Raw genomic sequence first — 72089 nt, 5'->3', positions numbered from 1 at the left:
AATTAAGCAAATTCCCATGCTAATCTGGCAACAATAGCAGTATGAGGGAGTATGAGCCCAAGTTAATGACATGAATTCCACCAACATTGGGTGTAATAAATAAAGTAATTAAAAGATAAGAGACCCACATAGCACCCAATTGGGCTATTTTTTAAGTGGAAATTCCGTATTATAGCCACTGCCGTGGCAAAAAACATTTTTGCAATTCAGAGTGATCCACCCGTGCCGACGCCTCAGGTCAAGGTAGGTCAAGGAAGGTCAAGGAAGTAATCAAACGGTAGCTTGTTGTTACTTAGATTTGGTCTACTTATATCTTCTTTGTAGAAAACAAGATATCAGAACAAAATTGTTTCACAAGCTAGATACTTGGATATAATCATGGAAAAGAAGCTGAATTATGAGGGCAGAATGTTTTGAATGACCATCGTATTTAGAAGAAATGTTTAAACTTTTATTTGCGTTTTCTTCATTTTTTTCAAGGAAATACTAAATTACCCAAATTCTTGAATTTTTTCAGCCAACTGTGAAAGGGCCAAACCTTTGGGTATGATAAGATTGATATCTAAATTATCTCGACAGCTTTTTCCGATTAAGTGTTTCTATATCAAGTTACAGTGTTTCTAACATTCGATCCCTAGCATTTTTCTTACATTTTATCCAAATATCCTGGCAAAATTTAGATACTAATCTCATTTCCCACCCCAGAATATTTGGTAACCATAGCACCTTCTTACAATTCCTACAAAACTCATAAATAGGTGGGAAATACTTTTCATTTTTATTATTAAATATTAAATTACTACACTGAAATTTCAGTGAATCAAGACAAGCGGTTCAGTAAATATGATAGGAAATGAGGTACATCCTAGTTGTACCTCATTTTCTATTCCAAGTATTGAACCGCTTGTCTTGGGTCACTGAAATTCCAGTGTAATAATTGGATTCCTTGCCCCTATAATATACATACCTTTGATTACCAGGGTGTTATTAGTTTTTGAGAAAAATGCAAAAATAGTCACAAATTTATTGAGGGGTGAAGTACCCCCTTAACTAGGCTGACAACTTATTAACCGTTGTTAAGGAGGGTGTCTGCTGGACACCGTCCGATAACTCTCTCAATTTTGATGGCGACATGGGCATTTTCCTCATTTTTGTACCTTTTCTAAATATCTGAACTTATCGAACTTATCATCAAGACAATATTGGAACTAATATACACATTAATGTTTTAAGTTGGTAAATTCCTAAACTATGATCATTCACCTTTGCATAATTGAATATTGATGATAGTGTCGCAAGCCATGGTACATTGGGTGCATGCCGTATTATCCGTGCATCAATTGCACGCCGTGGGGAGATGTTTTCCCATGTTTAGATAATTATATAAGTTTAGGGAAACGGGGCTAGGCAAATTTATGTATGGCGTAGGGTGGTGTGATCCACTATTTTCTACGAGCCTTGCTTATGAATCGGGACCTTCAAAATTAACTATATTTTTGTTTGCACACTTATTTACGAGAAAATACAATAATTATTTAGTTATATTTGTCTTCCAGATGTGCCTTTGCTTGCTCTCCGACGAGAATTAGGTATATTATATGTTATTATTTGCCTCAGCTATACCAAATGTCATATTTGGCATAAGGGGTAAGAAAACTTTTTATTGATGGTATTTCCAAATTCTTCAAATCTTTTTCAGAATTCACAGGTTTGTAGCCCGCCATTAACAACAAGTCCATGCAATACCTTTGTACTGTTACCATTGTTTTGTATGCTATTTTTGTTCTCCACGAGTACGCTGATTTTGAAGACGAATGCATTTTCATTTTATTAATTCGCAGCCATGATTTCACCGTTTCTGGAACAGGTAAACCAAGAAAATCATAAATAATTTGGACCATCTCCATTGGATTGTCTGCTAGATCTTCGTATCTCAGCAACATATAGCGATCTTTCAACCAAGATGGTGGATCTTTCCAATACTTTAAATTATTCTTAAACTCGTCACATTCACTAAGTTCCATATCAATAACATCTAGCGTGCTTTTTCTTGATAAATACACCCCACGTGGGTCACGTACCAGCTGTATCACCTTAACATTCAAACTATCATCCGTAACGACGCTTTTTAAGTGTTTCAAATCTGCTATCCGAACAGTTTTATTGCTATGTGTTTTCCACTTCGACAAATTTCTTCAACCATACTGGATCGGGACTCTTGAGTGAGGTTTTTTATGGTACTTTTTTCACATAGGATTGAATTTTGAAGTTTCTTACTGAACCTGCAATCTAAGTGCTTGTCGAATTCTCCATCCCACCAGGTGTAATTCTTGCCTGATTCACATTTCATTGTATCGTGTAACATGGTAATCGAGAATTTCTTATAATACACTCTGCGAAGCGGCTCAAAAAAGTAAATAAAGTCGGGGTTGTTGTTGAGAATTTCTCCTGTGAATGTAGACCCACATTTCCACCTCGAGAAAATGATTACGTGAACTTTGTGATCTCTGTTTAGTGATACGTTGCTGATGGTTAATCTTTCCATTGGGTGTAATGTCGCCTTGTTCTTGTCTAATTTTGAAAGACAGTTAGTGTTTGATGAATCTGTGTATGAAAATAGATTAAAATGTTAAAGAGATGCTAAAAAAGAAAAGGAAAGATGGACAAGATATTTCAAATGCTAATAATTCTACTTTGGGAGGGAAAATAAACACACACAAACAAACAAATCATTTTCTTAAAACTAAGAAGAATATGGGAGGAAATGCATCCAAACATCTTTTCATTTAAAAACCAAGATGGCTGCATATTGAGTTTTTTTGGTTAAGATGAAAACCAAAAATTAGAGAGCATTGGTGACAAGTAAGATATGTATATTATAGGGGAAAGGACTACAACTACTGCCCTGGAAATTTTATTTCAGCACAGACAACAGTTGTGGAGTTACAGTCAAAAATGAGGGGAAACCAATATTTGATCAATAAATCAATAACTACTTGCCTTGAGTTGCTGAATTTTCAGTGCAGTAGTTGTAGTCATTGCCCCTATAATATACATATCTTACTTGTCCCCAATGCACTATAATTTTTGAGAAAAATGCAAAAATAGGCACGAAATTGGCCAGGGGTGTAGTACCCCCTTAAATTTGTTTAATCTTTCATTTTGAGTGTAACTTCAATTCAATTCAAATCAATTCAATTTTAATATAACAAAAATAACTGCGTGTTTTTTTACATGGTATAAAACATACAAAATACTTAACTTAGAGTTGATGCTTTCTGGCTAGCGGCAATTGGGATAATTGAGATATGGCTAAGTAGAATTGCGCTTGTATCTGCAATATCGAGTTTGATTTGGGTGGTGATTATTTTGGTACCAAAATCTCAAAATGGCCAAAAAGTGAGTTAAGGCTTCCTGGTTCTGAACCCTCGAGAAGACAGTTAAAACTCATAAAGGAATCCTTTGTGAATTAAGGCTTTCTGGCTCTAAATCCTCGATATTTATTTGTACAAGATTCAATAAAGGCTAAAGGCCTATTCAGTGATTTGCTCATCCGAACGATCGTAAAAAGCATCAACATTCAGATTTTGGTACCTTTGTCATTGTTATAGATGTGCTAACATAACCTGATAGTGGTTCAGACGAAAGCCGTGTATTTAAGACAAATTTGTAATTTATATACTGACAGTATATAAATTAGCTACATGTATTTGAATGGGCCTTCAACTTAGTCAATACTGCTGTTTTTGTTAGTTTTTTTGCCAAATTTTGAATTTCATAAATTATACCAAATGACAATTTAACAACTTATCCTTCACTTTTAAGGGATGGGGTATGAACGTTTGGACAGAATTTATTGTGAGACATTAGAGCACATCAGACATATCGAATTGCATTCTGAATACGAAGAATGTCCTTCTGATATCAAATAATTTTGATTTTTTTGAAATTCGTAATGTTATACACATTTTATGGCAAATCATTAAAAATTGATATTTTTGATATTTAATAGTACTCGAAGTAAACTTTATAAATCTGATGATTTATACTTAAAGTGTAGTAGCTGGGATGAAAAGCCGACGATCAATTGAAAATTTTGACCTTTCGTATTGAAGATATGGATTGTTTTTCACAAAAGACCAAAAAAAATTAGGTATAAAAAAAAAAAAAATCTATATCTTCAATATGAAAAGTCAAAATTTTCAATTGATCGTCGGCTTTTCCTCCCAGCTACATACACTTTAAGAATATATCATTAGATTTATAAAATTTACTTCGAGGACTGTTATATATCAAAAATGTGAAAAATATAAAATTTTAATAATTTGTCATAAAATTTGTATTATATCGTGAATTTCAAAAATGAAAATTATTTGATATCAGAAAGACATTCTTCGTATTCAGAATGCAATTCGATATGTTTGATGTGCTCTCATGTCCCACAAAAAATACTGTCGAAACGCTCAAAACGCTCATTCCAGATCCCTTAACTGTCGTCCGCGGGGATAGATTTCCGATATCAATCATGATAATAATTATGTTAGCACAATAGGCTATTGTATACTTCTGGTTATATACCCTATACTGTGTCCTCTCAGCATAATAGTGTTATGATTGCAGACCAGATCTGCTCTACTTTTTAATCCCTTGGTTTTTGGTTTCTGAACAAAAGAGAAACCAAAACTAACGATTTGAAATGAGGAACTTACTGTCTATAAGCTGTTATGGCAGCGCGAAAGTGGTCACGTGCGCATTTATAAAGGCGCATTCATATATATATAACCGAAGTATACTACAGTACTGTTAGTTCTTGCTTACCTAAATGTCGAAGTGTGATGAGTAAAATGATGATGGATAAGAAGTAAATGGAAACGAGAAGCAAATAGTGCGGCCATTTCATGGTGAGGCTCGTCCGTTCTGATCGATCTTTTCTAAGAGTGGTGTTGTGTCGTTGACCTGTATACCCAGGAAAGCAAACATTTTAGATTCATAAAATGTGTTAATGGCATAAACGGTCCGGCAAAAAACAGGGTTGGTTTTTCTACTGTTGGTGGGAAGACTAGGTCTGAATGTTTTTTATTAACAAGGTCCCTTTCGTATCAAGAGAAAAACAAAGAAAGCCTTACAAATTGTTATGCCTTTTGAGAACTGTTTAAAATTCACGACTGCGACTTTTTTAGTCTACGATTACAACTACGACTACTGTCTTTCCGAGTTCGACTTAAAAGTCGACCTAGAAAAAGCACCCTTTCTTTTAAAGCACACACTTCAAGTAATATGCGTGATTTTTCCTATACATACTGTACTAAAAAGGGTGTATTTAAACGCTTTACCACAAATTAATTAATAGTCTTGTTTTTTGTTTTTTATGTATAGGCCGACGCATTTTATGGTTTTGAAGTCAACGAAGAAGCGCGTTTAAATTAAAATAACTGCTACTATAAAATTGAGAGCAATAAACGGCGAAAAAGTATTTAATTTAACCCGACTTCTGCGTTGTCTCATCACCCACAGATTAAACATAACAACACGCAAACTTTTTAGGGTTGTCTTAACCTTGGAATTGTGGAAACTTTTGGGCCTCATAAATGCTAAATTGTTGGTTTAAGGGCGTACTACACCCATGTATTGGTTTGATTGGTCTAAAAAAATATTTTTCCATTTATAGCTAGTCGATATATGCACGGATCATGTGAAATAAAAAAGATTATGAAAACACATCGTGAAAGTGTAATTTTTCACCTATTTGTCTTAAAGTTGACAGGTTGTTAAGGACGCTTATTTTTGTAGCGATCCACGTAGTCTTCTTCACAACCGGTTTCTGCCGTTACTCACACGTATTAGACTCGCTCCCAGTCCTATAATACGTCTATGTCAATCTTCATAGTGATGGGCGATACCAGCTTTTGTTACCGATTGTCGATCCAGAGCAGTCAGGGAGTGGGGCCGAATTTTTAGAAAAAAAAATAAAATGGAAAAAAAGAATGGCCGCGGAGCGCGCTTGCGCGACGTAGGGGGTTGTCTGAGGGGGATGTTCCCCCTCAGAAGTAAGAAACTTGTGCAAAATGAAGATCTAATTGAAGCGATTTGGTGGACAATTTTAGCAATTGTTTTAAACATAAATCGGCGAAAGCCCCCTTTCTCTTCTCTTCAGGCCAGCCGGCGCTCCCCCTGAATCCGCGCCTGAAATGAGTCGGGATGTGCTTGTTCAGGGGATGCGGGGTACGTGTGGCTGTAGGCCTACCACATTAACGAACTAAACTTACTCTTCGTGGGATTACGAATCGTAAACACAACACAGGTGATAATAAAACCAGTATAGCAAACATCACTTTAATCAACTAGATGCAACAAGTTTACAACTTTCTTTTTAATTAAAGCCTTAATGTACGATCGTTTTAAATTTTTAGATTTTTCTTTTTTTCTTCCAAAATGATAAAATAATTAAAAGGCCCATTCAGTGATTTGCTCATCCAGACGATCGTAAAAATCATCAAAATTCAGATTTCGGTACCTTTGTCATTGTCATAGATGTGCTAAACATAGCCTATGCGAGTGGCCGAAAGACATTTTACACGAATCTGTAATTTAGATACTGATAGTATCTAAATTAGCTACTGTGTATTTGAATGGGGCTTCAACCAGTGGCGTAGCTGGGATTTTTTTTTCTTGTGGTGGGGGCAAGACTGTATGGGGCGGGGGCCCAAATCCACCAAACAAAAATTTAGCTGCCCTTCCTCAACAGCCCGAAAAGGTTGACCCAATTTTTTTTTTTTTTTTTTAAAAAAGTGAAGAGAGAGAGAGAGAAAAGAGATTATAGGTGCTAGCGCCCTAAAAAGCAACACATTTTGATATTATATAGTACCATTCTCCCCCCACTCCTCTCCCTTTTTTCTCTCTCTCTCTCTCTCTCTCTCTCTCTCTCTCTCTCTTTTCCTCTTTTTCCTTGAGCTAGGGGCGAGGGCCCAAATAGCGCCAGGGGCGGGGCCCAAACAGGCAATTTTGGCAGCTACGCCACTGGCTTCCACTTCGTCAGTATACTGCTGTTTTTTTTCGTTTTTTGCCAAATTTGTCATTTCAAAAATACCAAATGACAATTTGAATGACTTATCCTTCAAACAATTTTAATTTTTTTTACACTTGCGCTGGGATCACTGAATGGGTCTTTAATATGCAATCATTATGAAAGTTCCCAATACATTTGGAGGCGAAAAACATTGGAAATTTGCAAAAAAACATCATAAACTTCACCTCTATCACTCGCACATATCACGCATGGTATGCCGCTGAGTATATCCCATAGACAATCCCGGGGACAATCCATTGGAATTAAATCACTATACCACACAATTTATTCGCTACCTGAAGTCCCGGGGGGGGGGGGCACTTCAATATGAAATGGATTATAGGTGTAGGGCTGGCACTTTCGCACTAAGGGGCATTCGGTGAGAGCAAAATTTAAAAAATATCATTGGGTGAGAACATGACCTTATTTTTAAATGGAATATTTGGGTGAGAGCCGAAACAGCGCTGCAAAAACCTCGAAAATCGAATTTCTAGTTCTAAATGGCTTCAAATTTCATTGTTTTTTTTTCAAAATAAGTAACAAAATCAGTGATAAATGAAAGTTGCTGTTCAAATTGAACTTGTAAGGGTCTTTGGGTGACAGATCAAATGGAAAAATCAGGTGGTGGTCGCATTGCATTCTCTAAATTCAGTAAATTTTCATCTTCAACCGTGTAATTGAATGGGATTATTTTGAAATTTTAAAACGATTGAAATATCACAAACAAATAGGCCTATGTTAATAAATAATATAAATACAAGTTAAACCGTTGGGGTTCGATAATGAACCCCACAAAACTAACCAAGTAGCGGTATATGGAAAATGCCATACGGCCGGGCGGTTTCACAAGTTGCCGGCTCGATCATGCCATTCGCCGCCTGGGGAAAATAGGGGTCTTCGGGTGACAGAGCATGTGTTTGTAAAAAATATGGGGTCTTTGGGTGACAGCGATGCTGAAAAAGGGGGACTTATCCAGCCCTACAGGCGCGTCACCTCCAAAGTTGCCGAGTGCCCCCCCACGGCATGAAGTCGAGAATGAAAGATTAGAATATTTGCTTATAATTATTTGTTTTAAATTTTCGAATATTTTTGTTTTCAATACGTTTCATAATAATACATTTAATTTTTTCTATATTCTGTCAAAAGTAGCCTACCGGTATCGTATGGCCGATACCAATTAATCGTATCGACCCACAGTACCGATCGGCGGTATCGCCCAACCCCAAAATACAAAATTATAATGGCGACCTCCACAAACTCGGAAATATCATCTGGCAGGAATTGTTCCAAGTGAAATATACAGGATTGTCTTCTCTGATGTAAGTAAAAATGGTGGCATATTAATTATGCTCCAACATACATTGTGAACGTTCTCACTTTAGTTGATTTTGTGCAACAAGTTGCGACAAATTAACATTTTTGTGCCAAACACATGTACTTGTGATAGCGTTTACATTGTATTCAGTGTTTGTCTTTTACTGAGATGGCGACCCTAAAAATCGCCTAGAACTAAAAAACAAGCATTATCTTATCATTAAGATTTTACTGTTTCAAACCTGAAACAGATGTGCTGGCTAGCGAACACAAATTTTGCATATCATTGTCAACTGGAAGGGGAAAAAAAGAAGTTTATTTTCTTTAATAATGATAAGTGATGCCAAGCATGTGTTTTCAAAGCTGTGCATAATTAATGCATTTCCAAAAAATATATATTTTGGTACTTTTAGGGTCTGACATTAATGCTTAATTTGTGCGTGTGACTGGTTTTACGGTAGCAATTCTGAAATTTTAGATATACTCCAATTTGTAAAAGTGCCCCATGTACCGCTTTTGGGCATGTCCTTTAAAAGCATGTAAGCTACATCGATACCGATGCCACCAATAGAACGAGAAGATTTGCCCCTTCATTTTGCATACCACTTTGACCAATTTTTTTTCCCCATTTCTTCACAAAATGCAAAAAACCCGCAAAAAAATGCGATGGGTGTAGTACCCCCTTAAAGGATATAAGTATACATACTTAGACTGGCGAAGACATGATGAATCCATCTGCGAGGTTGCAGCTATGGCACGATTTAGGGTGTAATTTTTGTGTGAGGATTCAGTGGCGTACCGTGGCCGCTCCTACCCCGGGGGGCTGAAGAAAATTCAATTTTGCCGCCCCTTCGTCAACAGCCCGAAAAGGTTGGCTGCTGTTGTGAGACGATCTGGTCATAGATTCTGTCCAATTTGTATGCCCCCTCGTCCTTGTTCATAGTGTTTTTGCCCCTGCTCCTGATCCAAATAGCTTCTTTAAGCCAACGCGTGGTTTTGTCTGCCTCTTGATCGATGATTTTAGCCTCGTCCCAGCTGATTACATGGTTGCTAGCTGCGACGTGCTCAGTTATTGCCGATTTATGGATTTGGGATGTGGAGGATTTTCTTTGAGACCTGGTGAAATTTTTGGCACTTATTTTTTCAGCTTCAGTTTTGTGTTCATGCAGCCTTGTTTTGAACAAACGGCCCGTTTCTCCGATGTACGTCTTAGGGCAGCTATTGCATGGTATTTCATATATGGATTCTGCTGTTTGGAGGGGGTCCTGTTTGTCTTTGGGATGTACCAGTAAATTGCGCAAGGTGCAGTGCGGCTTCATGACGGTTGAAAAACCATGTTTCTTGAACACTCTAGACACTCTCTCTGAAAGGCCCTCGACGTAGGGTACAACGACTGACCCCTTAGCTTTGTCTTTGTCGTCTTTCTTCTCCCTTTTCTTGGTTTTTGGATGTTGTTTATCTTCCTTAACCTTGTCGATGGCCCAACCGGGGTATCCACATTGAGAGAGAGCGTCCTTGATCTTGCTTTCTTCTTCAACTTTGTCGGCCTCCTCTGTGACGATAGAATTCCTTTTTGTCAAGGAGAGTCCTTACCACTCCCAATTTCTGGTGTAAAGGGTGGTGCGAATGGAATTGTAAGTATTGGTTTGTATGTGTGAGTATATCGAGTGAGTACTTCATTTTCTTGGATCTGTTACCAGAATCTTAATAATTTAACTTGACTTTGAACGATCCTGATGAATCTCATCAATAAAAACCGTTATGTTTTCTTTTATATTGCGAGTGGATTTCTTTTGTTATATATTGTTTTATGAAGCCGTCATTTTAGGGGAAAGAATTTTTGCCTCACATTCACGCCCTCTACAGTCTCTGTACGCATAAACTGTATTATTTGATATTGTTTTGTGAGTGGACTTCTTTTGTTATATTATTTCGTGGGCCGATTATTTTAGGAGAGAGTAAAAAAAACCACCATGTTATCTTTTGTAAGATGTGATTTTTTTTGAAAAAGTGGAAGACGATATTTCTTTCTTTCGCTCACTATTTCATTCCGTTTTATGTTCTCTTCACCATGTGTAAGTTTAAAAAATATTAAATCTACTAAATCCAATTTTTATACACAAATACGCCAGCTGTCAATGAAACTTCCAAAAGTTTGTTCTTTATTTTTGTGTTATATTATCATGATTATCAGCTGTTTTTGGTTCTGAATAATATTTGAATTAAAAAATGTAGCCGTACTAAAAAAGATAAACAATACACAATTTCACCCTCAAAAATATGCCCGGGACAGTGCAGAGAATAATCAATAACGTTTACAATACATTAACAATATGATTTATTGATCTGGAATGATGCGTGCACAAGAGTGCTACATCCGGGAGAAAAGTCTTCGAAGATCCGGGAGGGGGATCTTCGAGGGGTGTACGCCCGGTAGGGGTGTCTTCAAAAAGATTTGTACGGGGTAACAACTCCAGGCTTCCCATCCTGATTCAATCTTTCCCTTTTGAAAGAAGGCTGATGTAATGTAGTGCCAGAGCCAGTGAAACTGTGAATACAGTGATGGCCAGAGATCTGTCTTCACCCAGAGTTTTGCAGATATATATTATATTGAAATATTTAAAATGTTTGGGTGTACCAAAAACAATCCTTATGTCTGCTGCTGGATTCAAGGTGAGTAGAGGCCGGTGCAACTTGCCAATGAGGATCACCAGAACAACAGTATCCACAGTGCGCACTTGGCATGTATTTGTTTCAGGGAGGTAAATAAGGATAATTTACTTGGTGGGCAATTTAATTTATTTTTGCCCTCAAATCAGGGAAAATAATTTACTGGGTGGGCAGCTGTAATTAATGGCACCATTTAATGCGGACCTGTTTTTGCAAACTTCAATGTAAAGATTGAACTTTACCGCCCCCATGGACCTTTGATGCGGGATTCTTTTTTACTAAGCCTTTGGAAAAGCTTATTTCAATTGGGATCCTTTACAAGCAAGAGATAACATTGAACAAAATGTCGAACAAAAACAAGAATAGAGACAACAATGCACGAAGGACGCAAAAAGCAGTTATGTGAGACCAGCTCAAACTCTAAAAATCAAATGGATCCTTGATCAGACAACAACTGTTTAACAGACTGTTTGAAAAATTTAAAATCATTAATGTTCTTGATTTCATTCGGCAGTGAGGTGACTGAGTTCCAATGATGACTTGCAGTATTAAAGAAAGTGAATCTATCTTGACCCTTGGAGTGAGGAACCTTAAAGTTGAATGGGCTACCCCTGGTACTGTAATTATGAAGAGATGATACTAAATGCATTTTCATATATTCAGGACAACAGTTATGGAAAATTTTAAAATCATGGCCAAGTTTTAATTTAACTAGTCTGTCTTGACTTGATAGCATACCCACAATATCCAATTCTTTCTGCCCAATTTGAGTGCGTGGCCCACATCCAAAATAAAACAAACGATCTTGTTCAAATTCTGACCAGTGAATTTTGACTGAAACGAAATACTGGAAAATACTGAGAAATTCTAATAAAAGTGCATTTCAAACGAGTAATACTAAGTACTTTACTTTGATATATATTTAAAAACAATAAAGAAGTAAAGGTACTGTTGGTAGAGGGGAAGGGCAATGTTTTTATTTGGTAGTGAAATAATGTTTTGAACTTTTACTGTGTAACTTCTTATCAATATCATAAACAAAAACATTAGAGAAATGTATAATTACGTACCTGCTTTGCCTGAGTGGCATTTTCTAAATAATGTTAAAATTATTTGCGAATATGAAAATCTGTTTGCTTTTAATTTAAAAACATGAAGAAAATGTATTTTTATTTATTTATTTAAATTTGATTATTTCTAAAATATAAAGTATTGCCTAACCCTACTAATTAACCCAAACATTTTAGACTTAAAAACTCCAATTTACATAGACCTTGGGTCAATTTACAGAGATTTTGATTTATAGTTGACATTATAGAACATCTAAACCATTGGATAGTTTTACAGATTTTAATCAGAAATATAATATATTTTCAATTTGTTAATAATTAATTAGATGTGGATTGAATTTAAAATCTTAAACATTTGATATGTGTGATAATGTAAGTTGTAACACTTTGGACTATGAATATCATATCCGGCAGTTTTTGTGTTAATATTAATAGCTGAGACTAAATTGAAATTTAATAGGACTAATCACTAGGAATCGGATACACACAAACCCACAGACATACACGATATAGAAATCTATTAGATATGATATATGATTTCCGTCAAATTTTAATTTGATTATTCTTTACCCAAAATGCTGAAATAATATTTGTAATAACTGCCAGGAAGGCTTTTTCTGTCCATTTTCAGCTTTATAAAAGAAAGTGAAAGAAACCCCACTGGGACATAAAGTCTTAATTATGACTTTATGTCAAAATTGTTGTGTTTACCTACAAAGACAACAAATTTGGCTTACTTCATTTAGGTGTAAATTGGGACATGTGTAAACATTACAAATATACCAACAAAAAGGAAAGAAAAAATTAATTAATTTCATATTAAAAGATTGTATGATGGTTATGGCTTTAAATCAAATTTCTTTCTTTTCAAACAACATACATTTCTCATAAATAAGTGACCTGCAAAAACCTGCCAAAGTTACCCCTGCATGCCAGAGTTATTATAATTATAGCACCATTAATGATATCAGCATTTCATATGCAAGAGACTGGTCAACTTTCATGTGAAGAGACATTATAAACTATCTGAAATTTACAGCCAAAATAGGGGGAGGGGCCTGGCCGATCAAAGAACATATTTAAAGTTGTAACTGAATAAATTGGCAAATTATTATGAAAAGGTGCAGCACTTTCATATAGCAAGAGATATCATCATGGTACTAGTTTTATGATAATTACAAAACATGTATATGCTGCCCATTTTTGTGGGCAAAATTATTTACTGGGTGGGCATTTTTGGGCAATGGGCAAGTTGAATTTACTGGGTGGGCAACATAATTTACTAGGTGGCCACCCAGTTAACATGTTATTTTCCTCCCTGATTTGTTTGCTGATACCGGTACCGACTTCAGAAATGCCATATGTAATGAAGATCTCTTGAATTGGGCAGTGTTGAAACCTTGTTAGAGATGAATGCAAAGATTTCTTACTCTCCGAACTTGATCGTGGGAGGGGGAGGGGGTACACAAGGTGTGTGAAATGTGGCCACGAAGTGGGGTTTTCGTCGCGCTTCCAAGACAAAATAATTTCAAAATACTTTTCCTGCCACAAATAACATAGCAGGATGACACCACATGCAAATATGCATTGACATTAGCCAGTGTCTATTGAGTGTTCACAGATTTGGGTTCAAAGGTCATTAGTTGATTGAGGTCAGGTATCCTTTTTTGAGGAAAGTGTGGGGATGAGGCTGTGGGTCACAAAATGCCCCTTTAACACAGTAACACCACTTACACACATGCGTTGATATTCGCCTATGCATAAGATAAAGGCTGCTTACAAATTGGCCCATGTATCTTTAGGGCTAAGGTCAAAACGACTGTCTTTGTGGTCCAAGGACCACTGAGCTACACGTCTTAGTTTTTTCCCTTCAAATACACATTTCGTGTTTGTTTTTGTTTTTTTCAATAACCATGACAGCCTTCCCTGTTATCACTTGATTCACACCCCTGTACAACATAATACCGTGTGTACACCAGCAATCTTAGAAATAAGTCTTGGAACGCTTGCATGTAAATAACGGAAAACTGTCACCCCCTTTCCCCCATGCAATGTTGAGAAATGCCAATGTCTTCAGCGGTTTCCCAATGTGTCCAACATTGATTGATGGGAAGGGAAAGGTAAATCATTGTTGTAGATGTCATGTTTGTTCCAGCGCAATATACGTCATCTCCATGATCATCAGAAATTCTGCACGGAATTTACGGCAGAGTATGCCAAGCGTCCTAAGTACTTATTTCCAAGATTGAGGTTTCCAAACTCTTGAAACTCATTTAACAAGGTACCGGGTGTCCCAAAAAAAGGTTACATGTAGATTTTTGAAAACAATCTAAGTTTACTTTTATCAAATATAAATGTCCTTTTCATGACATAATCTGTGTACCCTATACTAGTACCCCTGTGAATGTCAAGTTCACAACGTGCATATTTAGCTCGCATTCCACGCATTCCTGAGCAAGCTGTTTACCATGTTTACGTGACAGGTTCGCTGCCTGTTCACTGCGTACAGGCATTCGGCGGGTCATTTGAGTAGGTCAGCCATAGCATGGCAGGCGCAGTATATTACTTGTTCAGTTTTACTTCGAGAGTTTGGTCAGAAAATGGACAATATTCTTACAGTATATTTATACAGCAGCGATTTTAACTCAACAAAACCCAAACAAAGCCTAAATGCAAATTGTTATTAATGTTATTATGTTGATGGCAGGAGATGCAGCGTGCAGAAATGCTTTCACCAAAAAGTGTTCCTCTTTAATGACCATCTTTATTTTTACTAACAAGAGTCAAGAAGCTCTATAAGAGATGTGCAATATTTAATTGTCAATGTGGTTCTTTACTGCAAAAAGTTTTTCAAGCATGAAAAAAAGAGAGAAATAAAAAGTAACAAATAAAAAATAGAGCACAAAGATGTGCTTGTGTTTAACTTTCGTTGTGCGATATTTTGATGATAGTCACTTTTGACACCCCTGTCATCTTGCGCTCATAAGTTAAGTTGCATTTAAGATACGGAGTTGAAACTTAGCAGACAATTACAAGAAGGATGGATAAATAATACTTGAAAAAAGGACAGTGTTTTGTTGTACCATCGCAAAATGCAGTTCATTTTCTACATGTAACCTTTTTATGGGACACCTTGTACTTACCATAACCATGATAACGACCAATAGATAAATAACTAACTATCATTGAAGACTGAGTTCCGCAGTCTGGTACTTACCCTAATACACAATGACAAATAATCTTCTTCGTTTTAATACTTTCAGATGTAGGTTTCTGTGTTGAAGTGTCGTACTGCATTCCAGCATTCCACACAAAGTGCGTGAATTTCAAATGGGTTACCTGCATAGGCGACTCAAATACTAACGTCCACGGTTATCATGGTTATAAAGTTATCATTATCTTGGCTCATTGACCGTGTCCACGTGGGTTCACAGTATTGAAATTTTCATTTTTCATGGTTGATTACACCCTTCTTTTTCAACTAAGGCTAAAAAACAAGTTTGTATTGCCCTTCAAGCGCCAAAGTCAGTCGGTCGGTCGGTATTTATATGGTCGACTACAACCTTAGGTGCACACGGGTCCTTTTTAAAAATCCAAAAATAGAAATGCCTTCCCATTTTTTCGTTTTCCCCATTGAAGGCATGTTTGGCTTATAGGAACCAAAACTAATCTTGAAAAATAAAACCAGGACATGTGATAGTTAATGTGACATCATAACCCAATGTTACATAGGAATACCACTAGGACGCTTTCACTATCGCAAAACTGATCAATCTAAAATGCTTTTTTCGTGTATTGTAGACCACAGGGTGTCAGGAAAATGGTAGCTCAACCAGAACAATATAACGCGAACAATATGATCATGTTCAATTTCTGCTAGTTTATTTTTGAACATGAAGTTTGGTGGGTCAGTTTCTGGTCATAAGCAAGATCAGACCTACCAGATGTGTAACAACCAGAAGTAAAAAGAAATAGCACACACTGCTTGTGTGTAGGTTAGCACAAAAGAAATGGTCAAATTCTTTTGTATATGTGACCGTCCACGGCGAACGAGCCGTAAATTCCTCCCCGGTCAATTTTGTTTTATTTCGTGTTTAAAAATAAACATCATAAACTTAAAAATGGTATATCATTTGACTTCAAACGATATCCAGAAGCGGAGTTATGGTTAGTTAAACTTTGCTCCTTCAACAAAATTATAGCTTTTTTCGTTTAGAATGTGTGTCTCTTTTTCCACATTGCTGGCATAATATCAAACAGTCATAATTGGCGGTCATTTCAAATCATCCCCAAGTCAACGAGGTTTAAGAAGGTTCTCTCATTGTTAATTGTTGGTTATGCATACCTATACAAATAACCCACCACTTGAAAAGGATTTAGCAAAAGCAAACAAAGACCAGAGTTATTAGAGAGCTTGCGGAATGAAGTTACTGGAACTTTAACGGCAACTTCAAAAATATAGATTCGATTTCTTGCTCAACTTCACTTCAACGCGAACGTCAAATTGGTTTCTGTACCAACAGCGTCTTGTTGTTTAAACTGGGGGAAGTGTATCAATGGGTGATCAAAAGAAGGGTATGTAAAAGCGACTGCATCAAATTTCTCCGTTTTGTTTGCTGAAGTGGTTTGTTGGTAACACTTATTACAATAGGCGCTTAGTTTGAATAAACATGGATTACATCTCTTGGCGATGACCAATGCAATGGGAATTAGGCCTATGTTATGAGCTATACGCTAATATTATACTTCTAAACATGTTTCAATTAAAATATTCTTGTGATATGCCTATATTATTGTCCCGGATTATTATAATAAAAGCTCAATTATTATTCCAGTAAACGTCAGCTTTGTCAATTTTATATTTCCATCAGGACACAAGCCCATTTTATCTGTTTGCTCTCCCTAGCCCCCCCCTCCCACCACCACCATCACCACCTCTCCATATCATCCCCTCCCTCCATCTATTCATCTATCCTCACTTTCCCACTCCCCAGTGGCGTTGCCAGGAGTTTTCTTTTAGGAGGGCAAGGACTCCTCTTTGCATTCTGATCGAATTAAATATATCTCCCCGAATGATCCTCATTTTGTTCTTTAAAAACTCCCAGAATTGTGAATTTCAACCAACATATTTCTGGATGCTCCTTTTCTGACATTCTTTTTTTTTGTAACAAATAGGTCTCCTCTTTTAATAATGAATAATTTGGTTGACATACAATACCCATAGGCCTATAATATGCGTATAATAGCCTGGCACATGTTAGACCAGCTTTCTGCTGAATTGGGGTACATAATGTAGGCCTAAATGAATAAAATAATAATTAAATAAAATACCTGAACAGTACAAACATATTTGGTTATATAGAGGTATAATTATACGACACGCAACGTTGTAAAAAATGTTCACAGTAGCTGCAATTCGCAGAAGTTCACTATACTGCTGGGCCCCGTAAAATCAGTCCATTTTACTGGAACTTAATCCCCTTGGCGTTGAAGTCAAGCCAAAAACTTGGTTCCGCAAGCTGATTTGGTGTACGTCATGAGCACACACAAATGTATATATCAAGTGTGACGTTTGGAACAAAATTTATTTTGATCTAATTCAATCAGTAATTTTAGCATCATGTGGCATGTTTTTACCCAAACCAAATTAAATTTCCAATAATTGGTCTATTAACTAGACAATACATAAGTGGTAAATATGTAGTATATGCAAACCATTGTTTTAATTATGACGTATTTTCATCATAATTTACGGCACACTATAGATTCTGGCGTTAACTTTAACTTCAAGCGGCTTTAATGGCAGAGTGGTTTTGAATACATAATCCTCTATAATCCTCTAGACGTTAAAGTTAAAGTTAAAGTAACTCCATTTCGCAAGCTCTCTATTAAAAGTTCTATAGCAATCTAAGGTAGAAGCTTATTATCCACTTCAATAATAGGATTATTGATTGGTGTTGTGACTATCAAAATAAGACAGATGTCGCCGCCAGCTTTAGTGACCGATGAATACGACCTTCGTACACATTTTACACCATAACTCAGAATACAATTTAGGGAATTTACGGCTCGTTTGTGCTGCCGGGTCACATATGCCTATTGTGATTGTGCAAGTGTGACCTTGTGTGCACTAAGATACACACTGTAATTTCAGTTTTTCCATCTATATCTATAATGAAGAAATATACAGGGTGTCCCAGAAAAAATTACCGAGCGAGTAAAATTGAACGTAAGTCGAGAAATAGACATCATATTCATAAAAAATTTAAATGTAGCGCTTAGCTTATTTTGCTGTGCATCACATATGAAAATTGTATTTGATTCGGTTGACTGGTTGCGAAGAAATGAACGATTACATAATGAATGCATCAATGCAGTTCATTCCAAGTTTGATCAACAGGCGCTTTTTTCATACTCGCTTACCGTTACCTAAAGTTTGTGTATATCTCATTAAATTCCACATTATCTATTTTATAATGCGACGGTGTTATGTCATTCATGCTTTCACTGAAGATGATAACAGTTTGTCCGAGAAAACTTTGATCTTTTCAATTGGATGCTTTCCAACTTCAATTCTTTATGTTGTGCAAATATGTTATATTTTAACTTTCCAAAGAACATTTAAGCCAAGAATAACCATGATAAAGTGCTTACAACTTTACGCGTGATTTTTGATACCATGCAACATTAATGTTGAAGTTTTAAAAGATTTAAACTTTGCATTACAATATCTTGGAAATATTCCTAAAACATTAATGTGTGTGAGAAATTTTTTAAGCCAGCTGGAATTCTTTATGCAATAATTCTTTATGCAACATTTATATCAACATTAACGAAAAAATATATTTACAAGTACCGAGCATCATCTTACATGCAAGCTTTCATTTTCAATATCGTGCAGGTTTTCAAATTTGAACAAAACCTAATTAAATGTTTTGCAAGAAACAGATTGTTTAAAAAGAACGAAAAGGATTTCACATGAGGTCCATTGACAGTTAACCACGAGTGTGAATTGTGTTGAATGATCTTTCTTTCAAACTTGGAATGCAGTGAATTGAAGCATGCGTTATATAATCGCTCATTTCTTCGCGATCAGTCAATCGATTCCAGTAATTGGCGTATAAGATTTTTGGATTTTGATGTCTATTTCTCGACTTACGTCCACATTTATTCGCCCGGTAATTTGTTCTGGGACACCCTGTATGTTTTTGCTATCATGAAAGCCCAGAATTGATATTGAAACTTCACGTCATTTAAAAAATCATAATGACACCATTTAACATAAGAAATCTAATGAAACACAATGTAGGCCTATAATACTTTACATGTTAACCATGTTAACTATAGAATTCAAGGGCATTACAACAAGGTCGCACGGGTTAAATATTTATTGGGGTGTGTCGGGAGATGGTGTCAAATAATTTTTGATAGAAAATCAGCTTTCCATGAGTTTACATAATGGTGCTCATAATGTAGTGAATTGTCCTAAAATGTCGGGTTTAAGAAGACTGAATTTGAGGTGTTTTTTGGGGGGGGGGTAAATTTCTGAATTTCTGAACATCGGTCTGATATTATCAAATCTGTTGAAGTTTTAATTGATATGTACTGAACCTAAATACCAATAGGTTTTGATCAGAATTGAAATGCACTTGTAATGTACCAGTTTTAAATGTGGGAGGACCTTTTGAAAAAAAGCTCTTAAAAGTGGTACGTAGACCCTACTCAAAAAGTTTGAATGACCCCCTGGGGCCAAGTTTGATAAACTTACTGTACACAAATAAACAGTGTCATGCAGATCATTGGACAACCAGGAATCCGCGCAATTGTTTTTGTACCGTAAGTTTATAACATTTAACCCCAGTGGGGGAGAGTCAAACTTTCTGAGTACGTACCACTATTAAGAGCCATATTTTCCAACAATGGTGCATTGCAAGTGCATTTCAGCTCTGACAAAGTTTAGGAAATATTACCTTAAACCCCAATAAAGTCAGAAATATTGTGTCCCAAACAAAGCTCGAATTCAGCCTCCTTAGATCTGCCATTTATGCAAATAAAAAAAGACCCATTCCTAATTAGTCAAGGCACTTCGTGAAGAAATATTTCATACTTAATGTCAAGTCTGTACTTTATTAGCGAGCTTGCGATACATACGTATCATTAGCCCGTGCAATCTATTCATGGGCGTATGATACGTACGTATCATACGCCCGTGCAATCTATTCATGGGCGTATGATACGTACGTATCATTAGCCCGTGCAATATATTCATGGGCGTACGATACGTACGTATCATTAGCCCGTGCAATCTATTCATGGGCGTATGATACGTACGTATCATTAGCCCGTGCAATCTATTCATGGGCGTATGATACGTACGTACGTATCATTAGCCCGTGCAATATATTCATGGGCGTATGATACGTACGTATCATTAGCCCGTGCAATCTATTCATGGGCGTATGATACGTATGTTTGGAAATCGCAAGCTCTCTATTATTACCTAGCTGGAGGGTTTCCAACCCCCCGAGCTAGGTACTGTTTTGCTATCCGATCTTTCTTCTTCTTCTTTCTGGCAATTTTCTGGCACTTTTTGCTCTAGCTCAGACATTCTTTGACCGATTTTGACCTAACTTGGTCACAACCATCACTGACTATGATCATACATGTCACATGGCACTTAAGTTGTCAAAGGTCACAGAGAGGTCAAATAAGCCAAAAATGTGATTTCAGCTAAAAATGCTTCTTCTCCTATATATAACATCCTACAATAACGTCACTTGCACATAAGCATCGACTACATTCAGTGCTCAAAGAGTGTAAACAGAATTGAGGTCAAAGGTCATTAAGGGGGTATTTCTGGTATATAACCAAATACCTTCAAAATGCTTCTTCTGCAACAAATTACATAGCACAATAACGTTACTTGCACACGGGCATCGGCTATACCAAGTGCCTATAACTTGTACACAGAATTGGGGTCAAAGGTCATTAAAGGGGTAAAATCTTACAATTGCATTATCTGGACATCTGTAGGGAGTATGGGGCTCAAACTCAGTGACAACAAATCTCATGACCAGGGGAACATTTTGCAGGGGTCAGGTCAAAGGTCATGCAAAGGTCAAAGTTTAGAAATACATTTTCTGGACATTTGTAAGAGGTACGGGGCTCAAACTCGGTGACAACAAACTTAATGACCAGGGGAATATGTTGGAACACATTACAGAGGTCAGATCAAAGGTTATCAGGGGTCAAATCTGAAAATTTCATTTTCTGGACATCCGTAAGGGGTATGGGGCTCAAACTCAGTGACAACAAATCTCATGACCAGTCGAACATTTTGCAGGGGTCAGGTCAAAGGTCACGCAGATGTCAAATTTTAGAAATGCATTTTCTGGACATCTGTTAGGGTACAGGGCTCGAACTTAGTGACAACAAACTTAATGACCAGGGGAACATTTTTGGAACATTTTGCAGGGTCAGATACCTCCAAAATACCACCATGTCCAGGTAGGTTTGTGGTCTATGACCACCATTTGCCACTTCTTCTTTCTGGTAATAAATTTCAAAATGCTTCTCCTCCTACATGTTACACCCTACAATTGCGTGACTTGCACATATGGTTCGGCTATATCCAATGCCCATAGGGTCTAAACATAATTGGGGTCAAAGGTCATTAAGGAGGTATTTCCGGTATTTAACCAAATACCTTCAAAATGCCTCTTCTGCCAAATATTATATAGCTTATTGACGTCATTTGCACATACGCATCGGCTACACCACACACCTATAACTTGCACACAGAATTGGGGTCAAAGGTCATTAAGGGGGTAAAATCTTACAATTGCATTATCTGGACATCTGTAAGGGGTATGGAGCTCAAACTTGGTGACAACAAACTTAATGATCAGGGGAACATTTGGGAACACTGCAGGGGGCAGGTCAAAGGTTATCTGGGGTTAAATATTAGAATTTCTTTTCTGGACATCTGTAAGAGGTACGGGACTCAAACTTGGTGACAACAAACCTCAAGACCAGGGGAACATTCAGGAACATCATGCATGGGTCAGGTCAAAGGTCATCTGGGGTCAAATCCTAGAACTGTATTATCTGGACATCTGTATGGGGCTTAAACTCGGTGACAACAAACCTCATGACCAGGGGAACATTTTTGAAACATTTTGCAGGGGTCAGATACCTCCAAAAGGTTTGTGGTCTATGACCACCATTTGCCACTAGTTCTTCTTCTTTCTTCTTTCTTCTTTCTGGCAATAAAATTCAAAATGCTTCTCCTTTTACATGTTACACCCTACGGTTACGTAACTTGCACATATGTATCGGCTATATCCAGTTCCCATAAGGTGTAAACAGAATTGGGGTCAGAGGTCATTAAGGGGGCATTACCGGTATATAACCAAATACCTTCAAAATGCTTATCCTACCACAAATTACATAGCACAATGACGTCACTTGCACATATGCATCGGCTATACCCAGTGCATATAACTTGTACACGGAATTGGGGTCAAAGGTCATTAAAGGGGCAAAATCTTACAATTGCATTATCTGGACATCTGTAAGGGGTATGTGGCTCAAACTCATTGACAAAAAATCTCATGACCAGGGGAACATTTTGCAGGGGTCATGTCAAAGGTCACGCAGAGGTCAAATTCTAGAAATGCATTTTCTGGACATCTGTAAGGGGTATGGGGCTCAAACTCAAAGGCTCATGACCTAGGGAAAATTGTGAAACATATGCAGGGGTCAGGTCAATGGTCATCTTAGGTCAAATCTTAGAATTTCATTATCTGGACATCTGTAAGAGGTACACGGCTCAAACTTGTTGACAAAAAACCTCGTGACCAGGGAAACAATTTGGAACATTTTGAAGGGGTCAGGTCAAAGGTCATCGGGGGCTTAATCTTAGAATTGCGTTAACTGGACATCTGTAAGAGGTACAAACTCGGTGAAAACAAACCTCATGACCAGAGGAACATTTTTGGAAAATTTTGCAGGGGTCAGATACCTCCGAAACACCAACATGCCCCAGCTAGGTTTGTGGTCTATGACCACCATTTGCCACTAGTTGCTGTTGTACTACAACAACAAAATAAGGATGTACATTACTATGCAGCTACTTATTTCAATTTTGATCATTGAAAACATATTTGAAAAAAATCACAATTTGTTTTGAGGTGCTAAAACTGTACAAATTATAATATAGATTGTAATACAGATTAATGCTGTCCCTGCAAAACAAGGTAATATGCACTTACGATGGGCTTACGTTTTGCGCACGAATTTTAATATCTTACATGTTGTATACCCGGCTGTATAGGCTACATACTGTTTAGTAACAGTTAAGTACATTCTGGTAATTTAAGGAGGATCCAATGTTGCATGCAGACATTCAATAATAACACCAACATTGATTGTACAAAGATGACTTCTTTATCTTCTCAAGCGTTCAGTAATTCAATAAACATTTTTTTCTTATAAACTTAGTTAAAACTATATATAACATCCTACAATAACGTCACTTGCACATAAGCATCGACTACATTCAGTGCTCAAAGAGTGTAAACAGAATTGAGGTCAAAGGTCATTAAGGGGGTATTTCTGGTATATAACCAAATACCTTCAAAATGCTTCTTCTGCAACAAATTACATAGCACAATAACGTTACTTGCACACGGGCATCGGCTATACCAAGTGCCTATAACTTGTACACAGAATTGGGGTCAAAGGTCATTAAAGGGGTAAAATCTTACAATTGCATTATCTGGACATCTGTAGGGAGTATGGGGCTCAAACTCAGTGACAACAAATCTCATGACCAGGGGAACATTTTGCAGGGGTCAGGTCAAAGGTCATGCAAAGGTCAAATTTTAGAAATACATTTTCTGGACATTTGTAAGAGGTACGGGGCTCAAACTCGGTGACAACAAACTTAATGACCAGGGGAATATGTTGGAACACATTACAGAGGTCAGATCAAAGGTTATCAGGGGTCAAATCTGAAAATTTCATTTTCTGGACATCCGTATCGGAAGTACAGGGCTCAAACTCAGTGACAACAAATCTCATGACCAGTCGAACATTTTGCAGGGGTCAGGTCAAAGGTCACGCAGATGTCAAATTTTAGAAATGCATTTTCTGGACATCTGTTAGGGTACAGGGCTCGAACTTAGTGACAACAAACTTAATGACCAGGGGAACATTTTTGGAACATTTTGCAGGGTCAGATACCTCCAAAATACCACCATGTCCAGGTAGGTTTGTGGTCTATGACCACCATTTGCCACTTCTTCTTTCTGGTAATAAATTTCAAAATGCTTCTCCTCCTACATGTTACACCCTACAATTGCGTGACTTGCACATATGGTTCGGCTATATCCAATGCCCATAGGGTCTAAACATAATTGGGGTCAAAGGTCATTAAGGAGGTATTTCCGGTATTTAACCAAATACCTTCAAAATGCCTCTTCTGCCAAATATTATATAGCTTATTGACGTCATTTGCACATACGCATCGGCTACACCACACACCTATAACTTGCACACAGAATTGGGGTCAAAGGTCATTAAGGGGGTAAAATCTTACAATTGCATTATCTGGACATCTGTAAGGGGTATGGAGCTCAAACTTGGTGACAACAAACTTAATGATCAGGGGAACATTTGGGAACACTGCAGGGGGCAGGTCAAAGGTTATCTGGGGTTAAATATTAGAATTTCTTTTCTGGACATCTGTAAGAGGTACGGGACTCAAACTTGGTGACAACAAACCTCAAGACCAGGGGAACATTCAGGAACATCATGCATGGGTCAGGTCAAAGGTCATCTGGGGTCAAATCCTAGAACTGTATTATCTGGACATCTGTATGGGGCTTAAACTCGGTGACAACAAACCTCATGACCAGGGGAACATTTTTGAAACATTTTGCAGGGGTCAGATACCTCCAAAAGGTTTGTGGTCTATGACCACCATTTGCCACTAGTTCTTCTTCTTTCTTCTTTCTTCTTTCTGGCAATAAAATTCAAAATGCTTCTCCTTTTACATGTTACACCCTACGGTTACGTAACTTGCACATATGTATCGGCTATATCCAGTTCCCATAAGGTGTAAACAGAATTGGGGTCAGAGGTCATTAAGGGGCATTACCGGTATATAACCAAATACCTTCAAAATGCTTATCCTACCACAAATTACATAGCACAATGACGTCACTTGCACATATGCATCGGCTATACCCAGTGCATATAACTTGTACACGGAATTGGGGTCAAAGGTCATTAAAGGGCAAAATCTTACAATTGCATTATCTGGACATCTGTAAGGGGTATGTGGCTCAAACTCATTGACAAAAATCTCATGACCAGGGGAACATTTTGCAGGGTCATGTCAAAGGTCACGCAGAGGTCAAATTCTAGAAATGCATTTTCTGGACATCTGTAAGGGGTATGGGGCTCAAACTCAAAGGCTCATGACCTAGGGAAAATTGTGAAACATATGCAGGGGTCAGGTCAATGGTCATCTTAGGTCAAATCTTAGAATTTCATTATCTGGACATCTGTAAGAGGTACACGGCTCAAACTTGTTGACAAAAAACCTCGTGACCAGGGAAACAATTTGGAACATTTTGAAGGGGTCAGGTCAAAGGTCATCGGGGGCTTAATCTTAGAATTGCGTTAACTGGACATCTGTAAGAGGTACAAACTCGGTGAAAACAAACCTCATGACCAGAGGAACATTTTTGGAAAATTTTGCAGGGGTCAGATACCTCCGAAACACCAACATGCCCCAGCTAGGTTTGTGGTCTATGACCACCATTTGCCACTAGTTGCTGTTGTACTACAACAACAAAATAAGGATGTACATTACTATGCAGCTACTTATTTCAATTTTGATCATTGAAAACATATTTGAAAAAAATCACAATTTGTTTTTAGGTGCTAAAACTGTACAAATTATAATATAGATTGTAATACAGATTAATGCTGTCCCTGCAAAACAAGGTAATATGCACTTACGATGGGCTTACGTTTTGCGCACGAATTTTAATATCTTACATGTTGTATACCCGGCTGTATAGGCTACATACTGTTTAGTAACAGTTAAGTACATTCTGGTAATTTAAGGAGGATCCAATGTTGCATGCAGACATTCAATAATAACACCAACATTGATTGTACAAAGATGACTTCTTTATCTTCTCAAGCGTTCAGTAATTCAATAAACATTTTTTTCTTATAAACTTAGTTAAAACTTTGATAAAGAAAATGTGACCAGATAAAATAGGTTTATCTAAATAATAACTAAGTTTGTCAAATTATTGAAACTTGATAAACCGAGTTTTTCCTCACATAACTTAGTCTATCTGAAGACGACGCCAGATGTTCAGGAATTCAGAAAAACTATATTGATCAGTTGGAGATAAACTTATAATTTCTCAGACAGGATTTTGATATACATAGTTTACCAACTGAAAAAGTATCTCATAAAAATTAAGTTTAGTTGAGAAAATTAAATGTATTTGTGAAAACTCAATTCATCAAAATACTGAACGCTTGGCTTACCATAAATGGTACCAATAGTACCAACTGTAATTACCTCATCCAAATTCTGCAGCATTCACTTGCTGGCATTGGATTCATAAGTGCCCTCAAAAGATGTAATAAAACAATCAGAAAAATCCTGATTATACGTGTAAAAATCTCAATTTTGACTATTTGTATTTATATTTAGAGGCTTATGTCTTTTTTTAAAAATAAAATTCTGCACTCGGTATATAAGTGTGGGTTCATTCTTACATAATAGGCCTATTCATGTTTACTGTGAAATGTCCTCATCTGTTTGAAAGTCTCTCTTTTCCTTCTGATTTTCAACTAAACTAACGCTTTGTAATTTACTGATTTCAATTCCTTTGATGGACCTTGAATTTTGGCACCCGGAACAACAAAATGCTTCCCGAAAGGCCCTCCTATATTCTGCATTACTTCCATTATAAATTAACGGGTTGATGGCAGAGTTAATAAAAGTCAAACAAACAGAAGCCCAGTATAGGTTCCTGAAGAGATCTCTTGCGATGATATCATCATAGACCCTAGGATCATCATTTGCTACCCCCGTGATTTTCTGTACAGCAATTCCAGCATATATGATATGCGTTGGTGCTAAGCAGGCGAAAAATACAACAGCATTAATAGAGAGCATTCTAGCGACGTGATTTCGCGCTTTTACAACTTTACCTTTGTTGTTGTTACTCAGAGTATGAACTATCTTAATAAACATAACGACATTACCTGCAAATGCTACGGTAAATTGACATACAGCAAATGTATAAATTGAGATATTTGCCCATTTATGCCATTTACATATCGTAATGACGGTAGGGAATCCACTGAATTGTCTGTCTTGTGGCCAACTTAAGCACAAACCGATGAATTCAAATGAGCCACTGTGGATGACTGTAAAGAAAATTAAAATCATCCATGCTACGACCGCCAATTTCAGCGTTCTTCTTCTGCTGCTTGTCTTCCTGTGTACTACCGGTTTACAAATAGCTCTATATCTCTCCAAAGCAACCAAGAAAACGAATGCCACGGACGCGAATAATGATAAATAGTGCACCAAGTACGGTGCCCCACAAGCTACACGGGATTTGAAGTCAGTAGTGTACGGGTAATCCACCGGTTCAGACGCGATATATTTTCCAAGGTGGTGGAAACATCCAGTGACTACGGTTAAGATATCTGCGACAGCAAGATTACCCAGATAAAAGTTCGTTGTTGTGCGCATATTTTCAATGCGGTAAATTACGAACAAGAAAGTCGTGTTTAGTAGCAATCCAACACAGGCTATCGCAGGAATGAAAACTTTGATGAGTACCAACTTGACTGGGGTGTAAGTGTGTGCTTCGGCTTCTGGTAAAGTAAAGTTGAGACAACTAGCAGCGTCTGTGTTGTTATTAAATGCCATCCTTTCTAGTAAGCTGTCTAGTAAGATCACTCAGTTGAAGAATATTGATCTGTGGAAGAAATGTCAAAATACATTTGTCAAATGTTTTGGCGTCTTCTGAACAACAAATAAGTTGACAATTGAGAATTTGATAAATGCCTCCTTATCCACTCTGTTTCCACTAATGGATGTGCTGTTTCGTTTTTATTTGTATTGTTGTTTCTATTAATAACTTACGCCCCTCTGGAATAAAGCCTTGCAAAATCCATGTAGTAACCTAAGTTGATGGTTCATTCCGGGGGTTCATTCTGCCATAGATATTAATTATTAGGCCTGGAACACATTTGTGATTCTGCGCAACCATGAAAGAATCTAGAACATTTGAAAGTCTATTCTAATTTCTGATAGTAAATTTATTATAATATTAACCTTTTGAACCATAACGTCTCCTCTCATCATGTCACTGTTTACGCTGGGCTGGTCGGGGTATGTTCGGAAATGCCTCAAGTCATTTGCTCGAAAGGCAGGCATGTTCCTAAAGGTTACTAAAGTTTTTTTGCCTACATTATAGAGGAGCGGTGGATTCACTTTTCCATGATAAACAACTATTTCAAGAAATGAAAGAGCTTTTGGAGTATGTAGTATTATGAATGATTGACGCAATTTTAATCAATGTAAAAAATTGCGATCCATCAGAAAACAAACTTATATTTTGTACTTCTCCTGTTCAAATGCCTATAGTTGAAGCATGATCGTATGATCTACGGAGGATGGAATTCTTAATTCCCATTAAAGCCGGTGAAAAGTGTTTTTATTTTCTTCTTCCAATGCATGTATACTAGTGCAGTCCGTACATAGCGTATATTTTCATAATGCATGAGCAGCAGGTTCGCTAGTTCCCATAAAATGCGTGATTTTTAACGAGCCGTAAATAAGGATCAGTCACGTATTTATTCTCACACAAAGACAGGTATATTCTAAACTCGAAACAATTTGAATAGAATAAGGGACACGTAAAGGGGAGATTTTATACCACCGGAAACCTTTGGCTACGCAATGTTTGCAGGCAGAACTTTAGTCCCGGCTTTAGTCACCAGCTTATTTGTTATGTATAGTCACGCTAAAGGTCGATCGATGCAAAGTCATGTTGAAATCAGCACAATTCAGAGATCACCTTTTTGCTATGAAATTAATTTTCTCGGTCAAATATATAGCAATATTTTTCCCTTGAGAAATGTTAGTTAAAAACATAGTGCTTCATGGATATACATTTTTAAAAATCCTGGTGTTAAAATTAGGCATGAAATTGTGTCATTTAGTGTAAGATATTTTATTATTATGGGCCTTAACTTCGCCCGCGAGCTTTTTTTCGGAATTCATTTTTTAGCGTTTCAAACTAGTATCGTTTGCTAAAGAAAGATATGTCCCACCTCTGTAAGGCACATCGTGTGGGTCTATATATTATAGTTTGTCAGAATATCCGTTTTGATTTAAGCTTGTTTCACTTGCGACTGCCAAAATATCCAACTCAGTACTTCATTTCTAATAACCAGTAGAAATAATCAGGGAGGTAAATAAGGATAATTTACTGGGTGGGCAATTTGATTTATTTTTGGCCTCAAATAATGGAAAATAATTTACCGGGTGGGCAGCGATAATTAATGGCATCCATGCGTTTGGATTTTCGGAAATGTAGACCTGTTTATGCGTACAGTTTGGCTTTGATGTAAAAAGTGGACATTACCCTCCCCTAAATGCATCTTCTGCCAATTTTTAGCATATTCATGCAGCAACTTTCAAGAAAAGTTGCATACCATATTATATTTCACTTTGGGTATTAACAAATCTTATACTAATTATCACTCACCATTACTCCTTCGTAGGGAAAAAAGCAGTAAAATTAGATTGTAATTATTATATGGTGCCCAATCTTTTGTGGGGAAAATAATGTACTAGGTGGGCACTTTTGGGCAATGGGCAAGTTGAATTTACTGGGTGGGCAAAATAATTTACTGGGTGGGCAAATGCCCACCCAGTTAACATGTTATTTACCTCCCTGGAACTAATCGATATTTCTATTGTGGCTTACAAGACGATAAGGTTATTGGATATGGTAGGGGATCATAGGGGTTGACATGGCATACGGGATTAGAACAGTTCCAGATCAGTCACAACGGCGTTTAACCACCTTTTTCCGTTTCCAATGACCTACATTTGATCCATTTTGAATAGACCCTTATAATATATTAACACATTTTGGAATAGGTAGTTTTGACACCTCATACTATTTACCAGTGTATAGAGTATATATTTTTGGAACGGAAATAATGTTTTGATGGCATTTATGTTGTCATAATAATGCATTTCTGCCGTATCATGAACAATTGCACAAAATGTGTCTCGAACATTTAATCTAGTCCTATTATCTACGGCATAAATAAACAGCAGTTTTGATGCGAAACATTAGGCTAAGTGTAACGACAAATCCTGCAGTGCCACGCTTGTTAATCCAAATCCCAATTCTCATCATTTCCTATTAAACTCTTATCCCTAACCTAAAGCTTTTGTTCCCTATTCCAAAAGACTTGTGCAAAAGTATTTTGACAAAACAAACGAATAACAATACAATAAAATAAGTATTACATATCATATCAAAAATCACTTTAAGCTCGCGAATCATTTTGTTGTACAATTTTGTATTCAACGCCATTTTTATAATACATTTTGGTAAAATAAGTCCTTCAGATCATTTCAAATGTCCTTTCGTTGTCTTTTTCAATTAAAGCAAGCCAACTTACCGGTTAAAGCTGTTAGCTTTTTAAGTCTTCCTCGCACATATTCCTCCCCACCACATCGGTCACGATTTTTTCATCCGATGTACAATTCATATAGTCACACCCTACCGAATCACGATTTTTTTTCAACCGATGTACAATTCCATAGAGTTCCAACTTCCTGCTGCATCACGATTTCGTCAAAGCAATAATATAATGCAATATTCTATATAGTGAATATTATAATCATTCAAAGCGAACAGTCATATGTATGGTTTTCCTCAAACATTCAATAATTGCATCTTCACATCAGCAATAGCAATACCAAAAATACATCTTCCGCTGTCGGTTCATCAGTCAGCGTTAAAACATTTTGCCACGATGACGTTACTGTGCTTTAATGTGCATGTAGCGTGGGAATGAGAACCATAGTGATGAATTATTATCGGAAGTCGGATTCGTGTTTCAAATAGCTCCCAATTTACCTCCCAAAGTTTTCTCAACGGTGCATAATGCAAATAAACTTGGCTAATCCGGAACTGTAAGTAAGTCTGTATTGCGATACAGTACGCTCAGCAATTTTACTTACTACTTTTGTCACATTGGTAGTTTGGATCTTAATGTGAAATAGGTCACCGATTCACCCTGTGCTGCATGCACCACTAAGGGACCGTTCATAAACACTTGTAAGGGGGGGGGCTGATGCAAAACAATTTCATCGCGAAAATGTTTCCGCCCCCCCCCCCCCCTTTTGACATGAAAATTATGGGTCAACCCCATAGAAAAGCATATAAACTCAATTTTTCCAGGAAAATTTGTGGTCATTTTTTCAGGCCCCCTTAGGAGGGTCAAAAATTTCAGGGCCCCCTTTTGCATCAGACCCCCTTACAAGTGTTTGTGAACGGTCCCTAACAAGACATTTCTCCAAGAAATATGTTGCAAATCTCGCGGTCATATTATAGTAGGAGACAACCATTCATCATGTTCATGATAGCATCGTTCATGCATTCGGAATTTAGAAAAACAGAAGTGCTTTTTGTGGAGGCAGCCAAAGAACAACATTGCCCAGTGAGCATGGCGAGCATTAGGTCGGCCCAATTTTAATACCGGGATATCTTTTTTGTGCAACGCGCGAAAATTATTATTATGTGCGAGGTGTGTTATAGGGTGTGTATGGGCGTATACACTCTAAATTCCTAAGATTAAATCTATTCGATTGTGATGAGGGAAAGATCCAACCTTAGACTATCAATTCTTAAATTGAAGTAAATAGATGACCATTGTTTAATCTTATAGACTAAAATTAAAATCCATAAGATTAATTTTTAAATCTTCAGCATGATTTTATATCTTTAAAACTTCAGCATGATCATAATCTCGGATTAAAATCTGGGATTAAAATAAACACTAATCCAAGACTAATCCAAATTATAAATTCAATCTGATGGATTTGAATTACAATCTACTAGATTAAAACTCTCTCTCTCTCTCTCTGGGTGCCATATCCTAAGACGTTGGCGATCATGTCATGCCACAATTCTCTGTTATAAGCCATCTCCAGAAGCTCTGTCGCTTTATGTTCAGCTCCCTTTTCTTTTAGCCAATCTTTCAGATTTGATAACCACATCACTCTCTTCCTGCCTCTGCTCCTTGTTCCTTCTATTCTTCCTGTCAATACTAGGTTCTCGAAACCATCCTTTCTGAGGATATGACCAAGGAATTTGAGCTGCTTAACTCTGATTTCACGTAACAGCTTCCTGTTCACATTTGCTCTTCTAAGGACATCGTCATTAGACACTTTATCAGTCCATGGGATCTTCATCATTCTTCTAAGGAACCACATCTCGCAGCTCTCCAATCTTCTTTTAATGTCTGTTGTTATTGACCATGCTTCACTTCCATACATTAATACAGGGACGACATAGCAGTTGAGTACCCGAATTCTGGTGTCTATTACCATGATTACTGAGGGCACTGTTTTTTAGGATCTTGTCTAACTTTGAGAATGCAGACTTAGCCAGTGCAATCCTTCTCTTAATCTCCTTAATACATCTGGCATCTTCTGTGATTAGACTGCCAAGGTAGTTGAAGGAGGAAACTTGCTTAATTCTTTGATCTTTCACCTTCAATATGCATGTTGGGCTTTCAGTCTTTGATACACCATACATTCTGTCTTCTTGCAATTTAACGATAAACCTTTCCTCTCACTTTCCTGAACCACCACATCAAGAAGCCTTTGCAGATCCTCCTCAGACTCGGCTAATAGGACAGTGTCATCTGCATATCTTATGTTCGTGATGTTATGTCCACCTATATTGAGACCATTTTCCTTTTCTAGCTCCCTTAGAATCAGCTCACTGTAATAATTAAAGAGATCTGGTGACATCACACATCCCTGTCTGACTCCTCTCTTAATGCTTGTATATTCACTACAATCTCCATCCACCCTTATGCACGCTGTTTGGTTCCAATAAAGGTTCTGCAACAGTCGTAGATCCTTTCCATGCAGGTCTAGCCTGCCAAGATCTTCAAAAAGCTGATCATGTCTCACCTTGTCAAAGGCTTTTGAGTAGTCAATGAAACACATGAAAACATCCTTCTGCATCTCTACCGCTCTCTCTGTTATCATTCTCAAGACGTAAATCGCATTCCTGGTACCAGCATCTTCTACAAAGCCGAACTGCTCTTTACCAATCCCAGGTTTTATTCTACTTCTTGCACGGAGTAACAGGATCCTTAGAATTATATTTGTAACATGGCTCATAAGGCTAATTGTACGGTGTTGTTCACAATCTACAGCGCCAGGTTTCTTGGGAAGAGCAATAAAGATTGATTTGCTCAGGTCTTCCGGAAATATCCCATCATCATACATTCTGTTGATGACTCCTGTCAGTTTCTCAATTCCATAATCCTCTAATGCTTCAATCATTTCTACAACTATTCCATCTGGCCCAGCAGCCTTATTTCTGCTCATCATTTTTATAGCTGATCGAACCTCTGACTGCAATATCTTTGGACCCTCATTAGAATCGGGAAAGCTTGGCAAACCATCCCTTACATCGTGAAATAACTCCCCAACATATTCAATCCATCTTTTCATTACATCATCTTTCCCTACCAGCATATTACCATTCTTTGCCTTGATGCACCCAGAGCTTGAACAGCCTCATTTATCCTCTGGTACACATTCCGATTCTCTCCAAATTGACTCTCAATTGTGGCACATTCACTATTCAGCCAGGTCTCTTTGGCCTCCTTGCAACGTTTCTTTATTTGCCTGTCCAACTCTCTATATTCTTTCGAATCCCTGTCCATGATCTTTTGCCTGTCTCTCATCATTGATAGAATTAAAACATGGTAATCTAATCTAATTCAGATAAGCTCAATTTTAATCTATTAGATTAAGAATTTTTTAATATATGCTTGCATTTGTTCATCATCGCAGTCAAATATGTTAAGTTTTTCTTTAAAGAGTTAAAGAGTTAGGGGGTATTATGTATATTCAGCAGCTGTAGCAAATTATTAACAAACACAATATTGGACGACCAACCCTGAGTTTTGACCAATGATACTAGTTTGTTTAATATTATTAAACATAAACCTTTTGGCTGCTCATAATTAATATGGCACAATATCTTTTACAACCAATGGTTTTATGATTCATTTTCTTTTTTTATAATTCCAAGTACTGGTACGTGATCTGTTTCTTGAAATTCTCCTCCATCAGCGTGTACGAAATTTACAATTAAGCCTACGAAGCGAAGCGACTGGTTTCCAAGATTGTCTGGTTCCCAGTAGTTTCTCTCCCTATGGATAATATGTCGGTCGTCTCCGTAGCACAGACTAGGCGCCTCTTCACGGATTGCGTGATAACTAGGCGCCTCTTCACTGATTGCGTGTTAACTAATTGTGTTATTTGAGACAGATGATTGAAAAAGATTAAATGATAGAAATATCAAACGATATGCTTGATAATCACATCAATCATGCATTATATGATGCTAATAAATTAGCAATAAAACAGCTGAAAACTATTTCTCAGAATTAAAGGACTATACTTTGATGTAATCGGCGGAAAATGTTAGGTTTTTTTACCACTACACCGAAAAATAGATCCACATAGCATTAAGAGTGACATAATTGACCTGTCTGGTCTAATTTGTGTGTGTTAAATAAAGTAGGCAAAGTATAGGACTTTAATAATTCGTGATATTTCTAGCAAGTTGTCACAAGACAACTCTCGAAAGAAAATATATTGATATTATTCGGCGATGTTATAAGGCCCGCCGATTACGGTGTGAACATACTGTATACTCTGCGAATTTGAGGTTTTTGTAAATATGTAAAGTATTTAATCCCGGTTACCATGGTTACTTCAAAATAGGCTCATTACTATAACGAATAAAAGAAAATACCTAAATCCTCTCTCTATTTGTGATATATTATTACGAAATATGAAGAAATAAGGTTGCAAACCACACTTGTCGGTAAAGGACTGAACACTCACTTTTGGTGGGGTTGAAATACATTTGCCATTTTTCGATGCATTTGAATACTCTGTGCAGGTCTTCTTGGAGTTGTATTTGGTACCCGGCTCGATACCAATGTCTTTTCTTTCTCTCATATTCTAGTGATGTGATAAATTATATCAAGAATAATTCTTCAAATTTGAATAGTGTAATCGTTTTTCATTAAAATGAAAAAGAAAGTACTGTACAACTGTTCAGTTTACGATAGAGCTCGATAGTAAGAGCCATCGGTATCGGTGCACCGATAGCGCTATAGGTCCAAATTAGACAGTGTCTTCTAATGTGAATTTCAAATGGGGATACCTGGATGGGTGACTCCATTTGAAATCTACTCCCCCTGTGTGGGAGATTAAGGTCATGTCTTCCATTGGGGTGTATGTGGATTATCCCAATTGATAGATTGGATAAGGTATGAAATGAAATCCTTTTTGTGCTATTGATAAACGAAATGTCAACTCTTGTTTGTTTATGTAAGTGGAGGCAAATTCTAGTTGTGGTACTATCACCCCAAAACTAAAACGATATGAATTACAAGTAAAACCATAGATTCAATGAGGCTTGAAAACAAAAATCTTGAAGGCACATTTATACGAACATGGTAACGTAACCTGAGCTGGTACAATTATATCACATCTTTTGGTTACGTTTCATGTTCCGTCCCTTAACACTTTGTTTAAGTTTCCGTAACCACAACAATTTGAATAAAGGGATGTATATTTTATGTTGTTAAAGACGATTATGTTAAAAATGATTTGTCTTTTAGTTCTTGAGTTTACATATTGGTTAAAATAAAGAGCATTTTCAATTTTCACTATAAAGTAAATTTAGTTAAGTACATTTTCTGTCAGATGCACGTGATACGTAATTTTGACACTACGCGCGATATTACATGTGATATGATGGCCAAAACACTCTAATCATAGTAATAACGTCCCCGTGTTGCCGTGACGTCACCGTGTCAAATTTGTATACAACAATATTGATATTGTTTCAAGCATAGGTTCGGAGAGTCCACAAAGTTTTGCGGAGGTTATATCTGTTGTATTCCTTTTCTTTATATCGACAAATGGAAATGTTCTGCTAACAAAACTATGCCCAGTCATGGGTTCATGAGATTGTGTGATCACGTTTTACCTCGACTATGATCAGGAAACAATATAGCCTATCAAACTATAGGTAAGGATGTCTCCAAATCCCGCTAGACCCCGGGTAGAGCTGGTGGTTTAACCACATTCTATTGTCGCGAAAAGATAAATCAGGACCAAATACTGATTCTGCCTGGGCGCAGGATGTCGACCTGTGAATTTTAAAGACATGACTACCTATAAAGCGTTGGATAGTCTATAAATTGTTTTGTCGGAATCTTCAATTTATCAAAATAATACAGCGTTCTATATTGCAGAGTTACAACCTAGATTATGAAAAAAAAAGCGGAGTAATTTTATAGTGCGCTACGCATAGGCACAACGCCTAGACGTTGATCCACAAGCCTCAGCACACTTTACAGGTTGTCGCTGACCACTATGGCCCACATCATTCCATAAACCGTTTAACAACAATTCAGGGACTTTACAACAATTCAGGGACTTTGCTGCTACAAGAGCGCACGCCCTAGACATTCCACAAATAACCTTCGCAACCAGGTTCAGCTCCTCGAGTTTCGTACGGGTTACAACGAGACAATTAGCAGTAAGTTTCTTGTCCAGGGGAATTTCAAGCTAGCTCAATTTTTCCACGAGAGCGTACTAGGCACCGCCATGGTTCGAACCCGCAACCTCACCTCAACTGGACTGCTGATTATGAATCACATTAAGCTAAACTATGTCATACAACTTGTCGAATGAAATCAACATTAAATCCCCTTGCTTCCATGTTGATAAGGATTTCTTGAAAAGAAAGTCAACCAATCACTACTCGACCGTGACAGGGACCGAAACACATTACTGATGGCTTATGGTTTAACTTTGTCAAGAGTCCAGTAGGTAAAACTAATAATAGAGAGATTGCGAAGAGGCGTTCACTGCAAACGCCATACGGGTTACGTATTACGACATTGTGCGGTAGAACGTCATAGTGCCGTTCACATCCAAACTAGTCTCCTACACAGCCAGTTTGTGTCGGTCCTAACGCTTGTCGTTCCTAGTATGTTCGTGATAGCCTCATAAAGTCTGACCGGAGACTATATCTAAACGCAATTTCAATAAGCTCATGGTGGCGCTATGCTGAGACAAATACATCTAAAGATATAGAAAGCACCCATTGATTCACCTTGGGTGCATCGAACCAGAGAAGATGAGAATAGATTCTCTTCTTCTCTCTTCGAACCCAATTTCCTCGGTATTGATATGCAAATACGACTGGCTGTATCTATAACTGATATCGATATTTGAGTTTTGTGGGCTCATTGGAAAATGAGTAGGCCTATTGTTCATACGTGTATGCTATTTGTCTAAATAAACTAAACAGAGTTTGGTGTTGGATGCCTCGGAAATCACCATGGTGTATATTATTCGAACAACAAGAAACAAACCCCATTATCATATAAATAGCAAAATGAAAATAAATAATTTAACATGCGTACTCGATTACTACCAATATATTACAGAAAATGGAAAATGTCGGGTTAAAGGGTATGTGATGGTCAAGGGTATATAAAAGGTTTTAATAACATTCAAAAAACATTTTGTTCAAAACTTGCTGCAAAACATTCTAACATAATAGACTTAAGAACGCACAATGTTTAGCAAATGATATTTTACTCTAGCATTTCGAATTTTGGTTTAAAATGTTGTATTATTTTTTTCAGTATAACACGTTTTAAAAAAGAGTTTTCATGATTTTTATATAAACTGATATTGATATGTTATCCAAATGTTTAAACTAAAACCAAAAACATATGCATTTATTATGTTTTAAAAACATTTTGGTGTTTGCTGAATAGTATTCATAAGCAAACACTTTGACAGCTGTTTAATGCAAGGAAATAGCAATGGCGAAAAATGACGTTGCACGAACTGCTGTCACCCGTCCAAAACAGACAATTCTACCGCATAATGTCGTAAGACGTCACGATCTTGCCTAAAACGCCTCTTCGCAAGCTGATTTTTGGACGGCATTCTCCACACACAAATGAATAGGCAATCTGCCCGTTCGAATTCGCGTCGAAAAAAAAAATCGAAATTTGTTCACTTCTTCTTGTCTATACTAGGTCAAATTGTAACCCCCAAAATGGATTATATTACATGTCGGACTCTACTTGTTCTATTTGGATACTTTGATTCGCTTCATAACACGACAAACATAACATTTTTCTGCATTTTATAAAGCGTTTTTTTGTCATTTTGGAACGTCATTTTTGCTACCAACCGCAACGTAATCGCCTTACGATAATTCCACGATTGACCAATTTACAATAGATTTCACCCTCTAGAGGGCATACTAACTGATTTTCGACTAATGTAGCTTGCCGTTGGCGTTCCCGTATCACGTTTCACGTAAATTTCGCAATCTCTCTAATAATTAGAAAAAAAATTTAGCGGAGGCCCCTTTCAAGATATTGAGTTACCAGTTATTTTGTTTTATAAGTTTCGACCTATTTATCTAGACAAAGAGACGTGTGTAAGGTCAAAAGCTGTCTATTGCTGATATACATGAGGTAATATCCGTCAAACTTTCCTGTTATTACAATTCAACCAGTCGGTCAAGTACATCCGTTACATCGCATGGAATTTAGCATAGTACTTCATGATGAAGAGTTTAGGATTCGATTTTCCTTTCTGTGGTCGATGTTACCATATACAGTGGTCTAAAATACATATCTGCCTGGTTATTCGTTCGAAAAAAATTGAATAAAAAGAGTCGTAAATCTTGCACAATGTTTATAATACTTTCATTTTCTGCTTTATAAAACACTTAGTCTAATGCACTATCCCGGGAGTAATATTCCTTTACCTGGTCAACATTTCTATCGCATATATCTATATTGGACCCAACTACCGTAAAACTTTACTCTTGGAAGTATCCGCGTTCGTCGCTAGCGCTTCCTCACGCTTTATATATTTCCCCTTTACAAAAAGTAACGAAAATTATAAGAATTAAAGATTTTACCAGGATTCGAATCCACAATCTCTCCTTCCATTGACCAAAGGCTTTCACCTCTATAATGCTACACGATTTTACGTTTCACGTAGAACGCTATTCAGGCGATGGCTATTGTTAAACAAGACCCACTCAGTCAGTTAATTAAGGCGCTTGAAACGATCGAATTCAAAATTGGCAAAATTTTTAGTTAAACCTTCGTTATTTATTTTCTCGGACAAATAAAAACCAATAATTTTCATTTCTTCGGTAAATGTCAGAGAAAAACTATAATGCTTGGTACTGTAAATTTTTTTCAAACCCTGATGTTAAATTTAGGTGTGACATTTAGGCTTCTAGTGTAAGTTTTTCGATTTTCATAAGCTTCAACTTGCACCGCGAGCTTTTTGGAGGGTCAACATTTTTGCTTTTCAAAGTAACATAATTTGCTAACGAAAGAAATTTCCCAACAATCTAAAGCACATCATATAAAGTTCATAGTTTTGTCAGAATTTCGGTTTTGATTGCACCATTTTTCAATTCCGACTACCAATGTTGTCAAAATCAAATTACGAATATACCCATGGATGGATGATTATGCAAGCCACAATAGAAATATCGTAATAGTTGGCCATTTGGGCAGTCGCAGTTGAAAAAAAAAAGTGAAATCAAAACGGATATTCTGACAAAATGCGGCCTATACACGATCAAAATATTGATCAATACCAATAAAAAATAAATAAATAAAATAAATTTCGGAATTTATATAGCGCTTTTTCCAGAGGATTCAAAGCGCTGTAATTTCGCTGCTTGGTGAATCATCACAATCAGATCGCATCAACTAGGCTAGTTGCAGCCGAACCTGGCGCAAACCTATCCGCACTTAGATTGTAACATCCACCCATTTTCTGCAGCTCCCCAAATTCCATTGGGTGAAGGAAGTTTTTGATAACGAAACAACTAATCACCGATTTTGAAAGCAGGAGGAAACCGGAGATCCCGGAGAAAACCTGCGAGAGCGAGCATGGATCGGGATAAACCAAGTGCACATGAGTCCTTGGGCCGCGCCGGGGCTTGAACCCGGGACCTCAGCGGTGCAAAGCGAGGGAACTACCGCTGCGCTAACTCGCCCTACCACTGAATACCGGGACCCTAGATGCAGGAGTACATACAAAATCTACCATTGTGCGTGATCAATGGGGGATTTTGTATCCACTCTTGTGTCTAGGGTCTTTGATATTGATCAATAAGATTGAACGTGTATGGACCGCATATAGACCCACACGATGTGCCTCACAGAGGTGGGAAATATCTTTCTTTTGCGAACTATATTAGTTTGAAACGCAAAAAAAATAATTCCGAAAAAAGGCTCACGGGCGAAGTTGAGGTCTGTAAAAAGATCAAAAATCTTACTCTGAAAGACACAATTTCACCAACATTTATCCAAGCACTATGTTTTTAACTGGCATTGCTGAAAGAAAAAAAAAGCTTTATATTTGACCGAGAAAATGAATTTCATAGCAAAAAGGTGTATCTCTGAATTGGGCTGATTTCAACATATATCGATTGATTTTTAGCGCGACTATGCATAACAATAAAAACTAGTCAGTAACGTACTGAGTGGTTTGCTTTATATCACCCCAAATGATTACGAATTAAAGCGCATACACACAACATCATCATGCAGTTATTGTTGCCTACATGTATGCACACAACACAGGGGCACTCACAATATGCAATTGACCCCTACTGGTAGCGCTGTGTTGTAGATATAGGAGATGAACTAGTTAGCGCTATATATCAAAAAGTATAAAAGCTATGATTTTAGTACTTACTCTATGTTTCAATTACTTATTCTTTTCATAATTTCTGAATTTTCAACCCTGTACAAGCTTTAATAACGGGGGACCATACATTTGTATGAGAAAGAAATCCTACCATCTATATTCAAACTCCCGTGTTATTCCAATGCACATTTTGCTTCATCGGGCCGCCCTGGCTTGGTCGCATTTGGAAGAGGGGTGTCACGAAACCGTAATAGGTACAAATTTAGTACTTTTTGTCAATCAAGTATGGTTTATTCTCTACATGTCAATCTTTAAATTATTAGCATAGTCCTTATAATAACGATGGACCGCCTTCATGAGTAAATGACAGCAAACCATTGCAAAATACCATAAAACTCGGTCAGTGGAGCTCCGCCCGTACATGTCAATAGCGTCATTATCGATTGGATTAGTCGAAGCGGACAATTCGATCGCTCATTGGATTAATATTATCACGTGGTAATAAATTTGCATTGGACAATCGATTACTATAATGGTTTAATACTGCATATCTCGGTTTAATCTTCACTAAGCGGGTTTATGGCTGCAAAGGTCACGGTGAATTTGCCGTGGACATAACTGCACTATGTTACTTTAAAACATGTCAATCACAGTGCAAGGCCAAAATATTGTGAACAGATTGTAGCACCGCGCACCGGAAATTTTAAGCAAATAGAAAGTATCAGCTACTTGTCATGCACCTTCGTTTTGATTCCTTATCTATAAAAATAGATTTTTATTTAATTTTTTCTCCACAAAACGGTAGTTTTCACATTATCACAACGACTCAATGTTCTACAAACATCCCGTAGATTCACATGGGTAACGCGACATTTCAGCCATACACAAGTTCGACTAACATTTCGATCAAACCAGTTAAATTCAGAGCGTCGTCCTCCTCAGCAAATGTTACTATATTGCTTTAAGTTAATGATCCCATTTGTGCTAGACTAATCCCGGAAAAGGAGAGCAAAAAATTAAAATTAACAATATTACGGTCATTTTGCTACCATCTCGTCTCGTTAGTACTGTTGTTCTAGTTGCCTTGCTTGTCTTTTAGTGAGGGATCCGATTTTGGCATTTGTGAGGGAGTCATTTCTCAAGTGGAAGTGCTTCTTTGTTACTTATTAAAATATCCAGCACCATAATTATATTATTACTTTAAAAAATATATTTTCTAGATATCAATCTGTCGATGAAACATAAAATGATTATTTCCGATAGAATATTTACCATCAGATCAAATACAGGTTGTAACAAAATGTTTAGTACCTATAATTATCAAATGATTATGAACAAAACAGCCATCCAAGTACAACATAAGATGCATCTAAATAAAAGGTCGTAAGAGTGTAAGGTTATACATTGTGGCTATATCAAGAGGACCACATTGGAATAAGCAGGCGTTTGCAACAACTTTATATTATGGGTACCAATCATTTTGATACAGCGTCTGTCGCGACTGGATTAATACAATCTCCTCCTCAATGGCATAGACCCAGTAAGACCTGGATCGCTAATCCAGTAAGATGTAGCCGATTGCCTATTAAATCATTTGTCTATATAGCATACATTCTTCCATTAAAGAGTCTCGCCTTCCTTTTCAACAATGTCTTGCAACATTTTCTGCTTTTCTTCACTGTCGTCAGCGTTTTTTAAATTATTATTTTGTCTCGCAAAAGTAGGAATCGGACAACCAATAGCCGTGTTCTCATAATGGTGAACTGTACTGTCTTCCCAAATACCACATCCTTCGAAGGTTGACCACGTCTTCCCCGGGTCCTCTTCAAGTGGTGCTGCTTGATAAAAATTCTCCGAAGCCGCATTTCTTTGAGACGTATTATAGATGGTTCCTTCATACATACTATTTTCAAATTCATTAGCTAGCGGGTTGTTAGCGGCTGGTAACGAGTCTGTCGGACTGTCCGGTACGACTGAGAGTTTTTTACGAGGATTATTTCGTCGTTTCTTCACAACAACGACAATGATGACGATGATAATCAAAAGGCATATGAAAACAACGACAGTCGCTGTTACAGGAGCAGTAGATGATTGTTTCTTTTGTGAAGGATCCTGCCTGCTGTTATCAGACTTACCATCAAGAATTGCAACTCTCTTGTAAGTGTGTGCGTCGTTTTTGTTTTAGGACCACTTTTTGCAGATGTGGTCTTCGTCTCATCAGAACGTTTGGTGCTGCCAGCTTTCGTTACCTGCGCAGTTGTTTGTACTATAGTAGGGCGATTTGATGGAGGGTGACTAACCATTACAGTAGCAGTAGGCCCAGTGATCATCGCAATTCGTGTAAGCGAGTTGGCAGTTAGTCCAGACGGTAACACAACCTCGCACATGACATCCATTCCATTTTCATCTTCTTGGAGGTCATTTAAGGTCAGAAAAGATGAATTAGATGTCTTCAGGTTTGCCTGCACTGCCCCTCTCGAGGAACCACTCTGTAGAACTCCATCCACGTACCAATCGATGCGATCAATGGATGGAAGGCCTTGTCCAGAGCAGGTGAATCTCACATAAGCCCCAGATGTAGCCATAACGCTTGCAGGTAATAACATAACACTAGGATAGATCTCCAGAGGCATTACATGACAGTAGCTTGTTTCGGATAGTGCTGGGCTCATGGCATGGCAGCTGAATTCCACACCATTATCAAACGGGCGCAATTGATATTCCATGATGTTAGTGTTCTCCCTGATTTCTCCAATTCGCATACCTTCCTTATACCACACTAATTGTGCGGGTGGATTGCCTCCAGAGAATTGGCATGACAGTTGGATTATGTTATTTTGCGGAGAACTAGAAGGTGTGATTACGGAGTGGCTGCATCGAGGTAACGCACTGTCCGGTGGTCGTGGAAGGACTCTCAATTCATGTTCCGAAAATATGCCTCTGTCACGATAGTTTCCCACATGCTTACAGTTATATATCCCAGCATCATCAAGTTGTACGTTTTCGATGATCAAAGTACAGTAGTGAGTGAATCGGAAAACTTTCTCGGACCTGTAAACAGTTCGAAAGTCTCCATGACCGGTGTTAAATATTGAATCGTATAGAGAAGCTGTTGTTTCGGCATTAACTAGCACAGGTGTGTTAGAGCTATCCCATTGTATTTGCCATGATACGTCACCAGCTGGTAGTGTCTCAGTTAAAGAGCAACTGAATTCCACTGCTTCTCCTGCTAAGACAGTTTTTATCTGCTGAGCTGCGACGTGAATTTGTCGTAGTAGCAATATATCGATGATAGAACACAGTAGTAATATCATAAAACGGTTAGCCATTTTAACGGTGTTTCTACCACTATGGGAAACTTTTCACATTTAAATGGTTCACTGCTGCTATCTGGTAGACATCGATGAAAAAGTGATCTAAAAGCCCACATCCGGAGAGAGGTTTATTGAAACACGTCATGTATATTATGGCCCGTTTCCTCTAAGTTAAAATGGATATATGTTGACTGGATTGCAGTTTACATTATTTTTCAATTTCCTTTATCGAATCTATCTAGAGTATCCGTTTTAAGTTGATACCATTCATTCGGTGACTCTGTGTTTTCCAGTGAAAACATACCAAATGTCTTGAATGCATGGGCGTTTATGAAAAAACAAATCTTAAGATTTTACAAACCATGCCTTCTGGGTATTTGCATTTCGAGCATACACTCAATACTAAACTATGGCATATGATTCAATGTCACTCTCACCTCGATTAACCCCTTTCTGTTACCCATGCTTACCAACTTTTGCGTACGTGAAGTTCACATGGTATTAAACAGGTTTCCAATACCAATTTTGAGCCATATAGTTTTGCTATCAAAATTTCATTGCCTTCTATGAAAGCGAATTTTATTTTCAACATTTTTGGAAAAAGATATCTGCTATTTTCATCACGAAAGGTTTCCTTGTGCCTTTCATTTAATATCTTATTAATTTGAATAACAATAGTTTTGAAATCGAAAGCAAAAGTATCGAAATCAAAAATGTTTAATGTTTTTGTTCTTTTATTGTATTGTGTCTGCATGGTTTTGATTCTTGTATTTTATGGTTTTGCGTGATCCTTTCTTGTCTGTGAAAGAATTTTGTTTGTGTTTGTATGATTTTGCTTGTTACTTCGTGTTTGCCATTACAGTCTTGTTCATTGAATGTATTAATAGCATTGCTATGTGGTGATTTTTGCTTTTTCTGATCATTGGTTCTGATTATTATTAATATGTGTTTGTGTCTATCAGGCCGTTAGTGCTGGGTACCTCCGAGCCTTTGCTACCTGCATGTATAATAATATTGCAATTATAAAATATAAGACATTATGTAACGTAAAGATACTATTTTCTGCAAAGTACATAATAGTAATTCCCCATCTTTTATGAAATTATCCAATGTAATTATTACATACGTAGTTGTATTGGTTTAGTTTGTATTGGTTTTCCAAATATTTTGTGAAAATATGGACCTATTGACTTCTCTGTACCATCAAGGAAAAAAATAATTTTGTTAGCTTATTGAAATGTGCGATATTCTGTATCCTCTTTTGTATACTAGTAACTTTAATATCTTTATTATTTTGAACGATCTTACCTAATACTTCGAAAATGAATAAATAAGGAGTAAGCGCGTCACCTTGTCTGAATCCTCTGTCCACATTAAAAAATTCAGAAAGAAATCCACGTTTGGTATCCACGTATAGTATATAGGTGAACGAACTTAGATTTTCCTTGTTACTGTTTTGTCTGCAATAATAGTATTTTGGTGTCTTTTTGCTTTACCTGTTTGGTGTATTCTTTTGCATCGAGAAAGATAACTGAACAAGTGATAACTGATATCGCAACTTTTAAAAGTTTTAGATATTTTATTCATTTCTTCTTCATATCTTCATAACTTTTATACCCACCCCTCCAAAAAAAAGCCAATTGCTTATACCTTCAGGGTTTTGACAAAAGAATATAATAGGTGAACCACATGGCTCAATGTTTTTCACTGCCATGACGTATCGAATTGCAACATGAATAGGTTATTGACCTCTAGTTTAATGCTACTTTATCCTGAAGTACATTCACATTATGATAAAAACATGAAAATCACTGAAAAGAAATATATCCTTTCAGGTGGGTATGTTTGGGGTGGGTGTGTTTTGCTTGGGTGTGTGGGGGTGAGAATGAGGTGTTATGTTCGTGGGAAATTTCATCATGAAGCTAACGTGATGTTTGCAATTCATTTTAAAGGAGGATTTCGTGATCCTAGCATCCTGTTTTTATGACATTTTTCAATAGATATCCACGAAAAAAGCTTATTCCCAAAATTTCAGTTGATTCCGATTTGCGTTTGCGAGTTATGCATGATTTAGTGTATTTAGGCCACTGCTGTAATTTCGTTCTGGTATACCATAATTAAATTCAAATTTGGCGATATTTTGCTAAACGAATTAATCTGCAAAAAAATTTTGGTACCTAAACATTATATAGCCAGAGGTATCCAGTGGTATAAAAATCTCACATTTTTTTGTTGACAAAAGTGAGGGATGAGGCTGTGGATAACGAAATGCCCTTTTAAAATGGATGAAGCTTCAAAATCACATTTGGAGTTTAGCACTGTGCAGTGTGATAGTGATCTTCTAGTCCAGTCAAAGTGGGTTTTGACTCACCACTAATTGCAACAGAATTTTTTTCACTGCTATGAATGTCAGAGATGTCCGCTGAACAGCATACAAAAAGTATACTAAAATATACTTGGAAAAATCGCTCCAATCATTTTAAAAACTATACCAAATTATTCCTCTAGCCATAAGGATTCAGAAAAAATATAGTTTGCCATATCTGTACGGTTTTTGAGTTATAACCGAAAAGGTCAAAGGTCAAATGTTGGGGTCAACAGAGGTCAAAAAACTAAAAATTGTCTGATTTTAACCAAAATGGTCTCAAATTGTTCGGCTTGCAAACATAATTCATTTAAAGAATATTTGCACTGTTTAGGTTGTTTAATTACATGCGTAACATCGAAAACTAGGTCGGGGTCGAGTGTTTTTAAAGGACGAACACATTGAGACCATTTTTAAGGAGATCGGAGCATTTTTTCGAAGTTGACCCACGTGGAGCCCAAAATGTGACCTTTGACCTTTTTGCTTATAACTTGAGAATGGTACATCACAGATATGACAAACTAAACTTTTTCTGAATCCTTATGACTAGAGGAATGCTTTGGTATAAAAGATTAAAGCAATTTTGAAATTTGACCCCTGTATGACCTTTTCGCGCCAAAAACTACCTTTCCACCAAGTATATTTTAGTATATTTTTGGTATGATGTTCAGGGGACATCTCTAAAATGTATAAAAGTGAAAAAAATTCTGTTGCAATTAGTTGTGGGTGACACCACTAATTTGTTTAGATTGACTGGACTATTCAGCCATTTTCAAACCAACGGAAAATGGTGTATCATGTTATATTATGTGGGTTGGGTATGGGTAACCTTCATTGCACATTATTTATTGTTAATACATGAAATAATATTCTCTAAATACATACACACCCACCCCCACACATACACACACCCACGTTGTCTAGAGCAAAATGTTGACGTCCCAATAATACAATGAAGGCTGACAACAAATGAGCACAAATAACCATGACGTCATTGCTGTAGACAATTTCGGTGCGGGAATTTTGAATATCGCGTGTTGAGAGATGGCTGTTTTTATTCGTTTTTATGGTTAATATGAGTTTCTTTTTAAATAAAACAATGTGATTCGTGCTTGATTATTATTTTCTTACATTATAAGACATAATTGTGTGATTGCCGTACACTTCTTTTAAGACTTACTTTCAAAATACATAGAATATAGTATGCCGGGATAGTATGTATACAGGTCAATACTGAATGTCCAGGGCCAAGCACAGGAAATAGTGTGACTCTGTATCCTGATATAATAGCTTATAATGAGTTGACTCCAATGTCAATGTCAAATGCAATTGTATTATATCTACTAATTTAAATTTTGAGTGATAATGATGAACACATACATGTTGTTTACAAAAGTAAATAGTGACTGCAAAAAACAAAATTGTTTATAAAACCTTAGTCAATTGAAGCGCCAGTATCGGTGGATTTACTAAAGAGGTTTAGTTATCCGCAGTTGTTATAGATCGAGTGGACTTTGCATTCGATTCGCTTAATTCGCTGTAGAAGTGACGTAATATATCGGATTAACTACCATAGCAATAGATGAATACAATTTTGACTATATTGCCCTGCACTACAAGCCGGTTGCACTCATCACCTGTGTATGTCTGCAATCATAGATTGAATACAATACCGCTCTTTTCAAAGATACTAATCTTACAGTGATCAGCATGATATGGTTCAATGTATAGACACCGTGAACGTTGTAGTGCAGGGCGATATAGTCAAAAATTGATTTCATCTATTGCTATGGTAGTTAATCCGTGCTTATTAAGTCACTATTACAGCGAATTGCCCATGGGCTGACAACCGGCGTTCTGGGCATGACAAGTTGACAATAACATAACACTCCGTACTTAGTTGCACGTTTAAATTACTTTCTCGTTTCTTTTTTATTGAAAAGAATTGATTGTGTTAAAATACTTAATTCAACTACAAATGTGCGTGTTTTTGCTGGACCATGAAATGGTACAAGCCTATATTAGTGTTTGTTACTTACTAACTTACTTACTGAGTAACCTTTTGGTCTGAAATGGGCATATGTTGAAATGCCACGAAGTTATGACCACCCGCGTGGTGTCAAATGAAATAGACAAAAATACAGAAATACAGGGGGTTCTACTCCTTAAAGTTTACAAGTTGTGGTCCATTTTGATCTAAATCATCAGAAGTCGCCCAATTGGGCTTCTAATCACGGGTTTAGCAACCGGGTGACACTCCTACTGGGGTGACACTCCTCATAAGACCCTAGGTCAGCATTCATATTTGTGTCCTTTTGATATCACGAAATGACAAGACGGTATGACCCCCAAATGTGAGAAATGAAAGAGAGCAAAGTCCCCCCCCCTCGCCTGAAGCCACATGGTTCAGCTATGGTGCGGTAACCGCACTAGTTTTACCAAGACTACCAAGTTGCTGCTTTAGTTTCATTATTTTTCATCGTTCATCCGGAAAGCCAACCTCACCAATGAGTACGTGCTGGTAATAGCTGTTAATTAAATACTATAGCTACCGAATCAGACCATCAAGTTATTTATAGAGTCATGAAATCTAACTATATTTTACCATGTTTACCCATTTCTTTACCCGCTTCGTAATGTTATACTAGACTCGAACAATATTAACAATGAGGAAATATATTAATGTCAAATCTGTAAGGCTTCATGTCCAGGAATAGACCTATCGTTTCCTTGACTAGATCGGTTTCAATCAAAGCTGCTCCCAATTGGTTGATTCTTCCCACCACCACCACCACCTCAAGAACTCACTCAGCTGAATTTGTTATACACAGATGTCTCATGCTAGGACCAGAGGATGCTATGGTGTCATATGACAACATAGCATAATTATATAATAGCTTTCCTTGGACGGTACACTTTGCATCATTTGTTGAACAATGACACTATTCTTGGTGACCACATCTTTAACTAAGCTAATAACCTCCTAGCAAAACAAAAATGTTGTTAAAACGTTTATTCAAAACGTTTTAATGTCGGGTTATATAAAGGTCATGAAAACGTTTTTAAACCTTAGTTTAAAATATGTATGGCAAACATTTAAGTAACATTCTATTTAGAATGTTTTGCATCAAGTTTTCAAAAATGTTTAGGATTGAAAGTATGACTTTATTTAAACTTTAAGTAGCGATTTTATTGTACTTTCGTAGACATTTAAACGTTTTCTAGTAAACGTTTTGTGTTTACTGGGCTTATGTCTGACCCAGAAGACAAACTACTGCAATTGGCAGGGGGTTATTTACAAACCTGGATCATTCGCCCTACACACTAGAGAAATTATACAAGAAACTAATATGGTAACAAACAATTTCCAAAGGTTTAAACTGACGTTCAGCTTAAATTCAACTAACCTTGAATTTTCGATTTGTAGACCAAAAACTTGCCTTTTGTTACCCACTTTTGGTCGAATGAGGGCGTCGTATCGGTGTATAATGACCAATCTTCTGATGAAGATGTATGTCACATATCGAAAATTTATTGTGAAAGTCAGTTTAAATTTTTGAAAATTGTTGATCGAGTTAGGCATAAATATTAGCAATAACAATACTTCTATACTCTACTAAATATATTAATGTCAGATTTACCCTGTTGTATAGTCATTTTCTGCACGATTAGAAATAATCAACTTGCACCTTAAGATTTGGTTTGTTAATTTCGGGCAATATTTCTCCTGAATATCGTCTCTTTAATCTTTGGCATGATATAGTTACGTTCTCGATCTTCGGAAGGCTTTTGATCACTCTGTGCACTGTTTGCAGGGAAAACTCTGGACCTTTTTCGATTTCATAATCGCTGATATACAGACTCTGTAAGCTTTGATGACCCCGAAGAGAGTTCAAACCATTGTCAGAGTATTCACCACCAAGAAGAGATAGTTCTTTAAGTTTTGGAAGATGACCTGATATTGCACTTAGTATAGAATCTGAGATAATGATATCTATGCCTAGAATCTCAAGTTGGGGCATTTTGGACGTCATTTCAAGAAATGCGTCATCTGTGAAGTCGAGTCTACCCAACCACAGCTCTCGCAAAGAAGTCCAGCCAACCACTTCATCCAGTACAAAATCAACATTTCCGTATCCACTGAATTTGAAGATTTGTAATTTCCTTAGGTTGTTGACGAATGTTTTGAAGATTTCTTTTTCGTTATCATCGATTACTTTAGCGTCAATCAGACATAGTTCGCGTAAATCGGCGATAGAATCTGTCAAAAGTTGGACGCCGCGAAGAGTGAGTTTGTAAGAATGAAGCGCAAGATACTTTAGTTGTGTACATTTACTCATACTTCTTGCCGTTTCTTCAGCTTGTTGTTCTTCAGACACGTATAGTAGTGATTTTATTGTACTTTCGTAGCAGTTATTATTACCGGACAATTTCTTGACATTGTAATTTGCTAAAAAATTCAAACGACATTCAACTACCGTTGGCGGAATTATAAAAATGTCGCTGAATGTTTTACTCACGCGTTCATCACAAAGTAACGATTTGTAAGAGTAAAAATCGTCTAAAGTATTACTGTTTCTTGGAAGAAATGAAAACACCCGAAGATATGGACAATTTTCGTTCAGAAATGTCAGTATTTTAGCGCTTATGAATCGTAGATGTATTTGTAATAGTGCTGAACCCGCGTGTGTTCTAAGAAGATTCAAAATGGCGTCTTCTTTAGCGGGGAATAGCCACGGCTCTGATTGGTGGTTCTTAGAAGGGCCTTTATCCCAAAAATCAATGCATTGCCATGGTCGCTTTTCTTTCATCAAAGTATACCAGCGCGTACACACTCTGTAAACAGAAAAGGAAACAAAATAGATTACAGAAGGCATATTGTTACCCAATGTGAAATGTCTGCAGACACTATGACGTGGTGACCATTGAGCTAGAGACTCATGTCAGCCTGTCGCTCTCGCATAGCCATGTTCAGATGTTAGCAGTCTGAGTCTGAGAAAGACGGCACATATATGGTAATGACCTTTGACTTTGGCTGTACACCGGCATAATGGGGATCTTATGGGAAAACTGTACACATCAGGCAATCACATCTGCGACTTGCAACCATATAATTTGGTTTGACATAAATGGCCAGTGGCATGGAGGGGGTGTAAGCCCCCCCCCCCAAAAAAAAGAAATCATGGACCGTTGGTACAGATCGGCGGTAACATGGCGGTCCTGTGGCCGTGTATATACCAAAATTAACAACATGCTTTTTCCTTTTGGAAATTATTTTGCCACAATGCTTGTCCGCCAATTTACCGAAATAGCTGGTATGTAACAAGGTACCCATATATCAATAATACATTGCCCAACGTTGGTCCGACGTTGGCATACTGACCATCATTTAAGGTTGGCATAAAACCGTTGGCTCAACTTTGGCGTACCGACCGTCAGTTTAAGATTGGCAAGCTACGTTGGCTCGACGTTGGCATACCGATTATCATTTTAAGGGTGGCACAAAAAAAAACCCGTTGGCCCTACTTTGGCGTACCGACCGTCGTTTTAAAGTTGGCTGGCTACATATGTTTGACGTTGGCATACCATAATAAGGTTGGTATAACGTTGTCCGCTACATTGGTTCATAGTTGGCACACCGACCATTATTTTAGGGATCGGCACAACAGGCGTTGACCTAACCATGGCATGCCGACCGTCCTCTTAAAGTACATAGCTGACTACGTTGGCTTGACGTTGGCATACCATAATAGGTTGGCATAACAAGGTTGCCACAGCGTTGGCCTAACGTTCCTATACCAATCATTATTCAAGGCTGGCGCAACAACATAGAACCTTCGTTGGTTTGGCGTCGGCTTACCATTGCCAACGTTATCTTGCTATCTGGGTACACATAGCAGAATATATGGCACGTCACGCTAACAAAGTGGTAGTACCTTGTTGCTTTGGAAAAACACTGATAAAATTGAGCTATTTTGAGCATACCTGGGAGCAATCAGTTTGTCGTAGAGTGAGAGGTGAGAGAATATAATGACCATGACATTGTTGGGTAATGCGTATGTCATATCAATGTTCCTGCTCCTGGACTGTCCCATTGCAGTAGAGATTTGTTGTGCTTCTTAGCTGTTAGTATCTGTTATCTACAATCATAGGAAAACAAAAAACCGGAATTTAAAGCAAGGACAACTACAAGCTGTGTCAGAATGATTGTTTTTATGGTTATTGAAAAGCTACTTCTTCCCAATGCAACATTGAATCCTCTTGCAATGACCATGACTGGTTGTTACATGACTGTTTATGATATTAAGAGCACACGACGTATTTTTGGTCGAAGCAGCCAACAAAAATCGGTTTTCATTATTTAAATCAATATATTCAAAGTGAAAAATAACACTTTGAAATTTTGCAAAAGTTCATTCTACAAATCATATACTTTGAAAACGTGCTTTATTTTATTGTTGTTAATGAGTTATGTACGTTTTACAAAGGTGTTGTTGTTATGACACATTATTCAAATTACTTATAATTAATTTCTCACCCCCCCCCTACACCTTACACATACCTACCCTACCCCCTCTGGAAAACACAGCTCAACAAATGAACAGAATAATGTATAATTTAATATACACACAAATATGTTTCAAATTATGTACAGACATTCAAACTGGAACTGAATGTAACTCGACTCCAGAAGAAGTAAATATTTCTCGATTTACTGTTGAATGCCTGTTTAAACTTAGTTTATTATCTACCAACATGACCAACGCGAATGAAATATCCACAAACTTGCACGTTAAATACGCAGATCCGCATAGTCCAAGATCATAAATTACAGATTTATATGTGTAGCGGCATAAAAACTGATGGCATTAAATCATGCAATGTACATAAAGTTTTAAAACTTCATAAGCATCATTCCTTCTACACAATAGCATACACTTACGATTATATGCTTTTTTGATTACATAAGTTATAATATTCTTAATTTGTTGCGAATCAACCTACCTCCAAGTACTGCAACGTAATGATGAACTGCTCTAGGCAAGCCAATGAAGTTGAGATGATTCATGCTGAGTCTCATGTTCTGCTTCTCTTTGAACATTTAATTAATCAAAATTACTTTATTTATAAATTTTAGTTTTTCCATCATGACTGGTCATAATTGCTTACTGTTGTTGTTACAACCAGTACCAGTACTTGCTGACCCGTAACACTCGGTGTACATGTCAATGCGTAACAAAACAAGGAAATTGCTTGTCGTTGCCTAGATAGTGACGACCTTTATTTGCAGTCACTGATTCTTTTGTGTGCTAATTAAATCGTTTAAAGGAAAGTTGTCCTTTTTTATATAATTTTTTTCATTTATATACTTGAAAAATGCATCCCGTGAGGGTTAAACTATATGGTTTTGAATTGGCTGTCTTGTGCGCATATCTGTAACGTCTTAAAACACATGCAAATAATAAATAATAATAACACTAATAATAATAATAATAATAATAATAATAATAATAATAATAATAATAATAATGATAACAATAATAATAATAATAATAATAATAATAATAATAATAATAATAATAATAATAATAATAATAATAATAATGATATTAATAATAATAATAATAATAATAATAATAATAATAATAACAATAATAATAATAATAATAATAATAATAATAATAATAATAATAATAATAATAATAAAATAATAATAATAATAATAATAATAATACTTGAAACAAATTCATCAGGATCGTTCATAGTTCAATACAGTAGAAAAGGTTCTTTTTCAGATCCAATTATTCTGGTACTTACTCAGAAATATTTCAATTCCTATCAGGAATCTTGATCACTCTGTTGTGGTGTTTCTAGATGTTTGATGAAACGGCAACACTGTTTGGTCTTGATGACGTAACCACGACGTAACTTGATGACGTAATTGAAATATTTCTGAGTAAGTACCAGAATAATTGGATCTGAAAAAGAACCTTTTCTACTGTATTAATAATAATAATAATAATAATAATAATAATAATAATAATAATAATAATAATAATAATAATAATAATAATAATAATAATAATATGCTCCAAAGGTGTTAAAGAGAAGCTGTATCTAACTTTGGTTAGGCCACACCTCGAGTATGCCTCGATAGCATGTAATCCAGTCACAAAAGAAAACACAAAACTCCTCGAAATGGTGCAAAGACGCGCGGCACGCTTTGTCTTAGGAGACTATGGAAGAAAATCAAGTGTGAACAATATGCTTCAAACCTTAAATTGGAACACTTTAGAGCAAAGACGTGAAAAGCAACGTTTATATGCTTTTCATAAAATAATTCATGGTGGATTTGAGCTTTAAGTTGATTTGAATAGATACACCACCAAGAAAGTTGACAGACCAAGACGGACGCACAACCAACAATACCAGAGCAACTCTAATTTCATCACAACAAGCCAGTTCGCTACATCATTTTCCCCCTTACAATTTCATCCTGGACCAGGGCCGTCGCTAGAGGGGGGTCACCCCCAATACACAATTTAGTCGGCAAAATTTGAATGCTGTCGGCAAACCATGTGACTGTCGGCAAATGTAGTCAAAGGTATGTGTGATTGTCGGCAAATTGTGAGAGCCATATAACAGATTAATGTGTTACGAAATTGTGTTGTTGTAACGTAATAGACCTACTGTGAATGGTATAGTAGTTACAAGTTAAAAAAATTTGTTTGAAAAAAAATTTTGATTCCTAACCCCCGATTAAAAAATCACGGAAATGTTCAAAATGCGTTGTCAAATTGAGGATTTCCGATTCTGAACTCCAATCTGCTGGATTTTCTCGCCTTTGCATACTTTAAAAGTATGGATTTCCAACAATCACGACGGCGTGTGCATTTTCTGGAATAACCCAATGGGTGACTCCATTTAAAATCTACACCACCTGTGAAGGAGATAAAGGTCTTCCATAGGTGGTGTATGGATTTCAAATGGAGTAGCCCAATATGCATCGTTACCCAACACGTCTCTTTACGTTTTCAGCCATTCTTCTTTATTTCCCAAAGGAATTATTTCTTTATCCCTGAAATCGGACCAGCTTACCAGTTTGTCATACAGTCAAAGGTAATATACAAACCAAATGGGGAATCAGTTACATCACTAGGATCAGGCAAGTGACCTTTTTCAGTCCAGCTTTCCAGAAAGTGACCTTCGCAATTGGTCAATGTTTACAACCGGTAACAGGTGCGTGTTTTCCATACTGTTGAATAAAATATTACCAGCTAAAACGCTGGTTCAATAGGATTTATTCGTTTAAGAGGTTTGTATACATTACATCCTAATACCTAGTCTAGTCTATAATCTATAGCTTCTATTGATTATTGAAAAATGGAATACATCGTATGAAAGTATTGTACAAAGCGTTCAGTCGTTGTTGGCAGATGATGTCCCACATTAATACTGAAGCGGTGATTGAAAAATTGTGTACTTCCAACAAAGACAGTTGACCAGACACAAAGAAATTCAGGATGACGCTGCAAATAAGAACAATAATAATAATAGCATTTAGAACATTTAGAACTTACTTGTAAGCCAACTCACAAGTAAGGACGTCCTTCACTGGTAAATTTCACCCTATTTTCATCGAAGTAAAAAAAGCACAAAGACACATTACGTGGTCAGTGCCTTAGATATCGAAGCAGAAAAGACCTGTCAAAAATAGCACAAAAGCACCAACACTATTGTGCTATTGACTGGTCAAAACAGATGAAAAATAAGGATTACAAATATACACCAATCCGAGAAGCGTTTACTGTATTTGGCCCTCTATTGACGGCAACACAGATGTCCCAGAGCGGGAGATTTAATTCGTAATTCAATACTCATGATTGTGTATTGAATATCACTGTTGTGTACAATTCCCGGGTACAATTCTGTATAGCACACAATAAATAATGGATGGAACCCCCGACCTCGGGACACCGCAGTTTTACATCGGGGACACCGCAGTAATGGCGAAGTCGGATAGGTGTATAATTATATGACCAGTGGTTTTGATTTTTACGGGTCTTTCTGGTTCGATCTGTTCTTTAAGATGCTTTTTCTTAGAGTGTTTGATGATTATGACGATTTGCCCTGTTGATCTTCAACAGTTTCACTCATTGTCTCGTTATGGACTGCAATAGAAAATGGATTGTGAACTGAAAACAGAAATGATTCCCCAGCAAACACAAAATGTTTGACAGAAAACGTTTAAATGTCAGGTTATATAAAGGGTATAAAACCGTTTTAATAACATTCCAAAAACATTTTTTGAAAACTTGATATAAAACATTCTAAACAGAATGTTATTTTTGGGCTGAAAAAAATATTTTGCAAAAGTGTTTGCCCAAAATATTTGCAATAACGTTTTAAAAACATTTTCATAACCTTTATAACCCGACATTTAAATGTTATTAAAACGTTTTGAAAAAAAAAAGAATATTTATGTGTTTGCTGGGTCAACTGCTCAGTTCATCCAAAGACTTCAAATATAGTTCAACACGCTCCCTCAGCTTCACATCCAGAAGTGGACATTGCTGAGTATCAGCGAAGATGTGTTCAATACAAACAAACTAAATTTGATTTTCGACGAACCTTTTGTTCTTATCCTGCAAATGTAGCAGGACAACAAATCTGATATGAGTCTCGAATGACGCTATGAGTTGCATTATAGGGCTCTGGTCTGACAGTAACACTCTGGAAGTCGAGACTACACCCAACAGGGGCTTCTGGTGATAAGGTTGTCTTCACGTTACCATCCTTACAGTTTACTACACATGGCTTAGGTGTGGGTACATAAACTGGAAGTTCAGCTTGTTCTGGAGAAAAAATTATGCCAAAAGTATTAGAATTTCAAGCAAGTTATGGTTATCTTCGGGTTCTGCATCTAGAACTGGGCTTTCTTCCCTCAGAATATTAATCCGCCTTGTCTCTCGTATGAATATGATATTAAAGTAAAGTGTGCTGAGGCTTGTAGCTCAACGTCTAGGCGTTGTGCCTGTGCATAGCGCACTCTAAATCACTGCGGGTTTTTTTTAAAGGTAATAATAGGAAATTTCGCAAATATTCTGAAGCGGAATTTACTCTAGATCGTTGAGCTATTTCGCTTAGCGTGTATCGCTTTTCACGCTGAGTGATTGCGATGCATTACTTTTCACGCTAATCAACTGCGATGTATCGTTTTTCAAAAGCGTTAATCGCATAATTTTGCGATACATCTTTCGTTTATAGCATAAATTATTCAAAACAGAACAAAATACATTTTTACGATATCCGTAATCCGTAATGTTGATAATTCTTGTTTGAATTAATTTACTTCCGAAAATTGATGATCAAGAAGAATAAAATAATTTTAATTAAATTTGTTAAAACAAAATATAGATTCAGTTGGTGGGCAATGATTAGATTAATTGATGCATTCATGTGACAAACGACATTACCCGGGAGTTTTTCAACTCGCACAAGTAGTTTTGCAAAAGAGATGAAATTAAAAGTAAACCGAAAGCATGCGTGCGATTTAACGATAAGCGCCTATAGGTCCATGCAAGCACCCACCGAAGCCAACCTTCAAACAACTTATAAGGCCTATACTGCGTCTGAAACGGTTAGTTCAAACTGAAAGCAAAGCTGCAGAATGCTTAACATTACCTAAGGCTTATAATCGATCAGTCCCGTTATTGAAATGCGCCACCGATTGGTTCAAATAGCGCGTATGCGTATCGCATCGACTCGTATGCGCTGAACCGTGTTATATCGTGTCATATAACACGGCTAAGAATCAATACGATTGCAGAAACTTTTTGCGTTTAAGAAGTATTTAAGAATGAATAAAAACAAACAAATTGTTTTCTGTCACTTAACAGTCGTCTTAGGGTATTTAAATAAAGGCACTTAATTTAATGCCCACGTGACCACATGGGTGCTGACATTACAGCGTATAGACAGGATGTCTGGAAAAGTGACCTTTGGCACAGCGTGTGGTCTTCCTGTGTATTTCAATTGGAAACGCGGGATGCATGTCCAAATTTTCTAGCAAACTTGTCATTTTTTTGCAAAAGTTTCCGTCGATTTTTTTTTCGTCGATAAAAAGTTTCAAATTTTAGTTCTTGAAAACATAGTAAAAAAGCAGTGTGTAATTAATTTGCTTATTACATTTTCAGCAGTTTTGATGATATTTGTCTGAAAAATTCCTATCTATTAGCATTGTAGCACATCAACTGATCACTTGGTGATCTTGGTATGGCGACGCCCATGGGTCACGTGGGCATTAAATTTAGTGCCTTTTATGAAATAGCCTATGGTGACTGCTTAAGAATGACAAGTTTACTTTTGTATATATTGTATAGCTATAGTAAGACGTTAAGTGTAGAAAATATATTATTATGCTCAACATATTTTGTACTCAAAGTATTCTTTCTCCGACCAGAAGAGTTCTCCAAATCGTTCGCGGATGAAATGTCAAATTTCAGAAAATAAAAGAATAAAAAATGCAACCTATATCCCGGGCAATATACGTACATTGACAGCTTACCCAGAATTTAACGTAGCCTAAATCAATTTAGCAGCTGCGTGAGACCTAGCCAATTAGCCATTCGCCACGGAATCTTGCATGACAACTGATATGACAAAAATCTTATAGACCATCCATCACATATGGGCCATAATGTCGGCAGATCTCCTTCTGAGATTTGGTTCATTGAAGAGCTCAAAACAATTTCCAACCCATTTTTTTTTCTACTACCTTACAAATAAGCAATAGTATACAAATATTGAATGTTTATGAGTACAATGGCAAGAATATTTTCATGAGATGAAATATGGACTGTTCCATTGAACGAGGCTTTGCCGAGTTGAAAGGAACAGTTCATATTTCACCAAATGAAAAAATATTCTTTCCAGTGAACGAATAAAAGCATTCAATATAAACTCATATAAATTTCCTTATCATCCACTTAATTTTATAAATCACCACGCGATATACGCCCGCGTCTATCAGCGTTGCCATGGAAGCTGCGTGCCAGTGCAATGGAAAATGGACTATTGCACTTGTGCGGAGTGCAATAGTCTTTTACTATAAAAAGTAAATATATTCATTGGGTACCATTGGTTACCATTGAGTGCCATTGAGTACCATTGTACTCATAAATATTCAATATCATTGTACTCATAAATATTCAATATTTGTATAATATATCATTGTAAAGTTTATTTTAAGAAGAATTCGCCTTTCCAATGTCTCAAAGTGAGAATGCCACAATTACATTTCAATTTTTGGTAGACAGTCACATAATATATGAACTCACCCGTCGTGGGTTCCTCTGTCGTAGGTACTGGCTTAGGTGGAGGTGGTCTTACAGGATATATTGGTCTTCGAGCTGTTTGCAAAAATGGTGAAGGAAATGAAATATTAATACAATGCATTTTACAACATGATGAAAAATATATACTTCATGATTTGCTTCTCACCTCTGGCTTCCCATATTAGTTTGTTTCTTCCGTTTTAAGTTGTAACATAAGCTGCGGCTCTCTGTATATGGGTCAGGCAGCAGCAACATATGATTCATCTGGCTAAATCACAGTGTGTCACGGGTGTAAGTCTAAATTTAATAACAGCCTTTTTTGTTGAAGAGCCCATTAGTCAGAAGGTTCATCAGTCCAATGAGGGTTAAAGTTATAGGGTTTGAGGCATTCTAAGTTAGGATTGGGGTTAAAGATAAGGTTAGGGTTGTGGTTTTTATTCAAGAGTCGTCGAGTACCATTTTAATAACCGCTGTGCCATTCTATCGTTTCAAATCATAGTGGAAATACACATCCAGTGGTGTCAACGTATGTTAACTTTTACTTACGTAAATCATTGCATGTATAATGGCAGTATCCATGACAACAAACTGCTGTAGATAGTGTCCTGCAGATAAATTCATATCCTTTGCATGGCATACCGATTGGATCTGTAAACCAACACAATAAATACAATAATTAGGCCAATATTTTGCATGTTCTACAAATGAAGAGCTTATTTCCAAACCGTGTTAAGTCCACAAACACATGTTTCTCATTTACTTATGTAATCACAATTACTTTGACAAGTTTGACATTAGCAACAATGAGTTAATATGTACCATCAACAAGCCATTATTTACCATAACAATGCTGCATAACAATATGCAGACTATTGTTCTCATTTGGGAACCAACGGCCTCACGCAGTATTGTTACTGTGCATCAATCCACTGTTTGCTTTGTAATGGTGAAACTGAAATTACCTATAGCATCACAAATTCACAACCCATTGCAATATCGCACAGGTAAATAAGAAACATGTGTTTGTGGACTTACCACGGTTTGGAAATAAGCTCTTCAAATAATGTAGTTCAATTTAACGATAAAAACAAACATGCTTGCCATATACTTACTTCAGTGCTTATGTATGGCAAATCTTGTCGTCGGACTCCCGCAATGGATCTCCAAACTACTGAATCTAGCCTCGGAAGTTAGAGACTCTTACTTCCATGATCTAGCATAGGACGATTTTCGACAGCTGCCTTAAGAATATTCTTCCTCTTGATCCAAGGGATAAGAGAAAACATTTTTGGGAGCCTGGTGGATGTTTTCACTTGGAGCTTTATCTTTATCTTTACCCGTTTCCCCCATGTTTCGTTCATAGGGTGCATGCTGATGCCTTTTCATTGACGCCGCACTGTCATCACACCTGATTTTCAAGCACTTATTCGCTTGGCACTCTCCAGTTGGCTCTTTCCTGTGTCAGTCTCTTGATGTGGGTAATGTGATGCATCTGTTATGCACCTGTCATGCACCCTTCTCAATTCAGTTATAAGCGAAACTGTCAAATGTCATATTAATAACTTATTTTGATCTACACAAGGCCAACATCGTACAAATGCTCTAACAGTCTTTAGACTATATAATTTGTTACATTATGAAAAACCATAAAATAAAAACTATAACTTGATAATTCGTTACCCACTTCAGATTCCCGAAATATGCAGCATTACTTATTTTTGACAACTTTTTGGGAAAGGGGGGCAAAAGAAGATTCATATTCGCTGTCGAAGTTATGTAATAATCGGATTAACTACCATAGCAATAGATTAATACAATTTTTGAATAGATCGCCCTGCACTACAAGCAGGTTGCACTCATCACATGTCTATGTCTGCAGTCATAGATTGAATACAATACCACTCTTTTCCGAGATTCTAATCTTACAGGTGCGAGTGATAAGCATTTCTTTGACATCTATGGTTCAATGCATAGGTACCGCGTGAATGTTGTAGTGAAGGGCGATCTATTCAAAAATTGTATTCATCTATTGCTACGGTAATTAATCCTGTTACATCATCACTTCGAAAGCGAATTGGTTATCTTCTTATTAATAATCTAGTCCTATATCGACAATTCTATTACCCCCACGACCCACTATTCAAAATCGCGCACTGTGATTTGTTGAAACGCGTCACGTGAAAGACCATTAATTAGCGATAAAGTGGCAGGGCAACGAACTTTATGTTCTTCTATCATCACAGCGCACAGCAAAGCGCACACCACACCTGCTTATGTAGGGGAGGATGGAATGCCAGGGGTGTGTTATTGTATGTGCATACCTGCTTATAGGGGAGAATTGAATGTTAGGTTGTGTTATTGGAATGTGCATACACTTTGGCTACGCGTAGGCGCTCCACCTTGAGGTAAACAACTTGAAATATTTGGGCAAAAAATGTGATATTTTCTCTTTAAATCGCACTATTTTGTGGTAATAGAATAGAAATAAAGGGTGCAGCATTATCCTTTACACGCAAATAATGTGTCCTCGGCAGTAAAACGTTTAAATAATGGGTTCGGCTGCGCCTCACCCATTATTTACGTTTTACTGCCTCGGGCACATTATTTGCGTGTAAAGGATCATGCATTTTAAATACCCTTTATTTCTTAATTTTTAACCAATTTGCTCAAGCATTGAGCTCTCTGATATTAAATGTCATTGAACCTAGGATAGCGTGCCACCACGGAGAGTAATAAAGGTGGTTTGTGCAGTCAAGGCTGGGGAAACAAGGTTATTTTCTTAATGTATTGGATAAGCCCTCATTACAACATTTGAGGAAATCTTGCATAACAAGTTATTAGACATATATGGTTGGATTCATAGGAACTAGGTGTTAACATGGTTAAGGTTGTGCGCTCTGTCAACTGCAGACTGGAGCAAGTAAAGCAAGGCTAGTAGATTTACCACATGCTGCAACGTCTAGTAAAAATAAAATGATTGCTTTCTCTTCCTGTGTGCAGAAATAAGCAATCGTATTTATCATGATCACTCTCAGTGGGAAATTTCTGACATTGTTTTGTATTGTATCTTCGAAAGTAATGATGATAAGTGCATATCCATAAAAGTATACATCTTTTAGAAAGGAAATGATACAAGGAATGCAACTAGCATGGCCTTTTTTCGTCCACCATAACAAGTTATCTTAAATTTCCAAATTAAAGAAAACTACACATTTGTGTTTTTAAAGACACAAAACTAGAAACTATTTTTTCAATGTCCTTTGTTTCTTTTAACAATTGTATCTCATTATACAGACTTGACATTAAGTAAAGATAATTTCTTCACGAAGTGTTAAGACTAGTCTGGAAGTGGTTTGCATAAACCGCACGGGCTAAATATTAATTGAGGTGTGTCGGGAGAAAATAATAATTGTTTAATAGAAAATGTGCTTGGTGGATTAATGAGGTTGATCCTTGGCTTGGTGGATTAAATAAGGCTGTGTCCATGGCTGAGGCTTGAGAGGCACAATTTTATGCAACATTGTTCTGTTATTATTAAATTTATTGGGGTTTGAGGTGATAAATTTCTAAACCTCGTCAGCAATTGGCATTCATCAGAGCTGAAATGCACATGCAATGTACCAATTTTGTGAAAATGGGAGGAGCTTAAAATATGGCTCTTTAAAGTGGCACGTACTCAGAAAGTTTGAATGGTCCCCGGGGTCAAATGTTATAGACTTACCATGTTTACGGTACAAAAACAACTTCGCGGATTCCTGGTTGAAAATGAACTCGCGCTGTTTTTTTGTTACTGAACATTTTGCCCTAGCGGACCATTCAAAATTCCTGAGTACGTACCACTTTCTAAGAGCCAAAAGCTTGTCCCCCTTTAATTTAAAACTTGTACATTACAAGTGCATTTCAGTTCTAACGAAAATTTATTGGTATATATAGACGAATCCAACAAGCCAAGTCATGGAGAGGATTTGGTCGGCCATAACGGGTCCCCGCATACACCAAACTGGTGTAGTGACTGCCCAATTGGGTGGATTAAAGCCGCTTAAATTTCGATGCTAGATTATTTTGTGTTGTACACTGTCATTGTTCTTTTGTCTACGTGTAACACAGGTGATAGAATGCAGTTTAAAATACCCTCCAAGGCCGAATCATTTCACATTTTAGGTGAGATGGAGCCGACGGGGACCCAACTTTGGTAGCCATTGAGGTGTAGGAATGCGTGAAATTGGATTCGTCTATAGGTTCAGTTCAGTAAATATCACCTCAAACCTCAAATCCGCCGTTTGTGTCAAATTCACTACATTATGAGCACCATAATGTAAACTCATGGAAACACATTTTCTATCAAAATAATTATTGTGCGCCATCTCCCGAAACACCCCAATTAATATCTACCCATGCGGTTTATGCAGACCCGTTACCCCTTTCAAACTAGTCTGGTACTTGGTGCAGAAGTATTCCATCATGGGGACCGGGGGGACCTAGTTCGTAGAAACATAATCTGATTGGACAATATCAAAATACTGATTAAAATACCATGTAAAAATCACACTTCAAGACATACATCAATATATAAAAAATACATAAAGGGTATCCGATTATGCCGAAATTGCAAGTTAGTGTGTCTTCAACATTAGTATTACTACACACCTTCACTTCATCCCGTATATTATGCAATACACGTATGTATCAAAATAATTGGTACCCATCAATTTTGATGGTTATTGAAAAGCCGGTTTCTTCCAAATGCAATATTGGCAGTCATGTTCACAATCACTGGAAACTGATGGGTACCAATCATTTTGATACAGCCTGTAGCCTCTGCGGCGCGAAAGTTGAGATTGAATTCAGATTTGCTTTCATTTGTAAATAGCTAGGTATCATATTTTCCTTCCACATGTCGTGATCTTATCTTAAATTATGTTTCATTGTTTCCTTGCTGCTGTAGACTCTTTAGCAATTCCCTTATATTATGCCCACGCCAGGATCAAGCGAGTCTCCGCACAGAGCGACTGTATAATCAAATTTTCATAACATCAATTTTATTATTATATAGATTGGTAAAATAGACTACTCACGCTGTCTTTTGGCAACTTCGAGTAATTCTCCTTCGAGAACATTGCTACAGAAAGCTGGTAGCGCCAACGAAATAAATATAATCAATCTCATGATGGCTGCCAAAAGGTGGTCGAATTCTATTAAACACCAAAAGGATTCTTTTAAGTTTCCTTAAAGCTCTTGTGTCCACTTAATATCCAGTGTGGGCAGTGTCCACTTGGTATAGATAAGAAATATATGCTTCAAATCTCTTTTAATCATTTTGAAGACTGACTGCGTCTTGGTCACGTGCTTTTAATTTCTATGCTTACTTAACCCCGTGTGTATATTGGTATCGTCTGCAAACGTCCAATTTGTGATGTGATCAAGCAAATTCAGTCGGAAGTCGGAAATATTGATCTTGAGATATAGCCAAACAAGGAAATATGTCCTTTTGTTTTTTCTATTGTTTTGGGCACTCTTTAACTGTTCACATCTTTTGAACTAGTTGTATAATTTCAATGGGGTTTGCGGCAAAATGCTTTTCACAATCCTATAAGAAACTGAAAATTGAATATGACCGACTTCAGACTGATTTTGCTTGATCACACGACAAAAATTTTAACCAAGAAAAAACAACCGCGAAATATTTCAATACCGTATTTCAAACATTTTTCAAATGTTCCTAGATTAGCCTATACATTTTTAGCATATTCGATGAGTCCTTCTCTTAACCTGAAGTACACTTTTGCGAGGTACAGTCTTCAATATTAACAATTCTGTACCGAGATCTAGACTACATCGTCGTTTTATTTATTTATTGTCCCAAATTAATCCTTAACAATGTCCACATTATAGCGAACATAAAATGTAACCAGATTTATTATGTCAAATTCAACCAAATTAAGATAAAATATTTTATTTAAAAAAAAAAATTAAGTAGAATGAGCAATCGTATCATAGCGTGTTTCTAAGTGATGATGTCATAAATCATCTTTTTTTAATGAACGAGACGATTGAGCATGGTCAGGTTAGCGTGAAATTATGGCACCTTCATTTACAATATAATTTATTATAATTAGGAGACGAAACGTGTTCAATTCAATATTAATTTTAAAAATATTAAAATTCGATAACACAAAACTCAGTTCCACAAAATCATGTTGTTAGAAAACATGGTAAACGTTCTGACCAGATAAAAAAACATGGAATCAAAATGAACTTGGGAATGCGTCTAATCCCCTCCCCCCCCCCTTATCAAGGTTCGGTTCACATGGTTCAGTAAATTTTAATTTAAACAGCAGGCGAAGAAACGCTTACGTCTACGCAATGCTGATCATCCATGGACACATGCAATTTGAACTCTTAGACAGTATAAAGCTTAGAATAATAAGTCAATTTTGAATTGACATGGCTGGTCCATTTGACGTTTAATTTAAGCGTGTAAAATATAACAGATGGGTTACGGCAATATTTCAGGGGGAAATGAAATGATTATTAGGTGTTCTTTAATAGTTACAGTGATCTGTGGTTAAATTTTTGTTTCACTCAAACTGCTTTGAACTTAGGGACCGTTCAGAAACACTTGTTAGGGGGGCCTGGTGGCCTTAAAAGGTTTGACCCTCCTAAGGGGGGCCTGAAAATAATGACCAAAAAATTTCCTTGGAAAATTGAGTTTACATGCTTTTCTATGGGGTTGACCGATAATTTTCACGATGAAATTTTTTTGCATCAGGCCCCCCCTAACAAGTGCTTGTGAACGGTCCCTTAGATTTATTGCGGATTGAACCTGCTGCTGAATTTGACTGCAAACTATTTTCTCAGCATATTCGTCAACCCTAGAAAAAACGCGCGCGTTTACGCCCAAACGACCTAAGCTAATCGCCATCCTTTTTGAGTGATAAAATTGTTACCCAGTACCTTACCCAGGGGTATGACCGGCCATCAAAGATGACCATATAGTGGGGTTGGTGAGGCCCACCATTGGTTTCTACAGTAAAATCAATGATTTTCATTTCGCTCTTTTAAAAACATGACAATACAACCTGTACATTCCGTCTTTAGCGAGCCTCCATTTAAGGAGGTACTACATCCTTGCCCAATTTTGTGCCTATTTTGCATTTTTCTCCAAAATTATAGCGCATTGGTGACAAGTAAGATATGTATATTATAGGGGCAAGGACTACTGCACTGGAAATTTTATTTTAGCACAGACAACAGTTGTGCTAAACAGTAAAAAATGAGGGAAACCCAATATTTGATCAATAAATCAATAACTACTTGCCTTGAGTTGCTGAATTTTCAGTGCAGTAGTTGTAGTCCTTGCCCCTATAATACAGCCTGTCTCAAAAAAAATTGTGCAAGTGAAAAGCGCCCTCTCTGGCAATTAGAAAATACCGTTGTGACATAATGCTTACATCAACGTCAAGGGTGTAGTCTTAGCTCTGAAATGCCGTTTGTTCTGTTCAATTTGCTTGTTTTCATCTCGAGATATGTTTAGTTAAAGACGAAAGGGTAAAATCACAATTGTGCCACTTTTACTAGGGAAGAGGGCTTTACATGTAACAGTGATAGCATCAAGTTTATCAAGAGTTCCTTAGTGAAATCAAAAGAATACATCAATAACACAATACAAAATTGTTTTGACTGTTTTTACTGTTTTATCATGATGCAGGAATGATGATTCTCTTTTTCCACTTAAAAGAGATTAAAAGATAAATAAATATTTCACATTCTGCTGTAAAAATTAAATACATGTGCATGTCAATGATTTTATCATGATTTTATCATAGTAAATGCTGTTTTCTTAGTCACTTAAGACATGTTAAAAGACAAACAAATATTGCGCACTTATACATGTTATAGGTTAATGAACGCGTATTACTTGTTGGGAGAGATATTAGACAAAATAATGCACGCGTGCTGATGCGTCTAATGCATGCGCCCCGAAAGGAGGAGTGCAATAGACGCATCAACATCGGCTATCATTGATTTACATGTACAGCTATCTTCCCTAGTAAAAGTGGCACAATTGTGATTTTACCCTTTCGTTGTTAATTAAACATATCTCGAGATTGGAACAAGCAAATTGAACAGAACAAACGGTATTTGAGAGCTAAGACTGCGCCCGTGACGTTGATGTAAGCATTATGTCACAACGGTATTCTCTAATTGCCATAGAGGGCGCTTTTCACTTGCACAATTTTTTTTGAGACAGGCTGTATATATATCTTACTTACCACCAATGCGCTATAATTTTTGAGAAAAATGCAAAAATAGGCACAAAATTGGCCAGGGGTGTAGTACCCCCTTTAGACTATTATATTATAATTAAGATATTGTTGGTCATGTTGATCGAAGCAACCAAAAAAAAAATCGATTTTCATTATATCATTGCAGAATAACACTTTGATGTTTTGCAAATGTTCATTCTACAAATCAAATGAGAATTTCTAAAAGTTGGTCAAATAAAAAAAAAATAAAAAAACCGCTACTAGATATTTTTATCTAGCTTTTAAAAATTTAGGCATGAGACATGCCCATCAACATGCCATGATCTTGCCAAGAACCCATTTTTGATGGGTTGTTCATGCTCACACATGAAATTTCATGCATTTGCATGTTTTTTGGTGTCATGCGTTTGGTCAGAGCCTTGACATGTTCAGGGTATGTTCATGAGTAACTCATGGGCATGAATCGCGGTCAATGTCAAATTCTCTATACTTCCATGCCCATCAATTCCTTATTCCTGGGTACCTCATGGCATTAATCGTGGTCAATGGCAAGTTCTCTCTACTTCCATGCCCATGAATTCCTTATTCAAGAGCGTCAATTACATTTTCAATATTCACACCCTAATTTCATGCCCATAAATCCTTGAAAGGGGATTTTATGGCATGATCATGCCACATACGAAACAAAAGAATCGGAATGTCTTGCCATGTTCATGGAATGAACGCAGCGCTGGCGTGATTGTTAGACACGGCACGATCGAACAATCGGCCCTCATGAATATGCGAGAACTCACATCATAAACTGCTCAAATAAAGAAAGTCCGCAGTCATGTAACCCGTCCTACACCAAAACCTGATCTTGTTATGACAATTTGATTGAAAAGGTCGTGTTCAGAATCTTGTTAGCTGCAATTTAATACCCAATTTGCTGCCGAAAACTCTAAATTCACAGAGATTAATACCAGTTTATGAAATTTGGTGCATTTTCAAAAGTTGCAAATTAAAAACAGACCACGCGGACCTGTAGAGGAGAATGGCAGAGCGCGACCATTGGCATAGCCCGAACTACACCACATTTCGCCATAATTCATTCTAGAAACGCTTGCTGTTAGAATAAGAAAAAAATTAATGCTAAATTATTGCACATTCTAGGGAAGCGTGATTACCGTTTTGAAATAACCGAGTGAGAGGGTTTTCAAGAAAATATTTTTCCTGTCAAAACTGAAGCATCCTCTGTATAAAAGAAAATATGAATATTAACTGCACATCATATATAACGATTCGTGATACCCAATTGTGGCACGTTTGATGTCGTTTATGAGGCAGAGAATTTTATTTCAATTTTATATACGCCAAATTATTTTTTTAATTGAGCAAGAATAAGGATAGAAAAAACGTTGAAAATTCTATGTATAAATAACATTAGACCCGGCAAAAGATTACTGTTTCGTTTTTATGGTAATCTAATCTTTTATTTCCTGAAAAAACATTTGGGGTCTAAAATGGATTTTTTATGTAATTGATAAAAACATCGAACGTGTGTACAAGAAAAATGGTAGGTTCCTCTATAGTATTTTACTGACCATGGAAATGTACTGACACCGTGCGAGCCCATGTCAAAATCGATATAATGTATTGTCCATATAGACGCGCATTTATCATGTTTATTGACGGATTAACAACAATTGAGCGCTATTAATACACATTAATGTTTTTAGGCAAATAAAATTCCAAAATATGGTACGTTTTCTGCTTTTGCTTGTCACGTGGTAGGCCTATTTTGAAGTTGCGATTATATCTTCAAATAAGTTTTAAATGGATTCCATCAAGACAAGTGGCCGAGTGGTCTAAGGCGCTAGGCTCATAGAGCATATCCAAAGCGGCGTGGTGCGCCGTGAGTTCGAACCCCGCCTCTGCCAAACTTTAAAATTTAAACTTTTTTAAAATTTCATATTGGGAAAATGTGACTAGGAGAATTTATGTATGGCGTGGAGTGGTGTGAGCCCGAACCAACCGCTAGGTCATATCGATCGCATCGTGCCCTAGTATTCATCAGTAAAGCACTGTAGCAATCCATGCGTTTTAAATTAACAATTATTGAATAAAGCGCGCACTTGGGATAGTCGGCATGGGCCCATCGTGGGCAAGCAAGCTTGACCATATTGCCATGCTAAGCAATTTCGACCGCGTGCTTCGTTTTGATTTGCAACTTTTGAAAATGCACCAAATGCCATAAACTGGTGTCAGTCTTAGTCACTTTTGAGTGTTTGGTAGAAAATTTGGTATCAAATTGGAGCTAACAAGAATCTGCACACGACCGTATCAATCTAATTGTCATAACAAGATCAGGCTTTGACGTAGGACGGATTACATGACTGCGGACTTTCTTTATTTGAGCAGTTTACAATACACGGGGACACAGGAACTGACACAAATATTGATATCAAATGAAAGACCCTATTTTTCTCATTAACATATTGAAATTAGGAGTTCCAAATCGGTGTATTTCGGAAGATATCATCAAAAAACTGCTGAATTAGTCAAAACATGGTATACCAAAGTTGCGGACTAATTCGACAGTTTTTGACGATTTCTTCGGAAATAAACCGATTTGGAACGCCTAATTTTAGTATGTATTACCGTACCTGATACCAAAATCTGCATTTGAAAGGGTAAAATTGGGGATGAGGCTGTCAATCAGGTTACCCTTTAAAGCACAGACATCATATTTCATGAAATGAAGTTTTACCCCTTGCCCCACCCTTTCTGCACAAATCGGAGGTCCCGGGTTCAAGCATCTCTAAATTCTACCAACTATCCACTATCTATTGACTAATTTGTCTTTATATGCTAATTAAAGACGTGATGGAAGTATAAGAGTTTGAAAGAGCAATCAGTCGATGGAATTTAATGATGGTTGCGCCCTGGACCTCAAAAAGGCTGGGAGAAATCGTATAGTTTACTTCATTAAATGAATTATGATTTGGTATTCGGTTACAGCTTCTCTTGCTTTTGACCATGTGGTTCCACAATGTGGTTGTATCTGTTCTTTAGTTTTGTGAATTGGTGGAGGCAATATTATGATAGTCCGATGTATAACGTGAGTGTCAGCAAACAGACATACATTATGGCACGCCACAGGCTGCATATTGCATCGAGTCGCAAAGAACACATCGAGTTTAAACAAAACGCACCGAGTTTAAACAAAAAGCATCGAGTTTTAAAAAAACCGCATCGAGTTTAAAAAACACACATCGAGTTTAAAAAACGTACATCGAGTTTAAACAACGTACGTCGAGTTTTAAAAACACATGTCGAGTTTAAAAAACGCACGTCGAGTTTAAAAAACACACGTCCAGTTAAAAAACCAAAAAAAAAACACGTCGAGTTTTGAGGAAAAAGACAGGGGGGTGGGACGTTGAGGTTTCGATACTAGATTTGGGGTTTTGAGGTTGCAAATGGCGCGAAACTTTGTGTTAAAACCAATGGTGGCATATCCGCTAAGGTCGATTACGTTGCCCATTTTCCGTCATCAATATCATTTAAACTACCGAACGCACC

The 72089-nt window shown here is 36.9% G+C and overlaps 4 protein-coding genes across 5 annotated transcripts; all 4 read right to left on the bottom strand.

The window, feature by feature from the left end:
* Positions 1-26737: 26737 nt before the first annotated feature.
* On the bottom strand, positions 26738-31429 carry LOC140165433 (kappa-type opioid receptor-like). The gene is made up of 2 exons (XM_072188736.1): positions 30877-31429; positions 26738-28148 (listed from the first exon to the last, which is right to left on the bottom strand). The coding sequence occupies exon 2, from the start codon at positions 28097-28099 to the stop codon at positions 26951-26953; it is 1149 nt and encodes a 382-aa protein (XP_072044837.1). The 5' UTR covers positions 28100-28148; positions 30877-31429; the 3' UTR covers positions 26738-26950.
* Positions 31430-43191: 11762 nt separating this feature from the next.
* On the bottom strand, positions 43192-44766 carry LOC140166445 (basigin-like). The gene has a single exon (XM_072189921.1). It carries the CDS (start codon positions 44572-44574, stop codon positions 43318-43320), a length of 1257 nt encoding a protein of 418 aa, XP_072046022.1. The 5' UTR covers positions 44575-44766; the 3' UTR covers positions 43192-43317.
* Positions 44767-48846: 4080 nt separating this feature from the next.
* LOC140166444 (uncharacterized) lies at positions 48847-54384 on the bottom strand. The gene is made up of 3 exons (XM_072189920.1): positions 53930-54384; positions 52910-53064; positions 48847-51760 (listed from the first exon to the last, which is right to left on the bottom strand). The coding sequence occupies exons 2-3, from the start codon at positions 53017-53019 to the stop codon at positions 50593-50595; spliced, it is 1278 nt and encodes a 425-aa protein (XP_072046021.1). The 5' UTR covers positions 53020-53064; positions 53930-54384; the 3' UTR covers positions 48847-50592.
* Positions 54385-54991: 607 nt separating this feature from the next.
* LOC140166443 (uncharacterized) lies at positions 54992-65598 on the bottom strand. 2 transcript variants are annotated; one of them, XM_072189919.1, is made up of 5 exons: positions 65337-65598; positions 60808-60909; positions 60265-60336; positions 57557-57777; positions 54992-56454 (listed from the first exon to the last, which is right to left on the bottom strand). In XM_072189919.1, the coding sequence occupies exons 1-4, from the start codon at positions 65425-65427 to the stop codon at positions 57566-57568; spliced, it is 477 nt and encodes a 158-aa protein (XP_072046020.1). In that variant the 5' UTR covers positions 65428-65598; the 3' UTR covers positions 54992-56454; positions 57557-57565. The 2 variants fall into 2 exon arrangements, with proteins under 2 accessions (XP_072046020.1, XP_072046019.1); XM_072189918.1 differs by having other exon boundaries at positions 54996-56454; positions 57557-57780; positions 65337-65591.
* Positions 65599-72089: the final 6491 nt, after the last annotated feature.

This window comes from Amphiura filiformis, chromosome 12 (genome assembly GCF_039555335.1).
Source record: "Amphiura filiformis chromosome 12, Afil_fr2py, whole genome shotgun sequence".
NCBI lineage: Eukaryota > Metazoa > Echinodermata > Ophiuroidea > Amphilepidida > Amphiuridae > Amphiura > Amphiura filiformis.
The sequence above is the reverse complement of the archived record's forward strand: the minus strand, read 5'-3'. Positions and strand labels throughout refer to the sequence as shown.

Excerpts from the sequence above, each read along its gene's own strand:
- LOC140165433 (XM_072188736.1), bottom strand. The coding sequence starts at position 28,099 with ATGGCATTTAATAACAACACAGACGCTGCTAGTTGTCTCAACTTTACT.
- LOC140166443 (XM_072189918.1), bottom strand. The coding sequence starts at position 65,427 with ATGAGATTGATTATATTTATTTCGTTGGCGCTACCAGCTTTCTGTAGC. Across the intron at positions 60,910-65,336 it reads CGAAGTTGCCAAAAGACAGC|ATCCAATCGGTATGCCATGC; the intron begins GTGAGTAGTCTA and ends GTTGGTTTACAG. Across the intron at positions 60,337-60,807 it reads TTATACATGCAATGATTTAC|CTCGAAGACCAATATATCCT; the intron begins GTAAGTAAAAGT and ends TTTTGCAAACAG.
- LOC140166444 (XM_072189920.1), bottom strand. The coding sequence starts at position 53,019 with ATGGGACAGTCCAGGAGCAGGAACATTGATATGACATACGCATTACCC. Across the intron at positions 51,761-52,909 it reads GACAAACTGATTGCTCCCAG|AGTGTGTACGCGCTGGTATA; the intron begins GTATGCTCAAAA and ends TTCTGTTTACAG.
- LOC140166445 (XM_072189921.1), bottom strand. The coding sequence starts at position 44,574 with ATGGCTAACCGTTTTATGATATTACTACTGTGTTCTATCATCGATATA.